A 63,678-nucleotide genomic window follows, 5' to 3' on the forward strand; every position below is an offset into this window, starting at 1 on the left:
CAGGGACTCCAGGCTTGATGATTCTGCTTCTGATTGGTTGAATAATTCCAGAATGTGATCAAGAGTCTTCTGCTTGTGTTGAAATGTGAAAAATTGGTCCACAGTCTTTCTGTTGATCACAGCACAAGGAACATGAACTTGCTTTGCCGGATTCTGCATACACTTAGCTATCCAAGTTATCTATAGTACTTGTAACCTTTTCTTACTTTGGTCGAGCTATGAACACTGGTGTTATAACCATACACAGCAAAGGGTAGGAGCTCGACCCAATTGGACTGTTGGTAGCTGATGTAACACCTCAGGTACTGCTCGAGAAGCCCGTTCTGAAGTGCAGTTAAGGCTCAAGGAGGGTTGAGTATACCTTACCACACTTGGGGCACAAGCAACATGTGTAGAACATGTCAATGTGTGTGCTCACTCAGATGTACTATATTGCCACGGACCAGTTGTTCAGGACAGGGTATAAGAAGGGTCCCCATAAGCTGCAAAGGGTGGCCTCTTCTCCAGAGGGGGTGACAGCCAGCACTCCACGTCTCAGCTACATCAACAAAAACCTCTCCTAGGTAAACATCCTGTCTCCAGGTGTGTCTGTTCCTCTGTCCTCCACCCTGAACTGGGAGACTGTGTAGGGATAGCTTTAATTGTTTCTTATCTGTTGTTCAATGAATTCTGGTTTGGGTAAGAGACTGTCACCTTTGAATTTCTGTGGGACGGAGAGAGAATCTGAAGCGTGCTTCCAACAGTGATGAACCTGCATCTCTTGAGGAAGAACAAGTGTTCCCCCAGAATGCTCAAGAGCCCTATTTTGGTGTGGCGTTAACATCTGGAACTACACTCTGCAGGCTATCCTTGCAAAGTTGGATAGGACCCAAAAATGCAATCCATAATTCTATTTCCAACATGTGTATATTGAACTTACATTCATATCAGCCTATAACCTACAGTGTCATATGCACATATTTTGAGAGTGACTGCCATACCTTTAAGTACTAAATGAAGGGATGTATGAACCTTTTAAACTGTGTAGTTCTTTTCTGGTTCTGCTGAGCATCTTAACAGGAGCATTCAAGAGACAGTACATTGCCTGCTCATGCAAGCCAGCCTGCCTGATTGTTGCTTGGCAGAAGCTGTAACTACAGCAATTTATCTTATACAACAAGAAGAAGATGGCAGATTTATATCCCACCCTTCTCTCTGAATCAGAGACACAGAGAGGCTTACAATCTCCTATATCTTCTCCCCCCACAACAGACACCCTGTGAGGTGGGTGGGGCTAAGAGGGCTCTCACAGCAGCTGCCCTTTCAAGGACAACTCCTGTGATAGCTATGGCTAACCCAAGGCCATTCCAGCAGCTGTAAGTTTATTTATTTATTTATTTTAGTATGTTTCTATTCTGCCCATTTCCCTTAGGGCTCAGGGCGGAGTACAACATATGATAAAACAATAAAATACAATAAAAACATTCTATAAACAGACAACTCAACAGCACTCAGATTACCATTTCATCACATATTACCCAGCCTAGCCGTCTCACAACATGGCAGTTTTTATTCCATTTTCTAGCACAGATGACAGTTCAGAAAATTTAAAAAACATAAACAAATCAACATGAGCCAATGAACCAGGCAACCAAACAAACCATGAACCAAAATTAATCACAATTTCCCCAGCTCATGCCTATCCTTTTACAATTCAACTGACCCTTACCTCGATTACTGACATAATTGTGCAAACTGCAGGGGCAAATGTATTGCTTGAGATATTGCTCTCTCAATCCATTTCATAATGCATGTTTGTTCACTTTCACAATTAACAATCAATATTGGACATTGGTTAAGTCCAGGGGTCATTTTGTAGGGGGGAAAAGGTGCAAGAACTCAGTAGCAAATCTTATTTGCATATGCCCAGGGATCTGTGTGCAGCGTTCTCTCCCCGCTGCATGCAAACCCTGGCAGGAGGCTGAGGAGCCGCGCTCCTGTGAGCTCCTGGTGAATTCAAGCCCTGGCTAAGCCTATAGACAAGCTCCTGCCATCCTGTTATCCCTTCCCAGAAATGACCAGAAATGAACATGGAATTTCCATTGAACCATCATGGCTACTTATCATAGATAGACCAAGCCTCCATTAATTTGTCAGATTCACCAAACTGTAATCTAGAAGTTTTATTAAGACAAAATGTTGCTTGGAAACATCCCCTGAAAAAAATATTATTGTTTAATTGTAGAATTTTAATCACATTTTGACCTTTTTTTTTCCAGGCCCATTTTAATTCAGATTCAGGTCCAGGTTTGGGACATAAACAGCTTTGGTCACCCTAACCTATGATATTCACAAGGTGACTGACAAGCGGAATGCATCTCTGTTCATTTTCCTGGATGTGTTGGTGGCTTTTGATACCATTGTCCATGGTATCCTTCTGAAGCGACAGGCTGAGTGGGGAACAGGGACTCCAGGCTGGATGATTCTGCTTCTGATTTGCTGAACAATTCCAGAATGTGGTCAAGAGTCTTCTGCTTGTGTTGAAATGTGAGCAATTGGTCCACAGTCCTGCTATTGATCACATCAAATAGAACATTGACTTGCTTTGCTGAATTCTGCATGCATTTAGCTATCCAACTTATCTATAGTACTCAGGACATTTTTTGTAGCAGAAACTCATTTTCATATTAGGCTACACCCCCTGATGTAGCCAATCCTCCTGAAGTTTACAGTAGGCCCTGTACTAAGAGCCCTGTAAGGTCTTTGAGGATTGGCTACATCAGGGTTGCGTGGCCTAATATGCAAATGAGTTCCTGCTACAAAAGAAACCCTGAAAGTGCTTGCACTCTTTTCTCACTGTTTCTCCAATATGCTGGTTAAGCTGAAAAAACAGATCAAGCTTAGATCTTAGAATGAATTGATTGGTACACAAGGAGCCATTTGAGCAAAAGTTGATTGAGATCATGTCATAAAACATGAAGGTGAATTTGCCAAGAATTGAGTGAATTGTCTCCCAAATGAAGAGTTTAAAAAGGATTTCAAATCAATCTCATTGTTTTTGGCAATGTACTTGCTTTGTGAATCCGATAAAGAGTGAGGCTGGTGAACAAATGTAAAATAATCTATCTGAACATCATGAATTGTTAAATAACTGGGCCATATTCATGGTTTCTAAAATCAACTTGGATGTTCTACAACATATTTCAAGTTCATCCCAGTTAGGAGGCCTTTCTCATGTGGTAAGATGTCAGTATAAGGTATAGATACCCTGTAAAGGGGCAGAAAATATGGGACTTACTGGGGGTTGTATTTTCTCTGTCAGCTGTGTTCTTTTCCATATCATCTCTTCTACAACGGTCAAAAATTGTTATTGAAAACCTTCCATAGACTGTGAACAAACTGCAGAGACTAGCTAAAAATCCAATTAATAATTTCTGGTAGCTGTCTCAGATACATGTTCAATATTTGCTCAGCTTAATGGTTAATGATGGACACTGACCATATAAACATGCTAGGTAAGTGGTTAAGGAAGGAGTATCATAGAACAGCTGAATGTGCTACATTTCTTCAGAAGACTCTGTGAGTATGATGCACATTCTCTACTTTGATCAACCCATATTCATGTTCTTTCCAAATTACTTCATATCTGTATGTTGGCTTTGATGATTAAAGCAAATGACTAGATACATCTAAATTTAAAACTTTATTTTTTAGTTAGTCCAGCATGACTGCTTTATTACACATGGGACAAAGTCTGGGACAGAATATCTCACAGCAAGGCAGCATAGAAATCTCACCAGTGTTGAACACAAACTTTATTACCAGTCTTTATACTACGAAAGGTGGGACAATGTAGCACAGATGAATCGAATACTAGAATTGTACCATAAGATAATTTAGCCGTAGTAGAATCCAGAATTTCCTTCTATTACACAAAAAGTCAAGAAGATATTCTTATCCCAAACAATTCTTCCTGTGTTCAAAGAATATGAAATATTTCTTTCAGTGAATGTAGGACTGAGTTCCTAAAATCAACCCAATGTGGTGCAATTTAAATCCCATTAAAGACAACAGCAGATTTTCATGGATTCTAAGTTGTATTAATCAGGCTTAAACTATTGACAAACTTCTACAAATAAGTCTCACCATTATTTTAAAATATTGTTATTATTTTAAGCTTTGCAGTATTGGTAACTTTATTATTCTAACCCTTTAACGCACATACTTTGATACTTAGAATGTTTTGATAATTTAAACAATCAAACTCTAAAAACCAATTAACATGTTTTCTAAACACAAATTTCTTTGCCTCATACAGTTTACTGAATTTTACCCATTCTCATGCCACTAACCATTCCAATGAAGTTCATCCTCTGCCTCTCCTTACTGCTTACTGGTCTTCAAGTCCATTGTCATCACATCCCAGGACATCATGAGGAACAGGAGCACAATGGAGATGAAAGCCCACCTGAACCTCAGCAACAGCCTCCGGCACAAGAGCACGGAACTGAATCAATTGGACAAAAGATACTCACGATAAATAATGACTTTGCATTGAGATTGTACAAACGCATTGCTTCAGATCCAGCTTCCCAAAATATTTTCATCTCCCCCCTGAGCATCTCCACAGCCTTTGTCCTGCTGACCCTGGGTGCTAAAGGTGAAACCCATCATCAGATTTTCAATGGACTTGGTTTCAACCTGTCAGACCCTGAAGAGAATGAGATCCATGGAGCATTTAACCGAATAGTCCATACTCTTAACCAACCCAATAACGTAACACAAATGAATATTGGGAATGCTTTGTTCATAGAAGAATCATTGTCACTGCAGCCTAAATTTCACAATGATGTCAAAACCTTTTATGAAGCTGAAGGATTTCTAACAAACTTCAAGAACTCTACAGCAGCAGAAAACAAGATCAATGATTACGTAAAGAACAAAACCAATGGGAAAATCACCCAGGCAGTTCAAGATCTAGATGCAGATATTCTAATGGTTCTTCTAAACTATATCTCCTTCAAAGGTAAATCATGGTAATTACTAATAAATATTGATGACAAATGGAGAAACAAGAACTGTCTATGTGCCAACTAAATAACATGGCCGTCAGGAAATGAATGTGGAAAGGGGAGTGGTGGTCTCTGTGCTCACTTTGAGCCAAACAGGGCAGAATGAAACTACAGCAGATGGTAGCTGCCTGCAGAGCAAAAAGATGGGATGTGTTGCAAATTTCAACTGAATTGTTCAGAACAGTAAAAGAGTTTTATGGCAAGACATTTTAGCTTGAATCCTATCACTCTCTTCTGACATCTTCCTCTGATGAAAGTGGCTGTTCCACTGAAGGATGGGCCATTTACCTCAGAAGAAGATTCCTTTGGTTATAGGATGGATTCAAACATCGCTGAGCAGACTGATAGGATAGAAATCTTGTCCTTTGGACTGAAAGTTGAGTTGCTTGACCCACTAGCACTTTTATCATCTCATGTTCTGTTACTCAGCTGTATCACATTATCACATAATACCTTCACTTGGACATGAGACTTGGAGAGGAGAATTCCTGTCCTCTTACAATAAAGATATCTTGCAATAATGTGCATATATGAGAATCAGTTTTTTTTTTTTACTCCATGTGCCTATTCTTTTTCTATTTAGGTCGCTGGGAAAAACCTTTTGACCATGAGTTGACCAAGGAAAGAGATTTCTTTGTTGATGCAAATACAACAGTGAAGGTCAACATGATGTACCGAAAAGGTTATTATGATTTTCTCCGGGATGAAGAATTGTCTTGTTGGGTGGTCAAAGTGCCTTATGAAGGAGATTACTCAGCATGGTTTATTCTGCCGGATCAAGGAAAACTGAAGGTTGTGGAAGATGCTTTGACAACACAGTGTTTATCCAAATGGAGCATGTCTTTCCAAAAGGAGTAAGTTTTCAATTTGCATTATTTTTAGAATAATTGCCGCATAATTAATATATTAGTGCAGGGGGAAAAAAGCATTTGTTTTAAATTCACAATAGATGCTTCATACTATGATACACATAGTTTGATTATCCTAGAAGCAATTTATAGTAATTACTTAGGAGACAAATTTCCCTTCTCTTTTCTATTAATATTCTGGATATTCCAATCATTTCTCTTGTCTAGGCACAGTTTTGGGAATTTACAGCATTTTATTTTGACATGTAATGGAATACTGTATTATACTACCAATAACTGCCAGGGCTTTTGGGGGGCCGGAGCCAATAAAATTTCTCCAGCAACGTCCTACCAAGCCACTGAGTAGTGGATGTGGTTCTTTTCAAACCTTGCTGTCTACGATGGCAAACAAGCAGATGGGGATGTCATCATTTTATCATGCTACAGAGGAAAGGAAAAGGATGTGCACAGAGTTTGGCCACAGAGACTGTTGGTTTATCTAATTAGAAAATACTGGCCATTTATATGGACTGATGGCTGGGGCTGATGGGAGTTGTAGGCAAAAAACATCTGGAGAGCTACCGTTGGCCACCCCTGCAGTAAGATATTTACAGCTGATGGGGAAGCAGGGAGGAGTGATTCTGTTATTTCTAGTTAAGACTATATTGACTAATTTGCTTTAAAGAATAAATGATCCAGAGAAAAGTTAACGGTTTAGTCGTTTTAATTGTGGAACTCAGGCCCAGCTCCTCAACAGGATACCTTCACAAGGCCGACCCATCCACTAGGCAAACTAGGTGATTGCCTAGAGTGCCAGCCTTCTGGGGGTGGCCAGTCGGTTGCCCCCATGTGACTTGTTGATGTTATCAGTGCGGGGGGGCAGACATTAGCCTTGCCTATAGTGCCAGACAGTCTAGGGCCAGCCTGTACCTTCACTCTCCACTCAGACAAATGGTCATCAAGCAATTTATAAAGATGCAGCCCTGCTCGGAGGCTGAGACAGGAGTCCTTCTTTCGGGTGAGGGAGATGTGGCTCTCTCAGCTGAAATCCCTTGTAGACCTCAAGTCCTCATAAAGAGGGATTTGGGGCTTTCTCTCTGATATTGTGCCACCACTTCTTGGTTGTTTCAGACTCCAATTCTCTTGGCTGCTGTCAAAAGGTACGGTGACCTTGGGATTCATCTTCATAGCATAAGCCTGTAATCTAGGCAGTGAATGAGAATCGAGGCAATGTGTCCCACTAAATCAGCTTTATTACAAGAATGCATAGCTGTAAGAAAAGGCCATTCCAGGACTAGAATACAGACTAATAATACATTCTCACTCAATATATTATAGAATATCTGATTCCATTTTACTCGTAAACCACATTTTAAAGGGAGGAAAGTTGTATATATCTCGGAAAACGGAATTTTTTTATCCTGCTGAACATTATCTGGTTTTCACCCTTCCTCCCTCCCTCTCTCTCTCTCTCTCTTTCTCTCTTTCTCTCTCTGGCTATTAACTAGTGAAATTAAATTGTATATTCCAAAATTTACCATTTCTGGATCCTATGATGTCAAAGAATTACTGCAGAAAGAAGGTGTGAAGGATGTCTTTAACAACAATGCTGATCTATCTGGGATTACTGGACATTGCAATCTGAAGGTTTCCAAAGTAAGTATATGAGTTGTTTGAAGCTAAATTTGTGGTATCTTTTACCTTACTTTAAAACAGTTGCATTTTTAATATATTTCATGGGGAATAGTCAGAGGTTTTACTATAACAAGGGACACTGGATTAACATATGGACCAGAGGTTCATCAGTGATTTATAGTCAAAAGGTATAGATGAAACACTATATCTGGAGCAGAGATGCTTTGTATTCTTGGTGCTTGGGGGGCAACAGTGGGAAGGATCCTGATAACACCTGGATTTAGCTACTGTGTGACAAAGATTGTTGGACTGGATGGGCCACTAGCCTGATCCAGCACAACTTTTCTTATGTTCTAATCTACTAGAAGCAACTTGTTGTGTCCTAGGTTCAAATGGAGAACTGTTACTTTTGGAGGGAAGCTGAACAAGCCAAGCTTGTACTCCACACCAGGGTTCCAGAGAAGGCCTAAGCGTGCCCAATCAGGGGAAGGATTGAAACATAAGTAGCCAATCAACATCTAGGCTCATACTGTACCCTGATAGGCCCTTAGGCCTCTGTAAATAGCCAATCCATGTACATAGTTAAGGTCCAATCAGAAGGGGGCAAGAATTGTATAAAAGGAGCGGGAGGTTTGAATAGAGCTCAGTTGTGTTGGTGTTCCTGAAGTAAAGCTTGCTGAAATCACTCTCCGACTCTGGTCTCTTACTGCGCCGACCCCAGTACTTTACACAACTGATCAAATAATAGCAATAAAATTAAATAAGGGGTTGGTGAGGCCAGACTGAATCAGTGTGTTGTACTAGTAGTCACTCCACTCCATCAGAAACATCTGATACAATTTTTCCACACTCACTTCAACTAGCCCCAAGGAGACTAAGAATAGTCCAACAGAGGACTATGAGCAGGGGTTGTTTTGTAGAAGAAAAAGGTGCAGAAGCTCAGTAGCATATCTCATTTGCATATGCCCAGGGATCTGTGTGCAGTGGGGAGAGAACTCCCTACTGCATGTAGACCCTTGCTGGAGGTTCAGGAGCTATGCTCCTGTGAGCTCCTGCTAAATTCAAGCCCTGACTATGAGTGACTTGAGTACAATGCAGTAGTTTACCCACATTCCAGTCTCTCATGGCCCTCTGTAAAATGTTTGTCAGTTCTAAGAAAAGGGCTGGACTTGGTAGCTCTGGAAAGCCAAGTCTCATCAGATCTCAGAAGTTAAACATGGTCATTCACGGTTAGTACTTGAATGGGAGACCACAAGGAAGTAGGAGGTCCCAGGTAGAGGCAGTCAGTAGCAAACCACCTCTGAAAATTTTATGCTTTGAAAACCCTATGGGGTCACCTTAAATTAAATTAGACTTGATGGCACTTTACAGGCATACACAGAAGGAAAGGACTGGGGAAGTTGTAACAAAATTCTACTTCTTACATCCACTTCAAATGGAAGTCCTGGATACAGTTTTATCCCCTGGATGCAGCCGTAATGCTTTAGAACAGAGGACTGGCCTACACATGCCATAGAATGAAATGATAAAGCCCTCATGTGACCAAATGGACAGTTAGTACTGTAGTTTAATGCTCCTTTGAGATATTTTCTCTGCAAGTAAAACAAACAAACAAACCCCCTAACACATTAGGGAGATAGCAGTTGAGCCAGCATTGTGCTAGTTGCACAGAATTTTTTGTTTCAGAGAAATATTAAAGATCAGGACTTCCACCTGCAATCTGAATGGACACAGCCTGTTCTGCCCTCTGTGGCTAATTTCACCTCATTGTGGGCCATACATATGACACATTTGAGTAATCTACTACATCCTATCAACGTTCATTGTCAAAACCCTGCAGTATCCCCAGTATAATTCTTCAATTATATTTTGTTTCTGTGTGCCACTGTGTGTGAGACTGCAGATCCCGGACAGGATGAAACACTGTGTACACTCCCACAAGTCTCAGGCTGAGAGGGAAAGGTCCTTCACTCTAGTTTCTACCCCTCCCCCTTCAACCTGTGGAACAACTGATGAGCCCTCCTTGTCCAATCTCCCTGTGCCTTATGAGGGGCCTGGATCAACCTCAGGCCAGCACCTAAAAGACTCCACCCCTCCCGTGCAATCTGAGTAACTAACCTGTGGGAATTTGTGACTCATTTCCTTGTTTTGTCAACTGTCTTAAAGCTGCTTCCCAGCAGATTGTCAGACAGTGAGCTGTTTAAGTGCCAGTCACTGCCAAATAGTAAACTAGCAAACATTACTTAAGAGACACCAAGTGCGTTGCTGCCCAGATGAGTGGATGCTGAAGGTGACACCTCGGATCCACTCACAGTTGGGGATTCAGTTGGGAAATACTTGGAGATTTGGGGGGGGGGGGGTGGAGCCTGGGGAGGGCAGGGTCTGTAAAGAGGAGGACCTCATCAGGGTATTATGTCATAGAGTCTGCCCTCTGAAGCAGCCATTTTCTGCAAGGGAATTGACCTTTTTAACTTGCTGCTGCCTCAGTGCCTCCTCCATCAACTGTAATAATGGGAGATCTCCAGGTGCAACCTGGAGGCTGACAACCGAGGGGAGTCTTGGGTTTCCTCAACATGCTGATTTCCACCAGTTCCCCCTCCCTTTGGCATATTCCAATCAGCTACTCCTGAGGGTCCACTAACCCACAGGAACAACATTTCATAGGGCTTAATAGGACCCAGAAAAAGAGGAGAGTCGCTGTTTCCCCCTCTTAAAGTGTGTGTGTGTGTGGGGGGGGTACTTACCTTTTCTTAATGATGTGGTTGGATGCTGGCCATTATCTGATCATCCTTTTGACAGTCTTGTAAACAGGGCTACAAATTTGCAAACTCCTGGAGGTGCCAGGGTGGAGAATGGAAAAGGTAGGGTTGGGGGAGGAGCAAGGACCTCAACAGGGAATAATGTCATACAGTCCATCCTCCAAAGCAACCATTTTTCCCCCTGGGAACTCATTGCTGTTGTCTGGAGATATGGTTGACAGCCTCCAAACCCTGGCTTTTCAGCTCTCTATGTCATTCTACCATCTGCAAGATGTTCTTTTCTCTTTTTTTAGTTCTAAGCCATACAGGTCAAACCACTTGCGTTGGTATTTCCAGGAAAGCAAATAGTTATTAGCACACCCTCACAGCTGTAGGAAGAATGCATGTTCTCACCATAAGAGGAAGATCATACAAAGATCTATCTCTTTCTATTGTATGGCTATAAAATAGAATTTTGTTTTTCTCTTGCAGGCTGTTCACAAGGCTGTGCTGGATGTCCATGAAGCAGGCACCGAGGCAGCAGCAATCACTGTTATAGAGTTTGCATTTATGTCTGCCCGATTCCCTCCTTCTCCCATCATTACATTCGACAGACCATTCCTAATGTTCATTGCTAATAAGCGCATAAAGCACTTTATCTTCCTAGCAAAAGTTATTAACCCAACAGCAAAATAAATATGCCCTGAAAACCCCAGATTATTATTCTCCTTCATATTTTAAACAAAACCAACCTAGCATTTTCCTCAGCTTTCCCCTGTATTTTCCAGGCCCTTTTCAATTGTCCAAAAAGCAGCCATTGTAGATACTCCTTGCTGCTCTGCCTTTCTAAGACACAAATGCCTGTCTGTCTCTCCCAGAAACACGTGTCATTTTCTGCACTGGCTGAAGACAGCAGGGAGGACCAACTTACTGGCCCTGAAGGTCAGTTGTTTGTTGGAGAGAACAGGAACCCCAAAGAAACAACTGATGAGAACATCCAGTTTCTGATGTCCAGTTAAGGCTCAAGGGGGGTTGAGTATATCTTATCACACTGGGGACACAAGCAACATGTGCAGAACTGGTAAATGTCTGTGTTCAGTCAGATGTGCTATATTGCCACGGACCAATTGTTCAGGACAGGGAATATGAAGGGTCCCCATAAATTGCACAGTCCCCTTCTCCAGAGGGGGTGACTGCCAGCACTCCACATCTCAGCTACAACAACAGAGACCTCTCCTAGGTAAACATCCTGTCTCCAGGTGTGTCTGTTCCTCTGTCCTCCACCCTGATCTGGGAGACTGTGTAGGGATAGTTTTAATTGCTTGCTAACTGTTGTTCAATAAATTCTGGTTTGGGTAAGAGACTGCCACCTTTGAATTTCTTTTGGATGGAGAGAGAATCTGAAACGTGCTTTCAACAGTGATGACCCTGAGTCTCTCGAGGAAGAGCAAGTTTCCCCAGAATGCTCAAGAGCCCTATTTTGGTGTGGCATTAACATCTGGAACTACACTCTGCAGGCTATCCCTGCAAAGTTGGACAGGACCCAAAAATGCAATCCATAATCCTATTTCCAACATGTGTATATTGAACTTACATTCATATCAGCCTACAACCTACAGTGTCATATGCACATATTTTGAGGGTGACTGCCATACCTTTAGGTAGTAAATGAAGGGATGTATGAACCTGTAAACTGTGCAGTTCTTTTCTGGTTCTGCTGAGCATCTTAACAGGAGCATTCAAGAGACAGTACATTGCCCTTATGCTCCCCAGAGAGTGCTGTGATCCGGATCCGGCTCTTGAAATCTGCTTGTAATCCCCGGGCCAAAGGAGGCTCGGCTGAAGTCAACTAAGGACAAGGCCTTCTCAATCACAGCCCCTTGCTGGTGGAACCAGCTACCAGAAGAGGTCAGGGCCCTGTGGGACTTTGGACAGTTCCACAGGGCCTGTAAGACAGTCTTCTTCCGGTTGGTTTATAACTGACCGGCATTGAAATATTCTGAAGGAAGACAATAAGATAGCACACTGAAATTGATTGATACATTGATATACTGGTTGTTTTTAATTATGTAAATTATTATTGTATTTTAATTTTTAAACCTTATTGTTAGAATTATTCGGTTGTGAGCCGCCCTGAGCCCGCCTCGGTGGGGTAGGGCAGGATATAAATCAAATGAAATGAAATGAAAAATGCCTGCTCATGCAAGCCAGCCTGCCTGATTGTTGCTGGGCAGAAGCTGTAACTACAGCAATTCATCTTATACAATAGAATACCTTCAAAGGTGACAGGAAAAAAACCATTTGAACTTTGGTTTAAAAAGAAACCAGGTCTAAGACATTTGAAGGTGTTTGGGTTCAAAGCTTTTGCTCATACACCCAAGGAAAGAAGGGAAACTGGGCCCCAGAGCTGAATTGGGAATACTTGTTGGGTTCGTTAGAAGTGGGAAAGGATGCAGAGTTATGAATCCAAAAATATTTTGCGTTAAAGAATGCAATGTGGCACATATTGACGAAGGAAGTGTGCTCCAAGCTTCAAAGTAATTAGAGCTTACAGTAGGGATGGACATGAACCATGAAAATAGAAGGTTGTGAAGGTTTGTGGTTCTTGGGTTCTCATGAACTATGAATCACAAACCTTTATGAATCTTTCCATTGGGGAAGACCTGGTTGGGGGCTGATGAAGATATTGGATTTATATCCCGCCCTCCACTCCGAAGAGTCTCAGAGTGGCTCACAATCTCCTTTACCTTCCTCCCCCACAACAGACACCCTGTGAGGTGGGTGGGGCTGGAGAGGGCTCTCACAGCAGCTGCCTTTTCAAGGACAACCTCTGCCAGAGCTATGGCTGACCCAAGGCCATGCTAGCAGGTGCAAGTGGAAGAGTGGGGAATCAAACCCGGTTCTCCCAGATAAGAGTCCGCACACTTAACCACTACACCAAACTGGCTCTCCTGGTGGTTCCTCTCACTCAGCCAATGCACACCCCCTCCCCGGGTTGCTCAGTCCATCATCAGTCACAAACAGGAAGACAGGCAGGTGGAGCCACAATTCTCATCCGTGATGGTTTTTTCTTTTGAAGGATCCCTGCAATGGAAATCATCAGCACTGAATGTGTGGACTGTCGGTGTAGAAGTTAGCAGATTTGTGACTGCCTGTGTCTGCCTCTGCCAGTTCACTCGATGAGGAATAGTTTAACGCAGCCAACACCACACTGTGCTCTTAAACTATATACAAAGTTTATTATATACATATATACAGCTCTCCAACATAACGCTCCACCAGACAATCAAATAATAGTGAGAGGGTAGGTGGTACAGCATAGTTCCAATTTTATACAGATACTGCTATGTCCTGCACCAATGAGGAAACAGTGCTGAGTTATTCTGAGTTGTTCAGCACTCCTCACCTGGTTACATCATCCATCTGGTCAGAACCAGTTCATCTGCCAGATCATCTTTAGTCCATCTACTTGACAGCTATTTGACAGCAGCTGTCAGATTAGTTGCATTGCCTCATGCCTTACTAGGCATTATTTTCTATGCCAACATGGACCTGGTATGGGGTGCTAGGAAGGGTTGGATATCTTGCTGGTTTACCATCCACCCAGCTCACCAATAGATGCCCTGCTGCAATTGGCAGAAGCACTTGCTGAGCGGGCATTGTAGTTTCCCCAATGGGTAGTCTTGGGTGGTTTCAATGTCCATGCAGACACTGCTTTGTCAAGGGACACCTCAGGCTCTATGTTTTCCATGGCAGCAGTGGGATCCTCTCAGGTTGTTTCACCCTCCACACATGGAGAAGGCAACACACTGGATTTGATTTTTCTACAGGTGTTGATCTGGATAGTCTGGTTAAAACTGAGCCAGTGCCATGGTCAGATCATTTCCTCCTAAAGGTTGATCTAAGATTTGTGACACTCTTCTGCAAGAATAGAAAGAATAAAAATCATCTAGAGGCCATCTACCAAATTGCTCTCAGACATTCATGCCTCTTATGTTCCTTGTTATACTAAAGATTAGGAGGATACTCAGATGGCTAGAAAGATCTTGGCAGCAAACTTGTCCAGCCAAGACAGGGCTTTTTTGTAGCAGGAACTCTTTTGCATATTAGGCTACACCCCCCTGATGTAGCCAATCCTCTAAGATTTTACAATAAGCTTCATCAGACAAAAATGTGCTTCTAGCACATGAAAGCTTACATTCTGAATAAAACTTTGTTAGTCTTAAAGGTGCAACTTGACACTTGCTTTGTTCTACTGCTTCAGACCAACACGGCTGCCCACTTGGATCTAAGCTATTGATAGTACAACAGCCATTTTTAAAGCAGCAAAAGCTTACTTGCGCTTCACAGCTTTTCTCCATTTGGTCAGAACTTCTCCTGCCAGTGTCCTCCACATCTGTTAGTTTCCCTTGATCAGGCAGAATGAACCAGCCTGAGTAATCTCCTTCATAAGGCACTCTTACCACTGAGCAAGGCAGGTCTTCATCATGGAGATAATCATAATAACCTTTTCTGCACATCATGTCGACTTTCACAGTTGTGTTTGCATCTACAAAGAAATCTTGTTTGCTGGTCCATGAAGGCTTGAACGGCTCTTTCCAGGCAGCTGAGGAGAAAAAGGTAGGTTGAGATGTGAAAAGGACAAGAAAGGTTGCATCTGTGCTGAGTTCTTGTGGCCCTTTTTTACATGTCCAGGAAAAATTTTAAAGCAGGAAAATGCTGATTGCCACTTAGGGGTCAGGCAGCAATTTTTCCTCCAGGTCAGTTTGGCCAGGGATCTGGAGAGGTTTTCTTTTGCCATCTTTTGGACACGGAGCAGGAGTCATTGGTGTGTGTGTAGCAGGGGTTTAGTTGTTGCATTGTGCAAGGGGATTGGACTAGATGACTCTGGAGGTTCCTTCCACCTCTATAATTCTATGATTTATTAGCTGTTATCGTTACTTACCTTTGAAATAGATGTAGTTTAAAACAACCATCACAGTGATTTGATCAGTCTTTCAACCTCATGGGAGTTTTTGCCATTAGTTTTCTTCTTCACATAATTGTTTATTTCATTTTCTGCTGATGTAGAGTTCTTAAAGTTAGTTGAAAAGCCTTCCGCTTCATACAAGGTTTTGAGATTGTCCACAAATGTAGGCAGTGGTTTCAATGACTTTTCTATGAACAAAGAATTCCTAATATTCAACTGTGTTACTTTGTTGGGTTGGTTAATGGCATGGAGTATTTGTTTAAAACCTCCATGGATCACATTCTCTTCAATATCAGACAGGTTGAAACTGAGTCCATTGAAAATCTGATGATGGGTTTCAGCTTTAGCACCCAGGGTAAGCTTGGCAAAGGAAAATGCTCAGGGGAGAGAAGAAAACATTTTGAGGAGCTGGATTGGAAGTGATAAATTTGTACAATCTGAATGCAAATTCAGAATTAGTCTTGACTATCTTTTTATAGGTAGTTGTTTCAGTTTCCTGCCCTTCTGCCAAAGGCGGATGTTGATGTTCAAGTGGGTTTTTATCTCCATTGTGACCCAGTTCCTCATGATGTCCTGGAATGTGATGACAATGAACTTGAAGACCAGTTAGTAGTAAGGAGAGGCAGACAGTGAACTTCATTGAAATTAGTGGATGTTCTGCTACAAACTTATTCTGTGTAACAGAATAAAACATTGTTAATCTTTTCACACAATCCCATGTACAAAACTGGATTTGGATCAATAGTGCGGTTCTCTAGGAACTGTTATTTCATTAACTTCGTGGAAATGGCAACACACATAGAAGATGGCTGGCTTGCGATCCATAATTCCATTGTACACTATTATTGTTAGTAACGTGATGAGTAAATTTTAATAAATTGTATACCACAAAAAAATTTGAGATTAGAATTCATTTAATATGGTTTTGAGATTTTTACTGTATCAAATTGTTTGGTTGGAATAGCTTGCCATTTAATCAACATTGTTAGTTCGCATTTTTTTAAAAAAAGTTACACAGTCTTTTAGATAGTATTTTATGTTCATTTTAAGGCTGATATGCAGAGCATTACTTTTTGCCCAAAGGTAGCTTCAGTGCTGTTTTCTTCCAGAAATTAACTCTTTAATGGCAAAATTTAGAATAAATTGAACTCTGCAATTGTTTATATAATAGGATTTGAATTGTATCTCATGTGGCAGATTTTAGGCACTCAGACCTACATTAGTCTGAAGAAATCTTCCATGTTCTTTGAGTTAGAAAAAACTGTTTTGGATAAGAAATTCTTGACCTTCTGTGCAGCAAACACTTTATCTGTGTTCACTAAATGATTTTATAGTATATATTTGGGATAAGATTCATCTGTGCTATGTTGTTCCACTTTTGTATAAAGTTTGATAATAGAGTTCTTTACGTGAGAGAAATTTCCATGTGTCTGTGATCTGAGACTCTTCTTACATGATAAAATGGTATATTCGGCCTAAGGTATAAATTAAGCTTGACATTTCGATGGATTTAGTAGTTTTACTTTTATTGCTAAAGGGAATAGACCACATGAAGTGTTTTGCAGAGAGCACAGACAGTGGTAGATGCAGGGGTAGAATTCTAGCTTCTTTGCACATTAGGCCACGCACCCCTGATTTAGTCAATCCTCCAAGAGCTTACAAGGCTCTTTTTTGTAAGCTCTTGGAGGATTAGCTACATCAGGGGTGTGTGGCTTAATATGTAAAGGAGCTCCTGCTAGAATTTCACCCCTGGGTAGATAAAACAATAGAATATTATACTCAAAGTCTTCTGAAGAAACCTAGCACATTCACCTGATATAACATACTCCTGTCTTTAGTTTTTATCTAGCACATTTATATAATGGCCAGTGTTCCTTATTAACCATTAAACGGAGTAAATATTGACTGTGTAGCATGGACAGAGACCTCAAAATTATTTGTTGGGTTTGTAACTAGCGTCTAGAATTAGTTTAGTGGCACTGGGAGGCATTCAGCAGTCTTCATAGGAGAACTAATACTGGAGAGCAGCTGACATGACAGCAACTGACATGACAAAGATACAACAGAACAAGGTTTGAGTCCAGTGGCACCTTAAGACCAACAAAGTTTAATTTGAGGTTTAAGCTGTCATGTACATGCACACTGATGATAGCTCAGTGGAGATGACTCATTCAGTAACCCCCTTATCAAAAACCCATTATTTCTGTACATATTTTGTATTCCAAAATTTTCCCATCTGGCAATTACAATCTGTATCAGTTATATAAATAAAAGCCCAACCGTGGTGGCAATTCTGAGGATTTTCATTCGTTAGATGTGGCTTGCACAGGATTGGCTCACACCGTCTCTGACGTGCCATTGGCTGACTCTGCTCTCCCCACCCACTGCCAGCCCCATCAGGCAATAACTTCAGCATAAGCCCACTGACCTTCAAGGGAGACAGTTCTCTGCTGACAGGGGGGCTTACTGATCAGCACAGCCTCTCCTCAGGGCCTGTTGTAGGAAGTCCAGGACAGTCTGTCTGAGAGCAGGCGAAAATTTGTGGTGCCTGGCCCCCCCAGATCACCCCCCAGCTATGGGCCTGTGCTCATGAGAAAACTGCAGGGTTCCTTCTCTTCAACTGAGGCAAAAGGAATGTTCATTCACAGCAGGGAGGGGCCCTTTCTGCCTGCCAATACTCCACTCTTTCTATTCCAGTTAAGCTACAAGTGGGTTCATATGACAGAATGGGAGGGAGAGGCTTTTCCTCCTGTTGCCAATCTCCAGGTGAGGGCTGGAGATCACTCAGAGTTACAACTGCTCTCCAGATGGCAGAGATCAGCTCCCCTTGAAGTGGGGGGGGGGGGAGTGAATGCCTTCACTTGGGTGGGTGGGAAGACACAAGGCTGGGGGAAGCACTTGCACAGAGGCCTTTAGTGGTACCTTTCCACATTGGTCAGAAATTCTTAAGCCCTCTGAGGGAGGCCTTTCCTCCTGGGGAACCACTGTTGCCAGTCTCCAGGTGAGGGCCGTAGAAGCTGACTGAGTGATTTCGAACCAGCCTGAATAAACCTATTGGTTCTGGTCCTACCTTCTGGGGCCATGCAAATGAGTTCCTGCCGGGCTTTTGCTACAAAAAAAGCCTTGTGAATACTGGGGGGGGGGGTTAAAGCTCTCTGGATCCACCTACAATCAACAACATGTTCTCCTCTCTTGCTTTGGTTCTAAGCCATACTGTTTAACTTTCTCTGATATTCATGAAACAGAGAAGCAATCATCCTATAATCACAGGTGCAGGACCAAGTCATATAGTCAGCTCTAGAGCACTATAACCATATTCAGAGTTGAGAAACGAAGAAAATCACAGCAAGGCCTATCTCTGTCGTATGCATTAAAATAAAAAAAAAAAAATTCCCCTGCAGGCAGTTCACAAGGCTGTGCTGGAAGTTAATGAGGGAGGCACCAAGGCAGCGACAGTCACTATTTTAGAGTTTGTACTAAAATCAGGTCGACCTCGTCCTGTTCCCATCTTCAGATTCAACAGACCCTTTCTGATGGTCATTAATGATGACCCAATGCATAACATCCTCTTTGTGACAAAAGTTAACAACCCAACTGCGAAGTGAATATAAAGTGAAAAGCCAGTGGAATACAATTACAGCCTTTCTGGGTAATATTCAGCAGGCCAGGGGGATATTACAGTGTACCAACCTACCTTTAACAGAGCCATAGCCTCGTGTTTTGAAGGTGATTGCCAAACATTTAGGTACTAAATGAAGGGATGCATGAAACTTCCAGCTATTTTCATGTTGTTTAGCAATCAAAATACTTTGCTTTATCCCTCCCTGAGTTCTTCCCCCCCCCACCCCAAAAAAAGTCTTTTGCATTAGCTTGACAACGGTTTCACGCTTGCTTGCCATCTCTTTTGCAACAGATTAAAATGGGTAAAAATTGAAGGCATGTTTTCTTATTCTCCTTCCCAGCATGTGAATTGGCTATTATTGTTCAGCTTTCCTTCTCTAGTGCAAACTAGATTGTCTCTTCCTATTCTGCAGTTTCTATCTCTTATGCCTTACTTTCAGTGCTAGGGGTATTATTTCTGCCATGCAAAACAAGCCTCCCCCTCCGATTGCAATGTTGTTCTCTTTCTTTCTTTAGAAATGCATAGGGTTTAATTCACAACTACTTTGGGTACTTCCTTGTGTGATTATTTCCGAACATGACCCAGTGAACTTGGATTTAATCAGCTGTTATAACTGCTCCAACATTCCTTTGCTTTGTGAAGCCATTCATCTTATAAAGCAAACTGAATGATTTGGCATGGAATAAAACAGTTTGAAGCAAATACAAAATTGCTCTTTCTTCAGACATAATCAGTGCAATCCGAAGCAGAACTATACTCTTCTGTTCCACTGAAGCCACACCTTCTCATTCTTTTCAGCTGAGAGAGGTCACTATCTCCAGGCTTCCATGAATTTTGAACAAAACCATCCAAACTTATCTCTGAATAATTACCCAACGTTGAGAAAACATCAAGCAATCATTCTGTGTCACTAACAATATAGGAACCATCAGCAATACTATTATAGATCTCAAAGGACACGTGGGCTGATAACAGATGGGCATTTTGGGGCGGTTGGGAGGCTTCCCAAATTGGGACAGCTCAAAAAGAGCCATCCTGAAGCCTTCACATGTTCCCCTGCAAGCTGTCCCCATCCCGTCCATGGGGCAACATGGACATGTTCAAATGGCCATTGTGCACCATTCCTGTCCCGATACATTTTCAGTAGTCATGCGCATGTTTTAATTTAAACCAATGCAACTTGGGGTGGCTTGGTGGTTTCACACCGCCAAGGCACCTCCCTTGTGCCCTTCCACCTCCAGATGCCAAGAAGGTGACTGGCGTGCCGCTCAAAAATTTGCCACTTTGGAAATGGTAGCTTTTTCAGTTGCACTGTGGAGGCTGGAGGATATGGTGCGTACAGAACGAGGATGGTCAGCAGATGTTTGCATGTGGAGGGATTTTTGGAGGTCGATTTCAGAGGCATCTCTGAGTTGGCCCAAAGTGCCAGTCTGTTAGCAGTCGTGGTGTCCCTAAAACAAGAGTTACACAACCAATTTGAGGCTGTTGATATCTTGGAATTCTGACACAGGATGGTGGATACAGCCACAAAGTGACAGGAGAAGGAGGAGGAGATTGGATTTATACTCCACCCTTCACTACCCAAAGGAGTCTCAGAGTGGCCTAAATCTCCTTTCCCTTCCCCTCCCCTCCCTGTGTGGAAGGTGGGGCTAAGCGCTCTGACAGAAACTGCTCTTTCTAGAACAGCCTCTGACAGAGTTATGACTGACCCAAGGCCACTCCAGCAGGTGCTTGTAGAGGAGTGGGGAATTAAACCCGATTCTCCCAAGAGTCCACACATTTAACCACTACACGAAACAGGAGGCAAAGCCAGCTGCAAAATGTCAAGGAGTGAGGTTATGCATAAGTCTCAACAGTAACACTTTGGCATTTCAGGTAGAAATTCTGTTTTTCAAGATGCTTTTAGCAAGATGCTTTTTAAAATGACCATATTGTTTAAAAACATTTTCATGCATACACACAGGATACTTTCAGAGATGCATTGAAGACCTTTGTGCTGTGGAGGCAGCTGAGTCTGAAGCAATGTTTTGTTTTGCTTTTTAATCTGCATTAGGGCTGTACATTTTTTTTTAAAAAAGTGTTTTTTTTAATTTGGGATATATGAGTGGCAAAAATATTGATATTCCTGATTTTTTGGGTCCCCAATACTGGTATAGTATTTGGATCTGGACTTTTGGAAGGGAATCTGATATTATTTGACTCCAGTTTGGTGTAGTGGTTAAGGAGCCAGTTTGGTGTAGTGGTTAAGTGTGTGGACTCTTATCTGGGAGATCCGGGTTTGATTCCCCACTCCTCCACTTGCACCTACTGGAATGGCCTTGGATCAGCCATAGCTCTTGCAGAGACATCCTTGAAAGGGTAGCTGTTGTGAGAGCCCTCTCAGCCCCACTCACCTCACAGGGTGTCTCTTGTGGGGGAAGAAGATAAAGAAAATTGTAAGCCACTCTGAGACTCTGATTCAGAGAGAACGGTGGGGTATAAATCTACTATCTTCTTCTTCTTCATTATAGCCTATGGGGAATCTATCTGTAGGGGCTGAGGGGCTGTTTTTAAAGATAATGGCACCCAAACTGTTCTTCTGCTGCTGGTGCCTTTCCACAGAATAATCCATAGTTTCAAGAACACCGGGTCAAGGGGTCCGATTCTATGGGCCCCTAAGCAAGGTGTCCCCATCCGTCCTCTATTGCTTCCAAGGGGGGAGTCTTCCTCTCTACAGGGCAAAAGCAAAGAGGCATGTCTGCAGTGACCACTGGTCAATGCCTCCCAAGGCAAGAACCAACAGCAAGCCAAACAGAACCAATGCAAAACCCAAAAATCCCAGCATAACCACAAGCTCAACAGAACCAATGTCAAACCAGAGAAGCCCAGCAGAATGAAATTAGGCAGTCCCAAGACGGAGAGACAAAAATGATGATCCAGATGAACCAGTTGTTTCAGTGTAAGGCAGAGCTGTGACCAGTTTGCTGACAAATAATGCAGCTTAATTCTGTTTCCTTTAAGTGAGTTCTAGCAGGGCAGAGATGTTCTGCCAGGCCTCCAATGGAGAATAGCAACAGTTGCATCCTCTGGCACTCCCGTCTTCCACACCCCACAAGCAGCCCTTTCTGTATTTTTAGCACCAACTTTTAGTAGCACTGATTTTACAGTTTTAAATTGTATTATATTTACATTGCATTAATTTTTATGTTGTTCACCACCCTGAGATCCGCTTGGTGAGAGAAGGAAGTCTAAAATCTAAGCAAATAAATAAATAACGAGTGAATTCAAAGTAATTTCCTTTTGTAAGGAACTGATACTGTGCATGCTTATCTGGAAGCCAGTCCCACCACAAGTAAACGTGCCAAGGATTGTAGCCCTATTGAGGAATCTTGATTAGGATCCTACAGAAATAATGTCACAGATTCTGTTTTAAGATATTTATGAGTGTGTTAAATGCAAGTTTAAATCATATCTAGGTAAATACAACTCTCATTTGTTTTCACAGTGTGTATTTTTTTTCTTTTAAAAGTATGTGTGGAAAAAGGAAAGTAGCACCACCTGGTGGAAAACCATCCACATTTTCAGACAAGACTGGAGTTTTGTTACTGCCATGTTTACAGATCATTTGGAGATATCTCTGCATGAATCAATTAAAATGTGTAAGGGGTGGCGCAGAGTGTTAAAGCTGCAGTACTGCAGTCCTAAGCTCTGGTCACGACCTGAGTTCAATCCACGGCGGACGCTGGGTTTTCAGGTAGAGGGCTCAAGGTTGACTCAGCCTTCCATCCTTCCGAGGTCGGTAAAATGAGTACCCAGCTTGCTGGGGGGAAAGCGTAGATAACTGGGGAAGGCAATGGCAAACCACCCTGTAAAAAGTCTGCAGTGAAAATGTTGTGAAAGCGGCATCACCCTAGAGTTGGAAACGACTGGTGCTTGCACAGGGGACTACCTTTACCTTTTTTAAGGGGTGTAGAGATAAGCAAACACCCTTCTTTTATATCTTTTTATATCCCTTCCAATTATTGTCAATGGTGTCAGTTTTCTCCTTTTTTCTTCTAGTTTTATAGATTTTTTGTATTATATACTCATATTATATCCTTATGGATTTTATAAAGATATAATAGCATGCTATCATAGGAAGGTGTGCTGTTGTGTAGTGACTAGAGAATTAGACTAGGGTCTGTGAGACCCCGATTTAAATCCCCTCTGTAGGCTGAATCTCTAGGATAATAAATTGAGAGTGATCAGAATCTGAAAAAAGGAGATCAACTATTGATATTTGTTATATTTTAAGCCAGGGGTGGCCAAACTTGGTTAACATAAGAGCCACATAGAATAAACATCAGATGTTTGAGAACCACAGGACATGAGCAGGGAGGGAAGGAAAGGAAGGAAGGAAGATGAAGAAGAAGATATTGGATTTATATTCCGCCCTCCACTCCAAATAGGGTTGCCAAGTCCAATTTAAGAAATATCTGGGGACTTTGGGGTGGAGCCAGGAGACATTGGGGGCGGAGCCAAGAGCAAGGGTGTGACAAGCATCATTGAACTTCAAGGGAGTTCTGGTCATCACATTTAAGGGGACTGCACAAATTTTTAAATGCCTTCCTTCCATAGGAAATAATGAAGGATAGGGGCACCTTCTTTTGGGGCTCATAGAATTGGACCCCCTGATCCAATCTTTTTGAAACTTGGGAGGTATTTTGGGGAGAGGCACTAGATGCTATACTGCAAATTTGGTGCCTCTATCTCAAAAAAACAGCCCCCCCAGAGCCCCCAATACCCGCAAATCAATTTCGCATCATTCCCTATGGGAATCGTTCATAGAGGTGCATGATGGCTCTGGGGGCAGGGGGAAGCCTGTAAAACCGGGAGATCCCCCTCTGGGACCTGGGGATTGGGAAGCCTAACTCCAAAGAGTCTCAGAGCTGCTCACAATCTCCTTTACCTTCCTCCCCCACAACAGACACCCTGTGAGGTGGGTGGGGCTGGAGAGGGCTCTCACAGCAGCTGCCCTTTCAAGGGCAACTTCTGCCAGAGCTATGGCTGACCCAAGGCCATGCTAGCAGGTGCAAGTGGAGGAGTGGGGAATCAAACCCGGTTCTCCCAGATAAGAGTCCGCACACTTAACCACTACTACAAACTGGCTCTCCACACCATACTGGCTCTCCGCACCAAACTGGCTCTCCAAACTGGAAGGAGAGCAACTTTAACTTTAAATGTATTCTCCAAGCTGCTGGCTGGCTTGGCTTGGTGATTTAAAGAGACAAAGTCCTTGTCCAAGCTGGCCAGTGGGGGCTTGAGAAGCACTCAATATGTTGAAAGAGTCACATGTGGCTCCCAAGCCACAGTTTGGCCACCCTTGCCTCTCTTGGATATAACTATACTAACAGCCCTGGTGGTGTTCTGCACTTAGACATTTATTGATTTCCACGCTTCATTCCACAAGCTATCATGAAAAATTACAGTCAAAATTCCCAAGGTATAAAACAGACCTTAGATTTTTATTTTAACTTCAGTCAATTCATCATAGCACAACAACACTTGTAGCTGTAATCATTTCGGTCATTTTATTTCAGATCTATCAGTGTGTAAAGGAGTTTGACAAGGCTAAGTGTTGGCTCCCTTGTTATTTAACTTGCATTTAAATGACATAACTAAAAATGATCAGGTAGAGAATGTACATATGCCTAAATTGGACAATGAAAAAAACATCTATGCTATCATATGCAGATGATAGGATAATTATTTCATTAAGAAAGGTTGGACTAAAGGAAGCTTTATGGACATTATTTAAGTACTGTTGTGGAAATGAACTGTCTACAAGTATTGCTAAAAGCAAAATAATTCTGTTTGGAAAGACCACTCACCCTCTAAGTAGATGGGTCATAGCAGAATATAAAATGGAAGAAGTTCAGTCATATACTTGGGACCTATTTGTGATGACAGATTATGTTGAATCAATCCTAGTTAAGGCCCAAAGGGAGCTTGGAGCAATTATAAAATTCCTCTTTGCCGTAAGGGAGCAAGATATTCCTAGGGTTGCAGGTGGTTTAAAAACATACCAGACAGGCAAAGTCCAAGCACCAAGCAGCAGTGCCACCACCTCCAAGCCCTAACAATGTGCTTTGTGCTGTTTGGGCTTGAAGGAGCCCTGAGCCCAGTGTGAAACAGGAGCCTTTGCTGCTTGCTGCTACTTGGCACTTGGGCTGTCTCAGCACCACCACCTCCAAGCATAAACAGCATGCTTCTCACTTGGTAACCAGGGCTATTTTGTAACAGGAATTTCTTTGCATATTAGGCCACACACCCCTGATGTAGCCAATCCCCCTGGAGCTTACAGGGCTTTTAGTACAGGGCCTACTGTAAGCTCTTGGAGGATTGGCTACATCAGGGGTGTGTGGCCTAATATGCAAAGGAGTTCCTGTTACAAAATAGCCCTGGGTAAGACTGACAGCTGACTTGCAGTCCAGCATTCCCACTGGCTTATCTGAAGGGATGGAGACTGGAAAAATGCAGGACGTTTAATTTAATACAGGGTTAGCTAGAGACATCTTCATAATAATATAAGAAATGACGGAAATTCAGAGGAAATCATTGATAAATTGTTAAATTTTGTAGGGATCTACCAAACACTACTTTTAAAACCTGAAAAAGCTATCTAATGGCTGAGGGGGAGTGGCTACCATGGAGGTCTCAGGAAAAGAAAATATGGGGGAGAGCTGCTACAGCAACAATGAAAGTTACATAGAAAATCATAAGGATGTGGAAGCCACCATCATTAGGAAGCTTCTCTTAGGGCCTGTTCAGACTCACAGTTTAATCAGTTGTCGCTGCTGTCTCCGACTGGATTAAAAGTGGCTGATCAGACAGCAACATCTGCCTCTCAGAAGTCAATCATTGTTGCCCCCCTCCAATTCTTCTCCAAACCGGATTATTTTGTTACCTGCTCCTTTGCGGTGTTTTTTTAGTTGTCTGGTTTCACCTCATAGTTTTCTCCGTCTGGATAGTTCTGCTGCTATATTAACCCAGGTGTCTGAAGGTTGTCCCAGAGCAAAAGGAGCCTCAGGCATCTGGTTTACGGTCGCCATTTTTATTTTTTTTTTGCTACTTAGCGATATGTGCATAACCGCTTAACACATAACATTTTCTGATCTATGCATATATGCACATATGCGTATAATGTGGGGAAAACCTATGCGCATAATAGTGGGGGAAACAAAAAAAGAACTGCATGGTGCTGTCATGTGGACGGCAGAAGACAGTTTCACCATGGAGTGATTCAAATTGCAGTTTGGCAGTCTGATCGAACAAAGATATTTGGAACAGAACTGGGTCAGTTTAACATGGACTCAACACGCTGCAAGCCGAAATGCCCTCAAAACTGAGGTTGGGGAATTGACAGGTGGGCACTTGACTTTAAACGGAACAAGAGTCTATATATACAGGCTCCATGTCCAGAAACTATTGCTTAAATATGCCAGGGACACTAATTAAGTAAAAACAATTAAAATTTATTCCAGAAAAATATAGATCACACATACAAAGATAAAAATACTCATAAAATCATACAGTCCTAAGAAAAATAGAGAGAGAGAGACAACACATGGGTAGACAAACAGGGTGATATTTACCAATCGTAGTCTTCAAAGAAGGCTCCAATGGCGACGAGTGAGGAAGTGGGAAAGGGGACCCGAAACTTGGCCTTAGAATCGGGGATGGATCTAGATAGCAGAATTGGGATACTGCTAGAAGCACACCTGTGTGTAGCTAGTCCACAGGTTATAAGGACTACCTTGAGCCCTTAGGAGATGGGAGGTACGAGGGAGGAGGAAGGTGGTCAGCTGGTGCATGACCTCACAAAAAAAGGGGAGGCTTCACAGTGACCATAAAGGCTGGACTACTGAGATAGCCAATAGCAAGTTGATTGGTGGCACCTAATTGGGTGCCCATAACTGACCAATCAACAAGCTTGGGTCCTGGTTACTTGGTTGAACTTTCAGGTTGAAATGGACCTGGGTGGGGACGCTCCAGGGTGGCAGTTAAGAAAAGAATGGGAGAAATCACTAGAGTGGAGGTACATGGGAGTGGTTTGAACTAGGCAGGGATGGTGACAATAGATGGACAAATTGTTATCTAAGGTAACACCCAGTCTGTACAAAGTCACTTGGCTCCGGGTGAAGATGGTCTTCCTCTTCTTCAGTCTTCTATTGGCACCGGTCTTTTGTCTAAGACTTCGCTGAACAAAGACAGTGGCAGTTGGACAGTTGACCATGCCTGGGGTGGGTTGATTGCCACAGGTACAGGTAACTTTTGGCAAGTACATGAGCCGTTCGCTTCGCTGGAATGGAGTCTGGCATGGTAGGGAGATAGCTGCTTGTGGTGTTAGCCTTCCACGATGGATTCCATGGTTAGTGCTGAAAACCGTTCGCCTGGATAGCTCCTGGCAGCGCAACCTCCTCTGCTCCACGGCCGAGATGGACATCATACGGAACGACGGGAAGCCATCTGTTCTCCTGGTTGGCACTCTTTTGCCAGTCTTGAGTGATTTAGTAGCATTATGGCTGCTAGTACTCCACAAGTCCCTTCCGCTCCTGGATAGGTTCACCCACATTCTCTGGCCAGACATATGTGAGTTACTTCTCCAGGTGCTCTGGCAACCAAGCTGGTGACTACGATGTTCTGTAAGGGGTTTTTTCTTACAACGCTGTGTGAACAGGGTCTTAATGTTCAAAACAAATCCACCTTCCCGTGGTTTACATTACAATTCCCATTACAATTAGACTGGACTGCTGTAGTAATTGGGAACTTTGCTCTCTTACATGTGAGAAATTGTCAAGTAAGCATGTGATTATGTCCCTCTTCCCAAACTCCTTCTTAATACTAAACATATACCCCATTTCTTGTATTAAAAAAAATTCTGACGTTAATAATAGGCAAGATGTTTGAGTAACAAAAGAGCCTTCACTTTCCAATATTGGATAGAGGAGAGGGAGCAATGTTATTCTGAGTACAGAGATAATAGAAATTTGTTAATTGTACTTTGTACATTAGCCAAATATTGCTTCATTTGTTGGACCTGTTTTTCTTCTGCAGCTCATTCTCAGCATTTTGGAAATGTGGGCAAAATCTATTAAGCAACAGTGCCACCCTGTGACCATTATAAAATTGAAAGGAAATGCTGGCAACTCATTGGGGAGGGGGACTTTTTTTTGCCATCAAGCCACTTATAGTGACCCCATGGGGTTTGCAAGGCAAAAGATATTCAGTGGTGGCTTGCCATTCTTGCCTTCATGGCATGATCCTGGTATTCCTTGGTGGTTTCCTTTTCAAATACTTACCAAAGCCAATCCTGCTTCACTTCTGAGATCTGATGAGATCAGGCTAGACTGGTGGACAGATAGGCCCTTTTAATCCCACCCCCAGTCTGCATTAAGAATTGTTTTGTTCCACCCAGGGGTGGAATTCTAGCAGAAGTTCCTTTGCATATTAGGCCACACACCCCTGATGTAGCCAATCCTCCAAGAGCTTACAATGCTCTTTTTTTGTAAGCTCTTGGAGGATTGGCTACATCAGGGGTATGTGGCCTAATATGCAAAGGAGCTCCTGCTAGAATTCCACCCCTGGTTCCACCCATTGTTGTTGACCAATTTGTTTATTTTAATTCATTTCAGTGTAATTTACATGATATTTATGGTAGATCGTTTGTAAACATATGTACAATTGATTTGTTGATATGCAAATTTCCAGTTTTTTAAAAGGAAAATTTCAGTGCAAGGAAACATCAAAATGGCACAAAAGCTTTTCAAGACTCGCTAATCTGGAATGGGGATATTTAAACTTTACCTGCAAGACTGAACACATGATAACATTTGTGAACACCACAAATATGCATAGGATGTGCTTTTGCTTTGTACTTTAGAACACTGGTGCAAATACCATCTTCATTCAAACTTACCTTGACTGTCCTACTCACATGTGAGTCACAGTTGCTCACCGGATGACCTGGATATATTTGTTCAATGTTGGCACGCTTGTCTTTTACTGACTTGCTCCTAAAGCTGAGCAGAAAGAGCTTATCAAGACTCATGCTTGTATTCTTTTGCATTTATTTATTTATTTTTATTTATTTATTTATTCGGGACTTATATCCCGCCCTTCCCACGAGTGGCTCAGGGCGGCTTCCAACAGTTTATCAAGCATAAAATTAAACAATTTTAAGTATAAGCAATTAAATAATTAAACAGATAAAACCTTAAAAACCAGTACATTTCAATTTCATAAAACAGTAAAACCTTAAAACCAATGACATTTCAATTTCGTATCAACAGATGGCTAGCCAGTTACATGAAGTCTTCATCTCAGCTAGGTGTAGGCTAGCCGGAAGAGGGTCGTCTTACAGGCCCTGCGGAACTGAACCAGGTTCAGTTCCGCAGCATCAAAGGTCCCAGCATCCCTAAGATGACCTTGGTAACGTTGACCTTGAATGCCCATGTGAAACAATTTGTGCACCTGCGCAGTAGCTGCTTGTGCTACCAGGCCCATGGTTGGATCATGCCTTGGTAGAGAAGCTACATTTGTACCTTGCTATGTTGCTGCTTGCAGTGCATTTTGTGACTGCTCCATCAGCAAACAGAATCTTCGTCATCTCTGGGGGAGAAGGAACGTGCTCACAATCATGGTTGAGTCATTAAAGCGACCTACTTGTTGAGCCACAGAATTACTCACTGTTTTCCCCTTCTATGCACCTTCGCTGTCAGATGCATCTTTTACGTGACCATCATCAGATACACTGCTGCAAATATATCCACAGTTGAGACAGTTTGGTTGCCTCTCCTAGTCGTCCATGCAGGTGCCAGAACTGAAATACTGTGTTGGATCAAGATGGCTCAAAGAATAGCAAACCAAGCTTGTTATTCTTTTTATCTGTTAAAAAACCTTCACCATCTTGCATGCTAATTTACTACCTGTCCTCTACATGTATGACTGCTTTTCCTAATTCCATTTAATTGTCTGATGGAGTGTGCTTGCATTTATGCCTTGCTCATGCCTTGAATAAAACTTTCTTGGTCTTAAAGGTGCCACCAGATTCAAACTTTGAAATACTGTGCTGTAAGAGCAACAAGCTCCAAGACAAATCTGCTTTACTCAAGAAAGTTTGAAAAACAAACATTTTGAAAATGTTTACTAATGCAGGGAAGGGGTTACAATTTCCACAAGACCATGCAAGAACATACATATATATGTAGGTAGGTACATGCTGTCAAGTCACAACTGACTTATACTGCCCCCAGAAAGAATCTTTCATGGCAAGTGAGAAGCTGAGGTAGTTTGCCATTGCCTTCCTCTGCAGAGCATTCCCATTCAAACACCAACCCTGCTTATCTCCTAAGATCCAATGAGGCGATCACATGTTCAGGCTAAACCAGCGTTGCTTAATGTAAGAGCCACACAGAATAAACATCATATGTTTGAGAGCCTCAAGACATGAATGTCAGATATTTAAGAGCCGCAAGACAGGAAGAAAAGAAGGCAGGCAAAAAGATTGAACAGGGGGGAGGGAGAGGTGGAAAGAAAGCAACTTTAACTTTAAATGCATTCTCCAAGCCACTGGCTGGCTTGGCTTGGATATGTGATTTAAAGAGAAAAAAGCCTTATCCAAGCCAGCTGATGGGGCAGTGGAGGCTTCCAGTGCCACACAATATGTGTGAAAGTGTCACATGTGGCTCCTGAGCTTGGCCACCCCTGGGCTATACCATGTCAATATCCCTCCCATGCGCCTTCTTAAACACATGTGTAAATAGGTCCAGGCAACTCAGCAGCCATTGATGGATATTGAGTAATGTTGTTATGAGACACTCAGAGACACCAGATTAGTAAATATCAAGTCAATATATAAACTTTTTAACATAGTATGTCTTTAAGTTTGAGAAAGTATGGTGGTAGACAAGGTGTAATCACATATCTGCAGGTTTTCCCTGCAGTTAGATATATTTAAATGGTTTGGATGAAGACCACTGGTTTGTTGAATTGTTTCTGTTGACTTGAAAACTGGGCATGGACACAACTGGCAGGTGATCAAGCATATCTGAAAAACGGACCAAAATGAGACCTTATTTGATGGATTGAATAGAAGCACTTAAAATGGAGCAGGTACCTCAGGCCTTATGTTTATTCTGGATTCTTCCCAACTCTATTTTCAAAACAATTCCACTATAAATTTATTGAACTTTGTCTAGAATGGTCCTACGGAAGGGCTATGGCTCAATAGAAGAGCAAATGTTTTTCATTCTGAAGGTTAAGTCCCTAGAATCCCAATTCAGGTAGCAGGTGCCTCAGATTTGAGAGAGGCTCTGTTCATCAGCAGAGACAATACTGAGGGAAATGAACCAATGCTCTAACTGTGAGGCAGATTTCTATGTTCAGATCTGTTGGACTTCAATAATAGCATCCAAACTGGAACGTTATACAGGAAATCACAAAATGCAGGAAGTACAAAGTCAAATCTGCCATGACAGCTGTGCTCATCTGAGTAAAGTCTTGTAAAAGTGACATCCTGAAAACGGACATCTGCCCATTCAGGCACATTCTCTATGGAATGCACTATTTGAGGTGATCAGGAGCACCTCTGTGCAGAATGTGCTAAACAGAAATGTTCAAGAGGACAGTCTTATAAAGGGATCAGAACCACCAGGGCTTTTTTTTTTGTAACAGGAGCTCCTTTGCATATTAGGCCACACACCCCTGATGCAGCCAATCCCTCTGGAGTTTACAGGGCTCTTAGTAGAGGGCCTACTGTAAGCTCTTGGAGGATTGGCTACATCAGGGAGGTGTGGTCTAATATGCAAAGGAGTTCCTGTTTAAAAAAAAGCCCTGAGAACCACAATATAATAGATGAGCTTCGGTGGTTGTTTTTTTAAGGAATAACATTATAGTATCAAAGATTTCAGGTTTTCACGGTGGTAACATCATTAGGGATTGTAGAATCTTTCGGGCTCAAGTGCCGTGTTCTACTGGAGAAAGTTTTTCTTCCAGACGTTTCATTCTCGGCTGCAGAGAACATCCTCAGTGGCGTTACAGCCGGAGCAGGCGCTCTGACCTTCTTGGCTGCTGTGCATTGAGTGAGGCCAGGGCTGCTGGAGAGCTGCTATTTCTAGGCTGGAGGGGGTGTGGTGAAAGGGCAATAGGTTTGTGGATGTGCAACAAACATCCACAAACCTATTGCCCTTTCACCACACCCCCTCCAGCCTAGAAATAGCAGCTCTCCAGCAGCCCTGGCCTCACTCAATGCACAGCAGACAAGAAGGTCAGAGCGCCTGCTCCGGCTGTAACGCCACTGAGGATGTTCTCCGCAGCCGAGAACGAAACGTCTGGAAGAAAAATTTTCTCCAGTAGAACACGGCACTTGAGCCCGAAAGATTATACAATCCCTAACATTATAGTATATTGCAATGTTTATCATACGCATCATCCCCCTTTTTTTGCTGCAGTTCTGTATCTTCTGCCTCTGTCACTCTTACTTCAGTATGGTTTCTCAAAACTTTGACAGTTTGGTTGCCTCAGACAGATAATTTCTTTTTTGCCAATATTGTTTCCCAATTATCCCCACTGCATCGTTTCATAGAGATCTTTCCTGCTTGATTGAAGTTCTACATATTTTGTAACCCACCTTGAGTATGAGTGAGAAAGGTGGACTATATAACCATTAAACTGTTTTCATACCATTTTGTAGTGTAGGTTCTATTTATTTGTTCATGTATACCCCACAATTCTCCCTCATGGGAATCCAAAGTGGCTTATATAATTCTCCTCTTGTCCATTTTATCCTCACAACAACCCTGTAAGGCAGGTTAGGCTAAGAGTATGTGAGTAGCCTAAGGTCACCTAGCAAGCTTCCATGGCAAAGTGGGAATTCAAACCTAGACCTCCCAGATCCTAGTCTAGCACTCTAACCACAATAATAATAATAATAATAATAATAATAATACATTTATTTTTATATCCCACCCTCCCCCGCCAAAGGCGGGCTCAGGGCGGCTTACAGACATGGCATTCCATGATTCAATAAAACAATATACACAACAATTTAAATATAATCAGTTACATAAATAATTAAATAAAATAGGTGCTATAAATACTATAAGTTATGATATCCACAAGATGGCTAGGTAGCTACACGTCAGTTTAGCCGGGTTCTGTTTCAAAGGCAAGCTGGAAAAGAAATGTTTTGCAAGCTCTGCGGAATTGGTTCAGGTCCCGCAGGGCTCGTATCATCTCTGGAAGATGGTTCAACCATCGAGGGGCTTAGTCCGAGGTCGCAGAGGGCGCCGAGGTGTGATCTCCTCGATGGCCCTAGAGAGCCGGCTATTCGAGGTCTCAATCAGGTCAATATACCATCCTGGAGAGCCAGTTTGATGTAGTGGTTAAGTGTGTGGACTCTTATCTGGGAGAACCGGGTTTGATTCCCCACTCCTCCACTTACAGCTGCTGGAATGGCCTTGGGTCAGCTATAGCTATCACAGGAGTTGTCCTTGAAAAGGGCAGTTGCTAGGAGAGCCCTCTCAGCCCCACCCTCCTCACATAGTGTGGGGGGAGAAGATATAGGAGATTGTAAGCCACTCTGAGTCTCTGATTCAGAGAGAAGGGCTGAGTATAAATCTATGGTCTACGGTCTCAGTATACCTTAAGGAAAGAAATACCTTAAGAAAAGACTCCAAATGCAAGTCCAGTGGCAGGAAATGTCAGCGCAGTTTTCATAGCTGTCCTGAAGTCTGATTCAAAAAACTCTTACCATGGTACCTCACTGGATCAAGTCAGCAGGAATAAAAGTGCCTTGGAACTGTATTCTCTAGAGTTCCAGGAAGTGCCGCAAAATTATCAAAACAGGAAGTGCTTCCTGACATAACCAAAGAACAAGCCTGAATCCTGATGAGTTCTTTTAGTTTAGCCTCAGGGGCAAGACAGCAAAGGTCAAGTTGGCCTAAGCCCCAGAAAACCCAAAGAAGGCCAAGTTTTGCTGAACTGTTCCTCTTTCTTCTCAGATGGTACTTTCTGGCCTTGCAATTATGTGCAAAAACACCAAACTGGGGGTGATTCCACACTCACATTGGTCCAGGGCGGGCTTCCGTTTTGGGGTGGTGATTTTGCACCAGTTGGTGATTTTGCACCAGTTGCTCCACACCAGCATTTTGCACGGGGCAAACCCACGATTTACAGGTTTACATTGCGGTGGGGCAAATCGCGGGTTTGCCCCACGCAAAATGCTGGCGCGGAGCAACTGGTGCGAAATCGCCAGCTTGCTCCACCCAAAAACGGAAGCCCTCCCCGGACCAATGTGAATGTGGAATGACCCTGGGAGTGCTACAAACTCCTGTGCATCCAACAATCTCTTGCCTGCCATCCCTTACAAAAGGGAAAGGGGTCTATTTTAACAGACATTGCATTGGCTGTCGTTCTGGCCTAGGCTTCCCAACCCCCCCACCCTGGCGGGGGACTCCTGGGTTCGCAGCCTCATCCCCCGCTCTTTAAAAATCGGGAAGCGGGGGGGAGGGGGGAGAACATACGTGTAGGCTTCATATTGTTGTAGAGCTCCTGAGTCGTTTGTAAAATGTGTGCCCCTTTAAGGCTGAGCAGGAAACAGGAAGGGCTTCGGAGAACAGCCCCTCCCTTTTTTTTTCTTTCGTTTTCACAGCAAGTAGAGTTCTCCTGAAGAAGATCTAGTAAGTATTTGTGTGTGTGTGAGAGGGAGGGGGCAGGGGATTCCCTGGTTTGGAGGCCCTCCCCCCCCTTAGAAAGCGTGTGGGGGGAGGGAAATGTCTACTGGGCACTCTATTATTCCCTATGGAGAACGATTCCCATAGGGAACAATAGGGAATTGATCCGTGGGTATTGGGGGCTCTGGGGGGCTATTTTTTGAGGTAGAGGCACCAAATTTTTAGTATAACATCTAGTGCCTCTCCCCAAAATAACCCCCAAGTTTCAAAACGATTGGAACAGAGGGTCCAATTCTATGAGCCCCAAAAGATGGTGCCCCTATCCTTAATTATTTCCTATGGAATAAAGGCATTTTAAAAGGTGTGCTGTCCCTTTAAATGTGATGGCCAGAACTCCCTTGGAGTTCAATTATGCTTGTCACATCCTTGTTCCTGGCTCCACCCCCAATGTCTCCTGGCTCCACCCCCAAAGTCTCCTGGCTCCGCCCCCAAAGTCCCCAGCTTTTTCTTTAATTGGACTTGGCAACCCTATTCTGGCCTGCAGATGTCCAGAGAACCACCCCCGGGGATTCCACTTTACATGCTTTATTCAGAATATTCAGATGAACACAGCCAAGTGTTCCAAAAGATACAAACCATGGTTTCCTGCTTTTATACTTAGCATAAACAAAGCACTACAAATTGATTGGTTACAACACTCAAAGCACTTTTATTTTGATTGGTTGTTCATCCAAAGCACTGCAAATGGATTGGTTATAAAGCACACAGAGCACCTTATTTTGATTGCTCATGAAGGTTATTACGTGTACAAAACTTTCTGCTATACTCTTATTTCTCCTATCTTGATTGCTCAGTTTAAATTGACTTTTCTATTTTATTTTACTAACGATCCATTTCTCCTTTGAACTTCTTGCTCCATCTTATCTTGCATTGTTGTTACCAAACCATATCCTCCAGATACCCTTATCTCTCTTTCCTTTAATTTACCATCCTTGCTTGCCTGCTCTTGAGCTTATCCATCTTACCCTACGGACACTTGTATCACATCTCCTCCTTCTTTCAACTCCCTTCCAAGAACGGAATGTTCTTTCAACTCCCTGCGCCTTTTGGCCTCCTAAAATCAAATACTTTATTAATCTATACCTTTCCTATAAGCCCCAAAAGTACACAAGAAATCTTCCAGAAGGAAAAAAGGCAAGTCCTAAACCATGTTCCAATCTCCAGGGAAGGTGTTACTTCAGTGGCAGGTACATAATCGACATATCAGCTAGAAAATTATCAGTCTTCCCAGTTTGGCTTCTTGCCATTGACACCTACAGTGATAATACATATGCTACCTTGACTGTCAGTTTCTTCTTATGCCAGCATCCATCTGTTTGAGGAGTATTATGCAAGGATAGCTACAGTCAAATGTTACACTTTGTACAGCACACACAAAATCCTGCTACACTTCTTGAGACTTGCTGCCCTCTTAGCAAACCAGCTCGTATTCCTCTAAATCTGCACAAGCACAAGGGTTTCTATGACAATTTCTACACCCTGTCATATAATCAAGGCCAGCCCTGCCACTGGCAAACTAGGTGAGTGTTTAGGGCGCCAGCCTTCTGGGGGTGCCAAATTGGGCATCCACCATGTGCAGCACTGGCCCTAGGTTGCATGGGACCCAGGTAGTCTCTTTGCCCGGCGCCCCCTGACACCACCACCCCGCCACTGCCTCCTGCCCTCCCTCCACCATGCCCCCCCACGCAGCGTCCCCCCCCCCAAAGCTCACCGTGATGAGGCTGGGCCCTACTGGCTTCAAGGCAGCCACATGTTTTTTGAAGTCAGCGCAGGAGGAGCATATATTACCAGGGTTTTTTTGTAGCAGGAATCCTTTGCATATTAGGCCACACACCCCTGATGTAGCCAATCCTCCTAGAGCTTACATTAGGTTCTGTAATAAGAGCTCTGTAAACTCTTTGGGGATTGGCTACATCAGGGGTGTGTGGCCTGATAGGCAAAGGAGTTCCTGCTACAAAAAAAGCCCTGTATATTACCATCTAAAGACCCTTTCCCTCACAAACCAGACCAGAGTCTAGAATTATTACACACTTGCCAGGATTACACCAATACACATCTTGTTTTGTGCTTTTCAGAAAGCAGCGCTGCCAGGTTGTGATCTCTGGATTTCAAATGAGTTGTCTGTTTCTGGGGTCTGCCATGTACCACTCTTAGGCTTGGATCCTGTGCCTCTTTGCCACCTGTGCTTCTCTTCAGTCATTGCAGAGGCTGCCCTCTGTCGTAGAGCGAATGTCTTCTGGCACTAGATTCTTCCACTTGCTCCAAACCAGCATTTTCTAGGAGCCACAAGCTGCCTAGCATAGGAGGAAGGCAACAAAAGACAGCCACTGCAATGGACAAAGACAAGCAAATATGGAGCCACTGCATGGGATCCAAGCGATGTTTCCCCCAGAATTGGTACTGAAACGCAGAGAGGCTCCACTGAGTATAAGTGAACAACTGAGATATCACTTGAGCATTTTCTGCTACACTGCCCAGTTTAAATAGGTGAGCGCTTTTCTTTCCAATTGTTCTTTTCCATCGACTTGCTGCCCTGTATGCTACATCCGTCGCTATCCCCAGTGAACAAACTTCTCTATCAAATTTCTTCTTTGCGTTTCCTCTCTGCACCAGAACTTCTTCACAGCCTCCCACACCGACTCCCACACAGTAACAATTCTCTTCCCAGTACACAGCCATTTGTACAGAAGGTGGCCACCGTTGGCTCTGCTGTTGCACCGCCCACTCACTAGTCATCACATTGCTCCGTGTGTTACCACCGTAGGTTTGTTCAGGAAGCAGCACAGATCCCACAAAGTCCCACTCGCCACAATTTAATCCACAGCATGAAATCAACTCAATAGCACATGATGCAGGGCTTTTTTTTAAAGGCCCAGCAGAAACTCATTTGCATATTAGGCCACACACCCTGACATCACCATTGTTTCACACCAAAAAGTCCAGCAGGAATTCATTTGAATACTAGGCCACACACCTTTGCCGCCAAACCAGCCGGAACTGCTTTCCTGCTCAAAAAGAGCCCTGTTGTGATAAAAAGCTTCTTGGTGTGATGGACAGAATTCTTACCTTGTATAATATAGTGGGTTCAAAGCATTACAGAGACGAGATCATAGTGAGGACAGCTCTTTATTAAGGAAAGCATGGTGAAAGCTGCTTCCAACAAAGACTGACTAAGGGCCTGTGGGTCAAACCTATATACAACTCTAATCTCCCACGCTAGCATGCCATTGGTTCATTCAAACAGGCAGATGTCTGTAATTGGTGCAGGGCAGCAGGTATTTGGATCCCACTACCCATTGTTATACAGTCCCCAAACTCTGCTTTCCTGGCTCCAATGAGCCGGCAGGAAGTACGTACTTTAAGGCATATACATAACATCTTGGATTTAATATCCACAAGACTAGGGCTGTAATATGAAGGGGGGCTCTCTTATAAAGGCCTGCAGCAGAACAGAAAAGGCCCAGAACTAAACTGAACTCCTAATTTCTGTAGTTTATTGCTGTAGATTTTGTTTGCATGTATTACCCTGTTCTTGCTGCATTGTTTTCTGAACTCTGTAATCTGCCTTTGGAGTTGCTTGTGCCTTATACTTTAACTGCATAACTCTATTTGAATTATGCTTAATGTAATATAACTGAACACTAAGACTGGATTGCCACACATAAATTGCTGCTATCTTGAATAGGTCTGTCTTAGTGTCTTGTGCTACTGTCTTGTTCCCTAGTCCTAGCATAGAGATATTTTAAATCTGACAAAGGGTAACCCCTAATGGTTGATCTCTGAGGCTCCAACTGCAACTATATGCACAGCAACTGTAAAAGCTGGAGAGTGTCCTAAGCACAAATTTGAAGGAAATACTGAGTATTCAGTCATTGAACTCAAGGCTTTACCTAGTGTACTGCAGCCTGAAGAAGGCAAATGAAAAGGATCGTTACCTAGGCAATCCATTGCTGCTGGTGCTGTGATATTGCTACTGTTGCTATATATCAACCTTCCATTGTAAGAACATAAGCCATGTTGGTTCAGGTCAATGGCCCATCCAGCAACACTCTATGTCACACAATCGCCAAAAACCCAGGTGCCATCAGAAGGTCCATCAGTGGGGCCAGGACACTACAAGTCCTCACACCATTGTCCCTTCCAAGCACCAAGAACACAAAGCATCATTGCCCCAGACAGAGAGTTCCAACAATACACTGTGGCTAACATCCACTGATGGACCTCTGCTCCATATGTTTATCCAATCCCTCTTGAAGCTGGCTATGCTTGTAGCCACCACCACCTCCTGTGGCAGTGAATTCCATGTGTTAATCACCCTTTAAGTGAAGAAGTACTTCCTTTTATCTGTTCTAACCCGATTGCTCAGCAATTTCATTGAATGTCCACGAGTTCTTGTATTGTGAAAAATTCTGCCAACTATAATTGTAATTCTGCCAATTGTTAAATTTTGGCATCAAGTGTTTTTTGTTAATAATACTAAGATCAAATTGTTTGTTTCAAAATATAGAATAGCAAGCCAAGAGTTGTATTAACAATTGTTACTTCTATACAGTTTTTTTTCCTTTTGTTACAAAACCACTTTTCTATATAGCCATATTGTTTTCTGTATAGCCTCCAGGTGGTAGCTGGAGTTCTCCTAGGATTACAACTGTTCTCTAGGAGACAGAAATGAATTCACCTGGGAAAAATGGGCCACTTTGGAAGGTGGACTCTGTGGGATTATACCCCATAGAAGTCCTTTCCCTCCCCAGCCCCTGCCCTCTTTAGGCTCCACCCCCAACATTTCCAGTTGTTTCCCAACTCAGAGCTGGCAGCCCTACATGAGGCATGAAGCATACACTCTTGGAGGGGACTACCTACTTCACCAGATGCATGAGGTTTGGTTGTGATTGATATTCTATATTTTAATGGTTTGTATTTTCATTTTTGATTGTTGGCTTGAATATATGAGGAGGCAGGAGAAGGTGGTCTGTGCTTAAATAAACAAGTAGAATTTGTACCCGGGCAAAAAAAAAAAAATATTTGACAGACACAAGAAGCTGATGAGTGCTAGGGATTTATTGTTGCCTATTTCCATAGTAACCTCCTCCTGAGCTCTTTGCCTGCCTGAGCAAAGCCGGAATAAGGAATTGTTTACAAGGTGTAGCTGGCTTGCAGAGATTTTTTTAAAGGAGAGCATTCCCAAATGCAGGGCTTTTTTTGTAGAAAAAGCCCAGCAGGAGCTTATTTGCATATTAGGCCACACCCCCTGCTGCCAAGCCAGCCGGAACTGCATTCCTGTGTGTTCCTGCTCAACAAAAAAGCCCTGCCCAAATGTGATGCTCCATGTTCTTCCACCTGCAGTGGTACAGTCCATCCTCAAGACACTGCCCTCCCATTCCCTGGCATTCATGAACTAGAACTAATTCAACAATGAGCTATGCAGAGATTTATCTTAGATTACTCTCTCTCCCTGCTTGTGCCATTAGCCAGCAAGCAGGTAAGCAAAGCACAAATCCACCCAGAGGTTAGGGGAATTTATTTTGACCATGGGAAACCCAACTTTCCCTCACTGCTTCCCAACTCTCTTGAGCTGGGGTGAGAGGGGAGAGCTTATTCTTTAGTAGCCACCACCAGCAAGTTACACCACTGTAACATGGAGACTAGACTATTGCAGTGCACTGTATATAGGCCTCCTCTAAATCAACACACAAACTCCAGTTGGTATGGAATGCTACTGCTTGGTTATTATCAAGAACTAGGCAGCTCATTCCCTGAAGTGGTTAGCCCACTATTCTCATCTGACTGCAGAAGCTAAGCAGGGTCAGCCCTGATCAGAATCTGGAAGGGAGACCAGCAAGGCATACCAGGGTAGTGATGTGGAGGCAGGCAATGGCAATCTCTGAATGTCTCTTGCCTTAAAAACCCAATAGAGTCCCATAAATCAGCTGTGATTTGATGGTAGGGATGCCAGCTTCCAGGTGGGACCTGAGGATCCCAAGAATTACAGCTCATCACCGGACTACAGAGATCAGTCTCCCTGGAGAAAATTGATGCTTTGGAGGATGGATTCTGTGGCATTGTGCCCCACTGAAGTTCCTGTCCTTCCCAGAACTCCTTCTTCTAATCTCCAGGAGTTTCCCAATCTGGATCTGGCAGCCCTACCCCCACCATCCACCACCAGTGGCCAAGGGAGACCCGGCAACCCTACTTGATGGCAAAAAAGGCAATCCATGCATACTACACCTGTTCTATGGTCACTCTATACAAAGCCCCATCCTCAGTCCCCACACTCTCAATGACTTGAGGAGCAGAAGGTGGGAATAGCATTCATGGTGACACACTATTTATCTAATCTCTACAGTAACCACCATAGAGTATAGGAGGATTCCTAGAGCATGACCTGGAGATGACATAATACTTTCTAAACATCCACCAAGAAATGAAGTCATTATGTGCCCTTATGTGAATTCCCCAATCTTTCTAGTCTGATTTGGCAAATTCCTAGGTTGGCACAGAGGATGTGATGTCTCAGGCATTTGAAATGTTGTCCTCCCTAGTCACCACCCCAAAAATCTCATGGCATTTTCCAGTAGAGGGCTGGTAACCTTACCCATGATTTGCAGTACAGACTTTGTGGGTGGTCAAATAAGATGTCTCCTTTCTTGTTCACCAGCAGAAAAGCTGGTTAAATCCAACCCCACTAACATTATTGCACTTTTGATTAATAAGCAGCTTTTTAAAAAGTCATGCACCTCCTCCAATTATCTCTGTTTACTACCACCAGTGCCAGTTTTCTTGTACCTGTTCCGGTTAAACAGCTGTGCCTACAGAGTCCTTATGTTGCCTTTTCAAAAAGTTAGAAAGATGGTAAAAAAAAAAAGTGAATTGAACCTCCTGTGTAAAGGATGGTTGCCTCTTGCCTAATGTGCATGTGTAAATATAAATATTAATGTATGTGCCTTAGCATTAGTACACACAAATATACACTAGATGGCTCTGTAGTGCACATTCTCCTGTCTCCCAAAATGTATATAGTGGAAAAAAGGTTAATGGTGAGTCCTGTAGAATAAAGAGTAAAATACAAAACAAAGTTGGAATCCAGTGGCACCTCTAAGACCAATGAAGTTTAATTCTTGGTATAAGCTTTTATGTGCATGTACACTTCTTCAGATACAAATAGGTGAGGATTAGTTGCCAGGAAGGACTAGTTAAAGTCATGATGCATATGTGACTGAGTGATAAATATAGCTAAGTCTGGGTTAAAGCAGCTGGTAAGACCTGTGAATAGCAGCTACTTAGAATACAAATGAAAGGGTTAAACAGATGTGAGAACTGAGTTTGAGCGCAGTAGCACCTTTACGACCAACAAAGTTTAATTCTGGGTATACATGAGAACTAAGTGACTGCTTTAATCCAAACTTAGCTATACTTATAGCTCAGTTACTTGTGCATCTTGGCTCCAACTAGCTAAATAATCCTCCTTGCATCCTCTCTACATATATGAAAGGTTGAGGAAGTCTGTTTCAATGTATCCAAAGAAGTATGCATATGGGTAGGTGTGTGGGTCTGAAGCAACAGAACAAAATTTGAATCCAACGGCACCTTTACGACCAACAAAGTTTAATTCTGCATCTAAGTTTTTGTGTCCATGCACATGTATCTGAAGAAGTGAGCATGTACATGAAAGCCTATACCCAGAATTAAACTTTATTGGTCTTAGAGGCGCCACTGGGCTCAAACCTTGTTCTGTTGCTTCAGACCAACAAGGCTCCCCACCTGAGTAAAATACAGTGATCTTTAACATATGAACATATGAAGCTGCCTTATACTGAATCCGACCTTTGGTCCATCAAAGTCAGTATTGTCTTCTCAGACTGGCAGCGGCTCTCCAGGGTCTCAAGCTGAGGTTTTTCACACCTATTTGCCTGGACCCTTTTTTTGGAGATGCCAGGGATTGAACCTGGGACCTTCTGCTTACCAAGCAGATGCTCTACCACTGAGCCACCGACCCTCCCCAAATGATGCAGATACAAATCCTAAAAATAACTAGGATGTTTGCTTATATATTCTGTATTGTTTGGCACTGTAGGAAAATACAGTGATCTGAAAAGTCCTTTATGACCAAGGTAACCCAAGTTAAACATTCTTAACACTCCCACTCTGAAGCCAATGGGACTTTGGGCAAGACTGCAGCATTATTCAGCATCTGTCTTTTGCAGTTTCTTATAGAATTAATTTGCACACGATTTCAACGCTGGCCGCTTTCCTAAAGCTGTATCTTGCCCCCACACTGTCTGCTGCACTGTGAAAAAGCAAGCAGCAGTCTCTTGCTTTAGAAGGGCAAGTATATAGAAGTAGTTTCACCTGGCCTCTTTGTTGGGAGAAATAGGACTGCCATGACACCTAGTGGTTCCCATTGGATGTGAACAAAACCACTGTGCCTAAAACAATTACATATTGCTAATCAGAGCTTTTTTCCCCTTTTTCTTTTTCTGGAAAAAGAGGTGCCAGAACTCTCAAGAGGGAAATGAAGGAGAAACACACAGGTGCCTCTTGTGAACTTTTAAATGTTTCCACCAAGAGGTTCCAGAACTCCGTTCCGCCACATTCCCCCAGGGAAAAAAATTCCCTGCTAATTATCAATGTTTTTCTAGGCTGGGGGTGGGGTAGAGAGAAAAGATTTATTGTGCTTTTTGTTGCCAACCCTGAATCCAAACTTTGCACCAGAATATAGACAAAGCAACTCCACTGCATTACACCTGCGGATAAGAGCACATTAACTGTTTGAAATGCTTCTGGGGAAACTTCTCTCCCTTGATTTATGTAAGGTTGTGATTCTTTTTGTTTTGTTTTGTCCAGCTAACTTTAGAAAAGTGCAATAATCTATATGGAGAGCACAGCAGTGGTCTGGGTATTTGAATGAATGCTGTTGGAAAGGAACGGCAGGGGTATGATTGAAGTCAGGGCAATTTTAAGAATTATAGAACTTCAGTTTCCCTAGAAACTGGATGAGCTTAGAAACAAGGCAGAACTGAAGCCATTTAAAATGGCATCTCCGGCTGTTCTCCAAATATCATCTCCTCCCCCATAAATGGCATTCATCTTAAAGCTTTTGGAATCTATGATCTCTCATACTGGCTGACATCTATGGTGTCTAATGCTGAAAAGGGTAGTCTTGCAAACGGGTATGGGATTGTTCCAAGGCGTGTGAATCCCTGAGTTAGATCAGACATCACACAAAACCAAGGGTGGAATTCTAGCAGGAGCTCCTTTGCATATTAAGCCACACCCCCTGATGTAGCCAATCCTCCAAGAGCTTACAAAAAAGAGCTGATGGGGCAGTGGACGCTTCCAGTGCCACACAATATGTGTGAAAGTGTCACATGTGGCTCCTGAGCTTGGCCACCCCTGGGCTATACCATGTCAATATCCCTCCCATGCGCCTTCTTAAACACATGTGTAAATAGGTCCAGGCAACTCAGCAGCCATTGATGGATATTGAGTAATGTTGTTATGAGACACTCAGAGACACCAGATTAGTAAACATCAAGTCAATATATCAACTTTTTAACACAGTATGTCTTTAAGTTTGAGAATGTATGGTGGCAGACAAGGTGTAATCACATATCTGCAGGTTTTCCCTGCAATTAGACATATTTAAATGGTTTGGATGAAGACCACTGGTTTGTTGAATTGTGACTGTTGACTTAAAAACTGGGCATGGACACAACTGGTAGGTGATCAAGCATATCTGAAAAACAGGCCAAGATAAAATCTTATTTGATGGATTGAATAAAAGCACTTAAAATTGAGCAGGTACCTCAGGCCTTATGCTTATTCTGGATTCTTCCCAACTCTATTTTCAAAACAATTCCACTATAAATTTATTGAACTTTGTCTAGAATGGTCCTACGGAAGGGCTATGGCTCAACAGAAGAGCAAATGTTTTTCATTCTGAAGGTTAAGTCCCTGGAATCCCAATTCAGGTAGCAGGTGCCTCAGATTTGAGAGAGGCTCTGTTCATCAGCATAGACAATACTGAAGGAAATGAACCAATGCTCTAACTGTGAGGCAGATTTCTATGTTCAGATCTGTTGGGCTTCAATAATAGCATCCAAACCAGAAAGTTATACAGGAAACCACAAAATGCAGGAAGTACAAAGTCAAATCTGCCATGACAGCTGTGCTCATCTGAGTAAAGTCTTGTAAAGGTGACATCCTGAAAACGGACATCTGCCCATTCAGGCACATTCTCTGTGGAATGCACTATTTGAGGTGATCAGGAGCACCTCTGTGCAGAATGTGCTAAACAGAAATGTTCTGGAAATGTGTATATACACACACACACACTGTGGCTAATAGCTACTGATGGACCTCTGCTCCATATTTTTATCCAATCCCCTCTTGAAGCTGGCTATGCTTGTAGCTGCCACCACCTCCTGTGGCAGTGAATTCATCAATCAACCATTTGGTCAAGCTGGAATGCTGAGCTCCAGTGCTTCCCAGGACTACAAAGCACTGATGACCTTAGCCAATAGCATTAGTCCACCAGTACCAGGTTTGAGATAGCAAAGGATATAATAAGAGCACCTCTCGCCTTCCATTTTGATTGGTGGTTCTGCTCCTGGGCCTTCTTTCCACTTCAACAACTGGATGCTGAAATCACTGGACCCTTCTGTCAAGACAGGCAACAAGGCAGAGTATTATTTTCTCTTTTCCCCTATTCTATTTAATGCACCTGGAACTCACCTTCCTATCCTCTCCTGCCACTTAGTTTTCCCTTTTCTGCTTGTGGCTGGTTAGCCTCACCTGGCTGGGGAATCCTTCCCTTTTCACTCCAAAATCTCCTCTCGCTGAACTAGTTTTCCCTGGGGTAGACATGCAGTGGGAATGACAACGTTTGGACCAAAAGTAACTCTATTTGAGGATTTAGATTAAAGTAATGTAACTGAACCTAGGACTGGATTGCCACGCATAAATTGCTGCTATGTTGAGTAGTTCAGTTTTAGGCCTATTATGCATGCACAGCTTACTTCAGAGAATTCGTAGTCAGGCCTCTAAGCTTGGCTTCAGCTTCTGTGCCTGCCATATGCACCATTCTGTTTTCCATTCTATCCCATTGAGGTCCTTCTTCTCATTGAGCCCTGCTCTTCTGAGGCTCCATCCCCAAATCTTCAGAAATTTCCTGACCCAGAGTCTGCAATCCTACCACTGATGCAGGTTTGCACCAGACAGGGCTTTTTTGTAGCAGGAACTCCTTTGCATATTAGGCCACACACCCCTGATGTAGCCAATCCTCCAAGAGTTTACAGGGCTCTTAGTACAGGGCCTACTGTAAGCTCCAGGAGGATTGGCTACATCAGGGGTGTGTGGCCTAATATGCGAAGGAGTTCCTACTACAAAAAAAAGCCCTGGTGCCAGATATGATGTTGTGGTACCAGCATGACATTCCCCCCCCCCCTTTTTGGTCCTGCTGTTCCATCAAGAAGCAGTGGGAGCTAGGACCCCACAGCAGGCATGTTTGGAGTAAGACACCCTTCCTACGATTATCTAGGAGTTGGGCTGAGGAAATTCTTCCATGTGCAGTGCAGAAGATACAGTGCAAAGATCTTTTTTTCAAGTGTTCTCTCCCTCTTTTGCTACAGGAATATATATCTAGCCTGGAAGGCCCAAGACTACAAAACCAGGCCTAAGCCATGATCACAGTAGTGTACAAGACCTCCTTTTCAGAAATAAGATTTAGGGGTTTTGTTAGTGTCATCCCAATGACCATGTGGGGTTCTTGGCCAAAATAAATATGGTTGTCAAGCTCTAGGTGGCTGAAGATCCCCTGAAATTCAATTAATTTCTGCACTGCAGAGATCAGCTCCCCTGAAGAAAATGGCTGCTTTGGAAGTTCCTCCCTTTCCCAAACCCCAGCATCCTCAGGCTCCACCCCCACAATGTCCAGGAATTTCCCAACCAAGAGTTGGCAACCATAGCTATAAATCACAAAGTCAGAAGCACTTAGGGTTGCCAGCTCTAGCCTTAGAAACCAGTGGAGATTTGGAAGTGGAGCCTGGTGATGGCAGGGTTTGGGGAGGGGTCGGACCATGATGCCATAGATTCTACCCAGTTTGGTGTAGTGGATAAATGCGCGGACTCTTATCTGGGAGAACCAGGTTTGATTCCCCACTCCTCCAGTTGCACCTGCTGAGATGGCCTTGAGTCAGCCATAGCTTTCATAGAAGCTGTCCTTGAAAGAGCAGCTGCTATGAAAGCACTCTCAACTACCTCACAGGGTGCTTGTTGTGGGGGGGAAGGTAGAGGAGATTGTGACTGCTCTGAGACTCTGAGATTCAGAGTATAGGGCGGGATATAAATCCAAAATCATCATCATCATCATCACCCTCCAAAGGAGCCATTTTCTTCAGGGGGTAACTGATTTCTGTTGTCTGCAGATCAGTTGTAATACCAGGAGATCTCCAGCCACTGTCTGGAGGCTGGCAGTCCTAGCATTGTTTGCTGGGAAAGGTGGCAGTCTGATGATAGGACAAGAAGCAGGATGGAGGAGGTTTGGCCTGGTCCTTGTCTGACTTACTGAGTGATACAGCAGTTGTGTGTCTATTTAACTTTTAATAAACTTGGCTTGGAACGTAAATTGTGACTCAGTTGCTTGACTTGACAGATCATTTTCAGGAAGCACTGTGACCCAATGAAAAACAAATACTCTGGAGTTCTACATGAGCAGCTCTATACACCAGAACCAGACTGTGTTTCAAAATAATCAGCAGGAGAAGGGAGTGTGCTTCAAAGTACTGCCTCCACCCTAGTTTGTATTTGAGATCATGAGGATGAAGATGAAGAGATGAATCAGAGGTGCTCAGTGCTCTGCTTAGCAAAGTCTTTGCTCAGCTAACAATGGTCTTTGGAACTCCATTTGTTCCCTTGGTATAAATTCCTAAAAAAAAAGGTTGCCAATCTCCAGGTGAGTTTAAGCAAATAGAAGGACCATGGTATAATTGTGGTGGAACAAAAGAGGAATAGCACATGTGTAAATATTGTCATAGCAAAGAACGTTTTTAGAGTCTGATCAAAAATTCAAACACTACAGAGAGTTGCAACGTTGAAAACTCAAATACGTAGAAGTCACTTGGTGGGGTGATGTCACTGAGGAGCCAATGGACAGGCACAGTGGTGCCCATCACAGCCACAGCTCCAGGTTTGAAATCACTGCAAGGTTGCTGAGTGAAACAGCTGGACTGACTAGGAGCTCAGCTTTTGTCAGCCATCAATCGCATCAAGCCCAGCCAACCAGCCAGCCTCCCTCCCTTGGCTGAATGCCCAATGGGTGGGTGCAGCAGCAGCATTGGAGGCTCTCTGGCTCTCTGATTTCTTCCTCTCCCCCCTCACATCCAGCTCCCCCAGAGTGCAAAGAGCTGCTGAGTTTGCCCGCTGCCCTGCCTGCCTGCTTAAGGCGACTGGTGCAGCTGTGGCTGCAGTCAGCATGAACTGGCAAGGACAGACCCAGGGGTAAGGACAGGGCAGAATCAGGAGGGGCCATTGTCCCATGTGCCCCTGTCTGGCTACAGGCCTGGATGGACAACTGGCACATTGTAAGCCACATTTAGCCCCAGATCTATCACATAATTTAGCTTAGGCCCTGGTTGTGCATGGGGACATGGATTGCATGACCTAGAGGAGCACGTGCTGTTTCATTGGTGTTGTGTCTGTGGTTTTGTGTGTACATGCGCTCCTACCACAGCTCATTGGAGCCAGAGACCGAGCTTGGGCTATATGAACAATGGGAAGTGGGGTCCTAATCTCTGCATTCCCCTGACCAATCACAGGCTCCCTGGCTGGTTCAAATTGGCCTATAGTGTGCCAAATCAGGAACCCAAGGTATATATAGTTGGCCCTATTGGCCTTTTCAGTTCAGTTCTAGTTCTTAACTGATATGCTGTAATCACAATAAACAAGCTGATCACTATGCAATGTGCCTCCTCATGTATTGAACCCAGTATTTAACAATTGGTGCTTCTAAAAATGTTGTCAGAAGTTGTAATTTGAGTGATTTGATCAGTTTAGTGGAGCAGTCCCTGATTAAACGTCCAATATGAATGCACATCTGCTCTGTGTGCCAGCCAAAAAGTTACAGTAATTCCAAGTACATGAGCAAGAATCTCATCCCAAAGTTATCCTTTAGGTGCACTTGCCTTAGAAATCTTGAAAGCCCTCTCTCTTTTTAGCATATTGTGGTCTTTACGGGCATCTTGCCATTTCAGCATTTACCTTGCCAGAAAAACCTCATATACCCCTGTTTGTCATACAAGTTAATTTACAACAGACAGAAGTCTGGAGCTGCACTTTGGAACAGCAAATATTTGCCTCAGGTTCCCACTCATTTGGGGTAATAACATTGTCACTTATTTAGTTCAAGCACACAGGATTCAGCAAAGTAAAAGACAAGCAGCCCTTGCTGGTAAGAGATACCCATTTAAAAATAATTTTAAGGAATGTAACTGAAGGAAGATAGGTTAAAATCGGATTTGTCAGGTTTGAACCCCCACTCTGCCATGAAAAATTGTTGGGTGACCTTGGGCCAGTCACATACTCTCAGCCTAACCTCTGTCACAGCATAGTGAGAATGAAGCAGAGGAAAGAACAATATAAGCCATCTTAGGGCTCCACTGGAAAGAAAAGCAGGGTATAAATAAATAAAATGTTTTCCTGTTTTAAGAAATCATTAATAGATCCATAGAGGCTTCGTTTTTTAAAAAAGAAAATCTCTGTGCTTGATTCCTTATGTTGCTAAGAGCTGTCTCTTAAAGAAACAGACTGATACATGTCTTTTAAAAAGACCTTGATTTTTCAAGGAACGGTGGCATTTTCCATACTATGTAAGACAAATATTTGGAGAGCAAAAAGAAGGGGGGGGAGGAGCAAATGTTTTCATATCTGATATTGTGAGCTGAGTCTCAAGAAAGCTGAAAGAAATATTGTTAGCTTTTATGGTGCCAATCAGTGGGTTTTCAGGAAGTCAAAAGAGATTCAGTAAGGATATTTCTCTGGAGGTTCCACCCACCTGCAGGTCATCACCAAATTTTGCCTGAAGAAAAATAATTGGAACTTGGAATTAGTCTGAATATTCAGTCTTCTGAGATTGGTTGGGGAAGGGAATGTTTCACACATCCATATGCTATTTGTACATATGATAAAGCCTCATTAGTTAAGTTCCTCTTTATTCTAGATACGCCTGTCAGCGGCAGCCTTAGATGAAGCTGCCTTATAGGGAGTCAAACAAAATTTGCTAAGCATTTTTTAAAAGGAATTACTTCAGCAATATAGTCGCAGATTCACCTACCAGTGTAAGAACCAGGGGATTGGATTTGAAATTTGTTGTTGCTATTTGCACAGTGCCATCAGTCAATTTACAGTATTCCAACAACATTTCATAAGCAGAAGGAAGTGACTTCTTTTTTTCCCTCCGAAAATGCTCATCATCTACATTTGAAGAGCAGGAGAGACCACAGAGGAAAAGAAAAGGATGTGAGGGAGAGAGGATTTCTGAACCAGTTTTATTCAAAAAATCCTTCAATGTGATCATATCTGTAGAATGTAATTACATAGGGAAAGACTAGTATTACCCAGGCTATACAAATGAGAAGATAGGAACTGAGCACTTTTGCCTCTTTCTCTTATTTGAACAGACACAAAGATTTCCTGTAAGCACAGGCATTGTGACATACACACTTGTCAAATTCTTTGATATATTTCCCCAAAGGGTAAGATATGAAACAATTTTGCTGGTTTTTCCAGTTCATGCTGTTCAGGGGGTGTCCTGTTCTTTAGGAGAAGTATTGGGGAGCATCTGGGGTTGCTATTAGAGGAAGGAGGCGGGACGGTCCCCCTCCACTGATGGAAATGCCTTCCTCAGTGGAGTTTTTCCACAGGATCCCTCTAGCCCTGGTTTTCTGACAGTCATACTCAAAGTCCAATTCCATTGCGCATTTATCCTTGCAGCTAAGATGTAGGATTTCTAATGGGTCTCTCAAATTATATTTCTAACTACATGGAGGAGATTGTGGGTCCTGAACTGTTCATGTTGCCGCACTTCTGACATGCGGATGGAACATCTACCAATGATTTATGATGTTCCCTAATTGGGCAAATCACTAGTTTACCTCCAGAGATCATTCTAAGGATTAAACACAAGAACCTCTTAGAGGAAGGATGGGATACAAAAAAAAAAAAGCAAACGCAGGACTTTTTTGTAGCAGGAACTCCTTTGCATATTAGGCCACACACCTCTGATGTAGCCAATCCTCCAAGAGCTTACAGGACTCTTCTTACAGAGCCTACTATAAGCTCTTGGAGGATTGGCAACATCAGGGGTTTGTGACCTAAAATGCAAAGGAGTTCCTGCTACAAAAAAAAAGCCCTGAGTAAATGCTATATGGAATTGTTATGGGTCAGTTTGTTAGTCCCCAAAAAAACCTGTCTTGCAGTTGTCAACTACAAAAATGCAGTCTTTTCAGACAAAAACATAACATTCTCCCTCCTTCTGTTCACCAGAAAGAAGTTCATTGCCAGATTTCAGCATGAAAGCTGGTATTTTTCTTGTCATTATGGAACTGTGTGCCAAAATGTGCTCATCCAGTGCAGAAGCTGAGGTTGCAAGAGAGCACGAACAGCAGAGTATTTTACCAGTCTCCCGGCCTTTCAATAACACTGATAAACAATATCGGGATCAGAATGTAGCAGATCCAGCTGTTGAAGATTCCACACCAGTATTTTCCATACACAACTTCACAGAGAGGAACACCAATTTTGGATTTGATCTCTATCGGAAAATATCGCTGGACCATGACAACAATATATTCATCTCTCCACTGTCATTGTCATTCGTTTTGGCAGTCTTTGCTCAGGCTTCCAGGGGGGAAACACATGACCAAATCGTTAACTCTCTAAACCTCCATCTCTTGGATGATCAAGGGAATCGTCTCCCTGCTTTTTTCAACCAGCTGAGAGGCAACATCACCAAGAACAAGGAGTTCACTCTTTTACATGGCACCATCTCTTTTGTCCAGAAAGGCATCAGGATAAAGGAAGTCTTCCATAACTTGTCAAAGGAATACTTTGACATGGAATTGATGACGGTTGATTTCCACAACTCTACTTTGGCTAAAAATGCCATCAATCAGCACATTAAACTAAAGACCAAAGGGAAAATTCCCACATTGTTTGATACTTTAGATCAGCAAGCTAAAATCATCCTAGTGGATTACATTCATTTTGGAGGTAACATCTTATTTTATCCTGGGGAGAAATAAAAGTAGAGAGACTAGGGCATCAGAGTTAGCAGTTAGGTTTATAACAGTGATGCTTTTTGGAGGAGGTGGAGAGTTGTGGGCAGCGTTCCCTCTAGACTGAGTTAGTGTGAGCTAGCTCACAGGGTTTTTTTGCTTCCAGCATTATTTACTGTGTGTGATCGAGGCCCAAGTCTGACTGAGTCAAATTTACCTATGAATTCCAGTTCAGCAGCTTCCCATTGGATTTTTTTTGAGATGTTTCTGTTGAACTATGGTGACCTTTGAGTCCCTGGTAGATTGAAGTGTTCTCCTACCGGTTTCTGGATATTGCCATCTTTGATGCCAGATTTGTGTCCATTTATTCTTTTGTGCAGAGGTTGGCTGGTTTGTCCCAGCAGATCGGATTCCATGAGCCAGATCTGTCCTTTTCCCATTCTATTAATGTTAATAGTGCCCAGAGGCAGTCTGTTTATTTCAAGAAAAGAACATTCGCTCTGGGGGGAAAACTGTTTTGAGTACAAGCCCCGAGACTGGTACTGTATCTATGCCAATCAATTACGTAGACCCCCCCAAAGCAGAAAGTTTGATCATTCTCCCAAATATACTATGCAGATTAGAAAAACTGCAAGGCTGAATCAAATGAACAACATAAAAGCAATCTAGAACACGGAACAGGTGGGTTCCGTCATGTAGACCATGTAGGGTTGCCAGCTCCAGATTGGGAAATACCTGGAGATCTGGGAGTTGGAACCTGAGAAGGGTGGAGTTTTGAGAGAGGAGGGACTTCAAGGGAGTATAATGCCATTGAGTCCACCTTCCAAAGTGGCCATTTTCTCCAGGGGAACTGATCTCTGCTACCTGAAGATCAATTGTAATTCCAGGAGATCTCCAGCGATCCCCTGGAGGTTTGTAACCCTAAGGCCATGGTCTGATGCAAGGTGGGTCATACCAGTGGTGCATTCATGTTCCTCACTCCCAACCCCTGCTGCCAAAAAAACAAGTATGCCTAGGCTTTTGGTGCAGGCACTGAGATTTCTTGCAAAAGATTTTTAATCCTGCTCTTGCACAGAGAACTACAATTCCCAGGCATCTTTTCAGAAGAAGAATATTAAACCATTATGTCTGCCTTGGAGATATGATCTAAGAGACAGAGAGAGAAGAGAAGAGAAAGGAGGAAAAGTGTAGAACATTTAAGTGGGATCAGCTTAGCATGTTGTGGGTTCAGTGAACTAAAATGTAGCAATGGCCTATGCTGGCCTATTACAGTTCTCCATTAAGTTTCGAAGACATGGACTTGCAAAATGAGATAAATACTGACAGTCTGTAACTTCTCCACCACCACGCACTCCAAACGGAACTGTGGACTCTGTGTCATTGTTGATCTTTTCGAGTCAGCTAAACCAGACCAGATCTCTGCCCTGCTTTAATTCATTCCCAAAAGGGTGAAAATAAGCTTTTCCAAGTACTGGGCCTTTGCTTGTCAGAAGCGTTTTCAAAATGCTCCATGGCAACCAAAAGAGATTGCAATTAAATCTCCCGTAATTTCTCTTTTTAGCTCTCTGGTTCTGATCCCCCCCCCCCCTCTGCCACACAGACACACACTCCTTCACTAATTGTTGAGTCGCAGTATACTGTGCTCAGGAAAAGGGAGAGGGACTGCACTACTGTACCGACAGACATTGTGGAAGTCAGACGAGATGTGAGCAGCCTAGCAGTGTGTAGGATGGCACCCTTTAATGAGGAAGTCTGGGAGATACTGGATGGTGATGAACACACACACACACACAAAGTTGCATGTGTAGCTGGGGGGGAATGATGTTGATTGTGCTGAGGGTGGGGGGACAATTCTTTTTAAGAGACTTGAAGATGCTCTGATATCCATTTCCCCTTGCTTCTCCTGTGATTTCTGGGCAAACAGATTCTGCAGGTTTTTTAAAATGTGAAAACCTGTCTGACCAGAACCAACAATGGAAAGGATGTATATTCTGCAAACAGCAACACTTTGATTGTATCACCTACAGCTCCCTTAGAAGTCATCTTCTGCCTCTCTCCTGCTATTCCACTGAAATCCTTTTCAGGATTAAAAAGGTTTTAAAAAGGTAAAGGTAGTCTCCTAGGGTTGCCAATCCCCAGGTGGGGGCAGGGAATCCCCTGGTTTGGAGACCCTCCCCCCGCTTCAGGGTCGTCAGAAAGCGGGGGGAGGGGAGGGAAATGTCTGCTGGGAACTCTATTATTCCCTATAGAGATTTATTCCCATAGAAAATCATGGAGAATTGATCTGTGGGTATCTGGGGCTCTGGGAAAGCTGTTTTTTGGGGTAGAGGCACCAAATTTTCAGTATAGCATCTAGTGCCTCTCCCCAAAATACCCCCCAAGTTTCAAAAAGATTGGACCAGGGGGTTCAATTCTACGAGCCCCAAAAGAAGGTGCCCCTATCCTTCATTATTTCCTATGGAAGGAAGGAATTTTTATTTTATTTATTTATTTATATTTCGACTTATATCCCGCCCTTCCCACCGAAGCGGCTCAGGGCGGTGGGATTGAATTGGTGTGCCGTCCCTTTAAATGTGATGGCCAGAACTCTCTTGGAGTTCATTTATGCTTGTCACACCCTTGCTCCTGGCTCCACCCCTAATGTCTCCTGGCTCCACCCCCAAAGTCCCCAGATATTTCTTGAATTAGACTTGACAACCCTATAGTCCCCTGTGCAGAGCCCAATGGCCTCGAGTGGTAAAGCTGCAGTACTGCAGTCTGAGCTCTCTGCTCACAACCTGAGTTCGATCCTGGCAGAAGCTGGGTTCAGGTTGACTCAGCTTTTCAACCCTCCAAGGTCGGTAAAATGAGTACCCCGCTTGCTGGGGGGAAAGTGTAGATGACTGGGGAAGGCAATGGCAAACCACCCCGTAAAAAGTCTGCCGTGAAAACGTCATGATGCGATGTCACCCCAGAGTCGGAAATGACTGGTGCTTGCACAGGAGACAACTTTTACTTTTTTTAATCCCCTGCACAAGGACCAGTCATTTCCAACACTGGGGTGACATCGCATCATGACGTTTCCACAGCAGACTTTTTACAGGGTGATTTGCCATTACCTTCCCCAGTCATCAGACTAAATGCAATGAAATCCATAGTTTTAAGTTTCAGCAACTGTGCACTGGATTGTGTTGGGTTAACTCACCTCAACATGATATGGAAATGAGTCAGAAATTATGAGCATCACTGAAGAATGTTAAAAAAATACTTTTCATTCCAAAAGTTCTACATTGTTTCCTAATATAAAAATGAGATTCTGTGCTTGTACAGAACCTATACTATATACAAGTTATGGACACAAATGACCCTTTTTCATAAGCTGGTTCACAACACAGCTTTTCTGGTCTGCTAAAAAGCAGAGAGCAGAGCATAGTTGTGATTCTGTTGGAAATGGATGCACAACTAGCCCAGTTATGAACATGTGTGCCTCTGGCCTAACACCTGGGTATGCTCAACAGATAACAAACTCTATTCCAAGTGTTCTAATACAAAGCAGAGCAGTGAAACAAAGATGTTGCTGGGAATTTCTGCAGAGAGAGCTCCATGAATCACAGAGGTGCAGAAAATCAGTAGCAGTGCTTGTTTTCTGTGTCAGGGAGGAAATCTTAAGGTGAACCGGGATATAGTTCTTCCCACCAAACAAATAAGAGTGCAAACCTATGCAATGCTGCTGCAGTCTAAGCTCATTTATTTCAGTCTGCATAAGATTACACTGTAATCGGCATGTTGAATGATTGCTTTTCTAACAGGGTTACAATCCAGCAACCAGGGTGGAGGATAGTTTCAGGTGGGCCTGCAGTAGAACAGCAAGTTCAGAAGAAGAAGAACTGCAGATTTATACCCCACCCTTCTCTCTGAATCAGAGACTCAGAGCGGCTTACAATCTCCCTTATCTTCTTCCCCCACAACAGGCACCTTGTGAGGTGGGTGGGGCTGAGAGAGCTCTCCCAGAAGCTGCCCTTTCAAGGACAACTCCTTTGAGAGCTATGGCTAACCCAAGGCCATTCCAGCAGGTGCAAGTGGAGTAGTGGGGAATCAACCCCGGTTCTCCCAGATAAGAGTCCATGCACTTAATCACTACACCAAACTGGCTCCAGGAGTCAAGGAGATTTCCATGGTTCAAGCTTTTGAGAGTCAAAGTTCCCTGGGAAATATAATGCAGCTTTGACTCTTGAAAGATTTTACCCTGGAAATCTTGTTGGTCTTTAAGGTGCTTATTATACGGTGAGTTCACCCAGCTTGAAGTAAGCAAGAACATTTATTGAACAAGAGCAGAACTGAACACAAACAGGCCACCCCACTCTTCATATCCATTTGGCCTGAGTTAAACACGTCCCCTTATGTGGGCAGCAATCCACCCTATTGGTCTCTCCAGGATCCCTCATTTGCATTTCCTGAGAGAAAATGCCTCGTGTCTTGATTGGCTGGTTCTAAAAGAACAGCCAATTGGAATGTAGGCATCAGGATCCTGGAGGGCAATGAAGTATGCTTCAAGGTTATCTAACAGACATAACAAAGCAGCAGTCAAAACAACCAATACACAACAGTGCTACTGGACTCGCATCTTGATCTTAGACTGGGGGAGGAACCTGAAGTGCAGCAGACCCTTCTCTATGCTATTGAACTGGGGTCCAAGGACTTTACATTGCTTCCTTTTTTCTTTTTGTACCATCCAACCAAAGGTAAGCCTAGTTAATTTCAACAGGCATATGTTCCAAGTACAATAAATGGGATTTTAAAAGTTTTGCTTTGGTTGGGGTTGCGCCTAACATTTTCGTCAATCGGTATGAATAACATCTCTGCCAATGGAATAAACCATTTCCTTTCTGTATATCCTTAGGCAAATGGCTATACCCATTTTCTGCACAGTTCACAGAACTAGAATCCTTCTATGTAGACAATTACAATACAGTCCAAGTGCCCATGATGTTCAAGACCACAAGAGTTGCCTATACTTTTGATAAGAATTTGCACAGTGTAGTGCTAAAGATTCCATACAGAGGGAGCGCCCACATGCTGATCGCCATGCCTCAGGAGGGAGATGTCCATGCACTGGAAGACTTTTTATCATCTGGACTTGTGAAATCTTGGCTTAGAAATATGATAACCAGGTACAATGTATGGAATTTTTCTTGTTCTTGCTTAGATATTAGATTCCAAATGCTCTCATACAAACCACAATAGTGGGTTAAAGGTTTTTTGGAGGGGCAGCAAGGGGACATGTAAGGAAAGAAAGAAGCATAGCAGGTTAGAAGCCTGTCATCTCTTTTTCAAAGATAAACTCTGCCTGCCTGCTTTTCTATGTTCCCTCCTTCCTTCCTGAACAGGGCTGGCTCGACCACTAGGCAAACTAAGCAGCTGCCTAGGGTATGAGCCTTCTGGAGATGCCGAATTGGGCACCCACCATATGACTTGGTGACATTATCAGTGCAGGGAGGGCAGTGCCAGAAGTTAGCCTTGCCTAGGGTACCAGACTGGCTAGGACCAGCCCTGTTCCTAAAGTGCATATGCCACCACTTCAGAAATCTGCTTCTTCAGGTTTGATCTGTTCTTGAGACAAGAAAACCCTTTTCCTTATCACTAGGTTCAATTTCAGAGGCAAATGGTATTGAGCAACTGAGGGAGGTGGCATCTCTCATGGTTTCCAGTATCCCTGGATAGTGCATAGTACCACTTGGAGATTCAGTCACAAAGAATAGAATACTCTGTAGTACCTTTAAGGGCAACGATATAAGAAGGCCTGAGACTGCTAAGGCATGGAGAGCATTTTATACAAAGGCTCATTCTTCTCCAATTCAGAATCTGGATCAAAGCTTTGTTTTGTTTTTTAACTATCAAATATTAGTCTAAGATAATCCAAAAATCCCCTATTTGTGATGTTCATTTGCGCAGAGTCTCCATGCTATTATGGTACATATACACGACATATGTCTTATGTACATATACTCCATTCAACTAAGGTCTATTGTTTGTTCGTTTGTTTGTGTTACAGAAAAACTGATATTTACTTTCCAAAGTTCAAGCTAGACCAGAAATACTACATGCACCAATTACTTAAAGATCTGGGAATTAAAGATCTTTTCTCAAACCAAGCAGACTTAAGCCTACTCACCGATCAGACACACATAAAAGTGTCACAGGTAAATATTATTTCTTGCAGATTTCATTTCATAGATACTGGATTCCAAATGCTTCAATACAAATAAGAACGGTGGCTCAATATTGCTGGGGATCTGGTGTAGTGGTTAGAGTTTCAGGTTTGAATCCATTCCTCACTCTTGCATGGAAACTGGATGGGTGACTTTGGGCCAGTCATTCTCTCTCAGCCTTACAGTCAGGGCTTTTTTTGTAGCAGGAACGCCTTTGCATATTAGGCCACACACCCCTGATGTAGCCAATCCTCTTGGAGCTTACAGTAGGCCCTGTACTAAGAGCCCTGTATGCTCTTGGAGGATTGGCTACATCAGGGGTGTCTGATCTAATATTTATTATTTATTTGTTTGTCTGTTTGTTTGTTTATCAGATTTATATCCCTCCCTCCCCTGATGGGCTCAAGGTGGCTAACAACAGTTAAAAACATTAATTAGCAAACATAGAATATTAACAATAAAATATATAATAAAACATTTCCATACAATCAGCTATTCCATACAATTAACAACACCAATCCATTCATTAAAAGTCCAAGATGGCAGGTTTCTGATTTCCATTATATTAATTCAGTGAGATTGTTGGTGCTATAAGGTAATAGCCACCTCCCCCTAACCGTTGAAGGCGAGTTTGAATAATTCGGTCTTTCAGGCCCTGTGAAACTGAGGCAGGTCCCTCAGGGCCCTGATGTTTTCAGGGAGCGCATTCCACAAAGTGGGGGCTATTACCAAGAACGCTCTGGCTCTGGTGGTGGATAACTGAGCTTCTTTCAGTCCAGGGATCTTAAGGAGATTTTGAGACCCTGAACTTAGTGCTCTCTGGGATACATATGGGGAAAGGTGGTCCCGAAGGTAGACAGGTTCCAGGCCATATAGGGCTTTAAAAGTTATAACCAGCACCTTGAAGTGAATCCAGAACGCAACAGGCAACCGGTGCAAAGGAGTTCCTGCTACAAAAAACCCCCCTACTTACAGTTATCTACCTCACAGGGTTGTTATGAGGATAAAATGAAGGAAAAGGCTACAAAGTAAAATTCTTTGAATTCCCATAGTGGAGAATGGCAGGGATAAATGATGTAAATCAAATTACTGCTTATCTAGCAGAAGCACATCCTGTCCCATCCCATCCTATTTAATAGGCACAGTGACCCCACTCTGGAGGTTATTATGTACAGCAACATGGGGTGATCTACCTGCTGGGCAGAGGCTTCACACTCTCCACCCTAGATAGTACTGGCCATCTATTTGGGAACAGGAGACAGATGCTTACAATTTTCAAACCACTTGCTTGTGTGGTCACATCTACAAGGACTTGCCAATTGTTTGGTGACTTGTATGCCGTAAGAACATAAGAAGAGCCCTGTTGGATGAGACCAGTGGTCAATCTAGTCCAGCATCCTGCCTCACACAATGGCCAACCAGATCCTCTGGAGGTCCAACAACAGGGCATGGAGGTCAAGGCCTTCTCCAGTATTGCTTCCTGGCTCTGGGATTCAGAGGTTTACTACCTCTGAACATGGGGATTCCCTTTAGTCACCAGCATGACTAGTTGCCACTGGTACACTTAACCCTCTGTCTAAGCCCCTTTAAATAGATTCTTGCAGGATAAGTCTGTTTCCGGAGGTGATTTTTCTAGCCTCCTCAGCCCCTATGCCAATCTAGTATGGGCCGCTCTGTATTTACTCCCCACCCCACTCTCGTATGCTGAATGCAAAGGGTTTTACAGGTGCAGTCTTGTTTTGGTACACCCAGTTCAGAAGAATGGTCTGTGCCATTTCAGAAACTGCTGCAGCTCAATGTTGGCACAAGATGAAATCCTGACAAAAAATTGCAGGCACATTGCTATGAATCCTCATGCGTGTTCAAACTTCTCAGGTTCTCCAAAGAGCATGCATCGAAGTAGATGAGGCAGGAACTGAAGCTGCAGCTGGCACAGGATCAGAAATCACACCTTATTCGATGCCTCCTGTCATCCGGGTGAATCGGCCATTCATTTTTATGATCTATGAAGAGACTACAAACGCCTTGCTGTTTGTGGGTAGAGTCACCAACCCCACAGAGTTGTGATGCACCAAAGAATCTGTTCTGCCGGTCCTTTTTCAATAGGCTTTGAACAATTCACTTAAAGCTGAAAAGAAGAGTTGTGGAAATCCAAAGACATTTCTGTCCTCCTGAAGCAATAAATACGCTCTAGGGTGATATTATGACAACAAAGAATGTCACTGAGTCCCAAGGATTTTCTCATGTGAACCTCTCCTTTATTGCCCAGGTTGTTAGCCTGTGATGTGCGGAAAGGTGTCTTTTGCACCTGTGAGTGCTTTCTTTGATGTACCAAGAACTAGTCACAGGATATTGGATAAAGATGACTCATAGATAATAAACTCATTTTGTGAGATTTGGTGGGAAATTTTGATCTAGATCACTATACGTGGCATTGGCAGGGGAAACTAAAGTTATGGAGGTTAGGGTCAAAACAGACCTATAATCAGAATTCCACAAGAAGGGGCAGTAAATAGGATTGAGTCAGGGTGGAGAACAAATTTCCCACTATTCCAGGGGTGGCCACGGTAGCTCTCCAGATGTTTTTTTGCCTACAACTCCCATCAGCCCCAGCCATCATGGCCAATGGCTGGGACTGATGGGAGTTGTAGACAAAAAACATCTGGAGAGCTACTGTTGGCCACCCCTGCTCCATTGAAGTGCTACAGAAAGCTTAGAGGTACTTACCCATACATTTTCCCCAGCAGAACAAATACCCAAGAGAGCCAACGTATGGAGACCCTATAGAGTTTTCAAGGAAACAGATGAGCAGAGGTGGTTTGCCATTGCCTACCTCTGCTCTGCAAACCCCAGGCTTCCTCGGTGGTCTCCCATTTAAGTACTAAACAGGGCTGGCCCTACTTAGCTCCTGAGATCTGGCAAGATCAGGCTAGCCTCTGCCAACCAAGGCAGGGCAGGACAGTATTTACAGAAGGGAAAAGGCACATGGGGATGGGTTAAAACTCCGTCCACCAATCCAGCTCACATGTATGCACACACAGATGTTTTTAGATAAAAGGTAACAGAGATCTTATAAAGATCTCTAGTGTCTTATCATCTTGCCCTTAGACAAACTCAAAATTTACACACATATACTGCTTTACTGTGTGCAAACTAAAGGATCAAGAGTAAGCAAGAATACTATTTTCTTATTTTTCCATTTCAGTAATGTAACTATCATGTTGCCCATTAATTAATTTGAACTAAATGCTATCCAGTTTCTGATACCATCATTAACATAGACCAGAAATCCCACTTCACCTCATCTATTGAAAGCATAGAGAAATGTATTATTTAACTCCAATTTAGAGAACCGGGTTTGATTCCACACTCCTCTTCCACATGAAGCCAGCTGGACGACCTTGGGCCAGTCACCGCTCTCTCAGAACTCTCGCAGTTCCACCTACCTCAGTTCCACCTCAGTTCCACAGGGTGCCTGATGTAGGGAGAGGAAGAGAAAGGTGATTATAAGCTGCTTTGAGATGCCTTAAGGTAATGGGGAAGAAGAAGAGACTCTGGCTGCCATATGCACTACCTTGTCTTTGGCTTGGGCAGCTGGCTTCTACGGATAATGGTGGCTCCCACCCACCCTGGATTGGCCATCCCCTGCTTGGCCCTTACATAGGTGCTGACAGTGATTCTTGGGCTCCGTCCATGCCCAGAGCCCCAGAATGACCCAGACCACTCTTGAAGAAGGCTGAAGTGGAAAAGGATTTGGAGGCATAAAATTATTTATTTATTTATTTGGCGGGCTTATATTCCACTTTTTCCCATAAATGGGCTCAAAGACACTTTGACCGATTCCTCACTAGCAGTTGTTCTGCCCCTGGACTTCTGCCTTCCCCAGCTCAAGCAATCGATTCCCCACCAAATGCATGGGAGCATTTTGACCTGCAGCTCCCTCCAATTTCCTCCACAGCTTCCTGATCTTGTTTTTTAGAGATCTGGAAGCTGCGAGGGAAATTGGAGGGAGCTGAGGGTCAGAATGTGCCCATGCAGCATCTGGTAGATTGCTTAAACCAGGGAAAGTAGAAGCCTGGATGCGGAGTAACTGCTAGTGAGGAATTGGTGTTTTGTTGTTTCACAAATGAAAGTCAATCTGTTCAACCTTCTTCTTAAAGCGTCCCCCTAAAAGGCATTGCCAGGGGTTGTATCCTCCTTTGGCCAAAAAGCTGGAGGATATGGAAACTACAGTGAGGAGAGGGAATAGGGTGAAACTGACCCTACCTCATTTTTCTGCAGACAAAATACATGCAGTAGAACAAGCTGTCCATTGGCTCAAGGATGAGGTTAAGGATGACTTCTCTATCTAGACCTCTCTGTCTCAGCTAGAAAAATTTTGGTGGAGGGGGGCAGTGGATAAATTTTTAGGTGGGGGGGCGTGGTGCCAGAACGATGTCACAATTTAAAAAAAATAAAAACCTGGGCAGCCAGCTGCAAAATACCTCAGAAGGCTCTGCACTGAAAAGAGTCCCAGGGCTGAAGGGATCTGATGCCCTATCTGCTTGCTGCTTCCTCACCTCGCAGGGAATCCCCTTCTAGCCAAAGTGGAGACGCAGTCCAAGGAGGCACTGACTTGCAGGCAGAGAGCGGCAGCTTGTGCACCGGGGAGGCAGAGAGTTGGAGGAGGGGAGCCTTCTCATACCCTAGCATGCTTGGCAGGCCTCGCACGGCCGCCCCATACACTCTCCCTTTTGGGTGAAACTTTCCCCAATGGCTGTTGCTGCTTTCGCACGTGGCTGATCAGGAAGAGCCAAAAGAAGGGGCTGAATTCAGGGGCAGGCGCATCAGGAAAGGCTCTCTTGGGCTGCCAGGGGGGACGCAGCACAGCCCCACTCAGAAGGCATCAAGGAAACTCTGAACCAAAGCACAACAGACAGAGGGCCCCTTTGGCGAGGCGGGGCACACAGCTAGGGACTCACCTCTATGGGGATCCCGCTTCCTCCCGCAGCTCCCCCGGCCAACCAGTGACCAGGGAGTGAATGTGGCAGGGAGACTGCCTAGTGAGCATGCAACAGAAGTGCAGGTAACCGTGTGGTGGTCTGGGCAAGCGCAGTGGAGTGAAAGGGAGCCCATAGCTACAGGCTGGGTCTTGGCTCAATGGAGGAGGCACAGAGATTGAAGAAGGGGTTGAACGGGGTGACCTGCCCCCCCCCCCATAGCTATGGGCCTGCTCTGCCTGGTGGCTGCTGTAGGAAGCAGAAGGCAGGAAAGATTTGTCTCTATGAGTCTTTTCCAGCCACAGGGTCGGATCCAGCAAAACAATGTTTGCAAAAATGATGACTATTCCCCACACTCCACTCTCCTTTCCATTACTCCTTTAAAGGCCTGAGAAGATTGATTCTTATAGTTGTGGAACTCACAAGAAGTAACAGCTACACAGATTGTAGGATTATGCAGAGGAGAGATAAGTGAGCAAATCGCCCTCTTCCAACAGCACAGTCTTGCAGTTCTGGGAATCAGTTCTCATGGGGTCATATGGAGAAAGACCAATGACCATCTCCCACTTACAGCCACTGTATCCAACACATTTGCTCAAAACCCTGGCATGTGGGGTTATCGCCCAAAC

The 63,678-nt window shown here is 43.4% G+C and overlaps 1 protein-coding gene across 1 annotated transcript; it reads left to right on the forward strand.

Annotated features, from left to right (window-relative positions):
- Positions 1-3,469: 3,469 nt before the first annotated feature.
- LOC132589564 (uncharacterized) lies at positions 3,470-60,137 on the forward strand. Its single transcript, XM_060262329.1, has 11 exons — positions 3,470-3,558; positions 4,298-5,005; positions 5,635-5,905; positions 7,408-7,555; positions 10,765-10,965; positions 11,151-11,214; positions 48,924-49,058; positions 51,152-51,877; positions 56,762-57,032; positions 57,914-58,061; positions 59,946-60,137. The coding sequence occupies exons 2-11, from the start codon at positions 4,321-4,323 to the stop codon at positions 60,135-60,137; spliced, it is 2,841 nt and encodes a 946-aa protein (XP_060118312.1). The 5' UTR covers positions 3,470-3,558; positions 4,298-4,320.
- Positions 60,138-63,678: the final 3,541 nt, after the last annotated feature.

The sequence above is a fragment of the Heteronotia binoei genome, chromosome 21 (assembly GCF_032191835.1).
Source record: "Heteronotia binoei isolate CCM8104 ecotype False Entrance Well chromosome 21, APGP_CSIRO_Hbin_v1, whole genome shotgun sequence".
Taxonomy (NCBI): domain Eukaryota; kingdom Metazoa; phylum Chordata; class Lepidosauria; order Squamata; family Gekkonidae; genus Heteronotia; species Heteronotia binoei.

Excerpts from the sequence above, each read along its gene's own strand:
- LOC132589564 (XM_060262329.1), top strand. The coding sequence starts at position 4,321 with ATGCCACTAACCATTCCAATGAAGTTCATCCTCTGCCTCTCCTTACTG. Across the intron at positions 5,006-5,634 it reads AAACTATATCTCCTTCAAAG|GTCGCTGGGAAAAACCTTTT; the intron begins GTAAATCATGGT and ends TTTTCTATTTAG. Across the intron at positions 5,906-7,407 it reads AGCATGTCTTTCCAAAAGGA|TGAAATTAAATTGTATATTC; the intron begins GTAAGTTTTCAA and ends GCTATTAACTAG.